Raw genomic sequence first — 72,089 nt, forward strand, 5'->3', positions numbered from 1 at the left:
CTTAATAGAAAATTATTGCTGGAGTCCAATTTGGTAACTTGTTGTGCTACAATGCAGAAAGTAGGGAAACATCTTGTGCTATAGAAGAAGTACCCTGTTGAATTTGTAGCTTTAGATCAATTACTAGCCATCGCTTTGCATCTATTGGTAGGAATCAATGCTTGGTTATACAATAGTGTTAAGTCAGCAAGAGGTAAGAGGCCAAGTGATACACTTGGCCTGCTCCTGGGATGTCTTTGTGAAAGCACAACACAAAAATTCAACAGAAGCAAAGAGAAACTGGCAGATGGATCTGTGTGGAAGTCTGAATTCAGTCAAGCATTACTCTCTCCGGTTGTAGTTTGTCTGTATACAACTTGCCACTTTACCAACACAAACTCTCATTGGCCCTTGATGCAGACTCTGCTGTGGACTGTGCATAGTTAACTACAACAATGCCAGTGTCTGTAAAATGGAAAAAGGATGTGTATTGGTGTGCATGTATATCCAAAGTCACGGGTTTAGGGTTTTTCCAGAATGCTGAAATAATACTAAGGTCACTTTTGAAAAACTCCTTTGCAGTACTTTGTTTTACAGGAAAAGTTTCACCAAGTCACTCAGGTCTCTATGCAAAAACATCAAGGAACCCTTCAAGGCATGAAAGACAAAGTCAATTATCTGCAGCATTTGCTTGTCCATACACCACTCCTTTTGTCTGTTTTTTCTTTTTTTTTTTTTTCTTTCTAATGCACGACATCCTGGTTATTGAAAAACTAAATTAAAAAAAAAGGAGAAAAAAAAAAGCAACAACCAAAAAAAAAGAAACAAACCCCAAACATAGCCTGTCAAGAAATTGTTTTCCCAGTAAACTCTACCACGCCAGTGGCAAATATCAAAGTGCAGAACATCTGGACCACATGGCTGCCCAAACACCGCTAACAATGGTACATCTGTCCAGGGCCTGCCTTGAGTTCTCTGGAACAGAGCTTTTTAAAGTCATTCTACAATATAAACGTAGGCATAACCTATTAATATAAACCATCTTAGAACTTAAATCTTCATGTACAAAAATGACTAAGAATATCTAATAATAACTAGTGCAGTGCGTCAGTGTTTTCATTTTTTTTTGTTGGTTTTTGTGTGTGTGTTGTTGTTGGTTTTTAAACTTTCATTTAGAATAACTAGGTATTATATGAAACTAGTTGCCATACTCTCCTGGTTGGTAAAAGAGATGCTGTGTGAGCTAACAGTAAAGGCAGCCTTTTTTTTTTTTAATCACACCAACCACCTATTAAACTGTTTAAAAGCCTTCAACAGAAAGCAAGCTCTAGGATCATTCCACTTCTGTTCATTAAAAAATAATTAATATCACCCTCCTACATACTGGGTTCCCGATTTGAGGACCTGGCCCAAGTTGCTAAGGTCTGGCTTCCAGTGAATTCTGGGCCACTCAGAGCAATAAGCACTTGCTTGCAGTCTATAGTTTCCATCCCATGGACTGACTAGCTTCCCTTGGTAAAGACAAGGCTAGGAGATTAGGTAAAGCACAATGTTTTACAATAAAGTGGAGCTTCACTGGTCAGCGCAGGAAATAAGCACTGGAGCCTGAGACATTTCATTTGGCTGTCCATCATGTGGGAGAGGAGTGGCCCTCTGACTTCTGCAAAAGAAGAAAAGAAAAGCCACCCATCAGTAGATATTAGATACTGGATATTAGATATCACCTATCATTAGATATTAGATATTGGGTATTAGATATCATCCATCATTGGAGAGTAGGAAAAATTTCCTTACTGAAAGAATGGTCAGGCATTGGAATAGTTTACCCAGGGAGGTGGTGGAGTCACTGTCCTTGGAGTTGTTCAAGAACCACAGAACGACAGAATTGTTTTGGTTGGAACAGACCTCCCAGATCATCGAGTCCAACCTTCAACCCAACACCACCTTGGCCATTAAACCATGTCCCAGAGTGCCATGGCCACACCCTTCTTGAACACCTTCAAGGGATGGTTACTCCACCACCTCCCTGTGCAGCCTGTTCCAATGCCTGACCACTCTTGCAGCAAAGAGATTTTCCCTAATCTTCAACCTAAACTTCCCGCAGTACAATTTCAGGCCATTTCATCTTGTTCCATCACCTGATACTAGGAAGAAGAGACTGACTCCCCACCTCACTCCAACCTCCTTTCAGGGAGTTGTAGAAAGCAATGAGGTCTCCCCTCAGTCTCCTCTACGGACATGGCACTTTGGGACATGGTTTAACAGCCATGGTGTTGTTAGATTGATAGTGGGACCGGATGATCTGGGAGGTCTGTTCCAACCAAAACAATCCTATGATTCTATTATTATTTGGAGGAGGGTAGGTACTTTTATCAGAGCAGAAAGATTGTGAATTGGCCTGTGATACGGTTTAACACCTGGCATTACAGTATCTGCTACTACAGATGCCCACACACCACTGCCACAGGCTCTTTTCAGAGTTACGCCAACAAAAGGAAGACAATATCCTCAGGACAATCTGCGACACAGTGGAAAGGCAGGCAAAACCAAGATGTCACAGTATTTGAAGGCACAAACCAAAATGCAGGGCTCTAGAGTGAGTTCAGAGTGCACCAGTGCTGTTACTCATTTTGCAAGGGAGTGGCTTCAGCCCTGGGAAGCAGAGAGTAGAGGTCATGTTTGGCAAAGGAAGGTGAATGCACAGATACACGTGTCATGTTCATGCAAGCCATCAGCCAGCTTTTGAGCAGTATGGAAATGCACTCATCAGCAGAGATGCACACGTTGGGATGACTCCAAGCTTCATGACTTAACACTTCATCAGCCCAGCACATCATCTCTTTCATTATTCCAGCCGTGTTCATTTAAAAATGATCCCCTGGCACAGGGATAGAAAATAAAAAAATATAAATAAAATGCACCAAAATTTGGTGCTGGAAATCAATTATTGTGGCAGATGGACTCGGGAGAGCTCCTTTGCAGCTTGTCTTTTAAAATACACACACAAAACATGCCACCTCCTGTTACCTAATCTCACAAGTCTATTTTTATTCCTGGATGTGTCATCTGCAGTGATGAAAATCTGGGGCCCACTTCTTATTTACACCAAGGCCACTTTACCTCACTCTGGCCCAGATGAGACCCCAGCAGAACTGAAGGTACTGACCTGCTTTGCACAACTGGAGTGCAGCGAAGCAGCCTTGGCATAAAATGCAGCTCAAGATGCCAGCGCTGAACTGGGGCATGCACAAGATAAATAAAGCTAAACAGAAGCCTTCCAATGAATACCATGCTGCTCCTTCCAGACAAGGTCTAATTACAGTCAGAAAGGATTTTGGCTTCCATGGCCCAAGGCTATTGACATTATTTAGTAGTTACAGTCAGACACCGAATAAACACGTCAAGTAGACCTTTTCTCATTTCTAGCTATTTGCAAATAAATGAATCACAAAAGACAACAAAGAGTTGACCAAGTATAAAATAGAGGAGCTTCTACCCCATTAGATTTAGCTTTTTGTTTTGATCTCCATTTGCCAAGTTTGCCATGTCTAAATTTCTGCTGGAGATGTGACCTCCCCTATTGTCATTAGCTTCCCTGGCCAGGGGGATGGTTACAAGCTGGAATTGGCAACTGTTGCTGGATATTTGCTGGTTTGGTGCTTTCAGGTATCATGGAAGATGCCGCATTGTTCTAGCTGCGTGATGAGATGACAAAAGGTGGGAGGGGAGGAAGAAAGACACAAGCAGAAGGCTATGCCAAACATTAGCTCATTTCAATAGTAACAGGTGGAGGACAAGAACTCTGAGAGGAACAAAGAAGGCAAACCCACAGCAAAGCAAACCCTGTCACTCTTGCACAATTCTGGTCAACATAAATGGAAATCAATGAAACCACAAGAATTTAGTGAGAGCAGGGCTTAGAACAGCGCTTCTCCAAGTCTCACTTTGTGGCTTATGACCACAAAAGGTGACAGAAATGAGTTCAGCCTTTTGCTGTCTTGATAGCAGACTAATTTGTTTTGCAAAATGGGAAGGAAAGGCTGGGCTGACTGCATTGTGAAAGCTCTTCTCACCCCAAGCAACATGGCTGAAGTAAGACAACAGCTTTTGCAAAGAGGACTTAGTGAGCTAGGTTCACCTGACCTTCTTTAAGGCTTGTGAGCTTCTAAAAAGCCTTTCAGTGTTTGATGCACAGCCTGAACACACAGGACTGACTTGGTTGATGGGGGCCACGAGATGAACAGTAAACATCTCCAATAACCTGCAGCATCAGACACCACCACTGGATAATTAAAAGCCAAGGAGGACTTGCTTTCATTGGTTTCCTCCCACCACAGGTCTAAGCATGCAGTATCTGACAACCTGATCTAGTTGGAGGTGTCCCTGATCACTGCAGGGGGGTTGGACAAGATGACCTTTGAGGCTCCCTTCCAACTTGAAGCATTTTGTGATTCTATGACCGTGCTGAACCGATCCGACAGTCCAAAGTAACCTGAACCTTCTCCAACTTCCCTGTGTGGGATCATAGAATCACAGAATGTTAGGGGTTGGAAGGGATGTCTAGAGATCATCTAGTCCAACATCCCTGCCAAAGCAGGCCCACCTAGGGCAGGTGGATGGCCTACTCAGTAACTGAGAGGACCAACCCAACCTAATGTGACTTTCCATCACCCAGAGTTGTTCTTTCACGTGGCATTCTGCAGACGCTTTGCCTCCTACACAGCAAAGTGTCAAGACTCAAAATAACAGCTTCCTTCAGCCATCTTCATCATAAAAAGTTGGGCTGAAGGTGTATGAGATTCCATCCAGTCTTAGGTCACTGAAAAATGGAAATGAGCATTCAACAGCTATTATCTAAGGAATGGCATCTGAGACTTGGAAACCATCAACCATTAGGATCTCAAAGACCTCTTTATGTAAGTTTGTGTTCCTCAGGAAACCTGTTTATATCCAAAAATTGGCAGGCCAGCTTACCAAGGAGGACCATTTTACTGACTACTGACACAGACTGCACTGTCATTTAGGTGAAGACTTAACACTGCTAAGCAAGTGGCATAGCACAGACATTCATAGAAAGCTGTGAAAGAGGAAACACAGGCCAAATTAAACGTTCTGCAATTTAAATGATTTCTCAACAAGCTGGCAGCCACATAATATTCACTTAGACAACAAGGGGAAAAGCGAACCATACCTGTGTACATTTTCCATGGCTGCTACTTCTGCCAGAGCAGCTAAACTAAAAAATGCAGACACTGCTGGCATATCTGATGTAATACTATGATTTTCTTCTGCCTCTGCACTTCTGGAGCATTCACTGTTGCAATCTGTTTCTGCACTTGATGTTTTTTGAAGAGTACTTTGTGGCAGCTCTTTTGGCTTCTCATCTGCAATACAAGAAAGATAAGCTTGGAAATTTAGCTCTTAAATTCCCAGCAGGCCACCGAGATACCGACTAGCCTGGTGTAAAGAGAATCTGTACCTTTATCTTTACTGCAACCTCCCCTGAGCCAAGCTATTGCCAGAAGCACAGTACAAAGGTTTATAAAGTAGCTGACTGATCTTGATTCAACTGAGTTTGATCTTTAGGTCAAGCAATAAAATTGTTGTGTAAATTTCAGATACAGAAGTTCTGAAAGGACTCTCAGGCTACAGAATCACTTTTTATGTCCTGTAGCTAGGTGCAGTGCAATTTCTTTGCTGGACAGGAAATAAATTATGAAAGGTAACTGCTTTCCATTTCTCTCTGTATCAGCTCTCGGTTCTTCCCAGAGAAATCTCCAGGCAGACAAGACAGATTTGGACTTTCAAACAAAAAAACGTTGGCCACAGAGTGGCCATAGAGAGTCCATAGACTCACTGATTTCCTGATTGATGGATACCTGTATTTTTAAGAATGGTCTTTCTAAGCAGGTATGAAACCAATCCAGCTCAAAAATACATCCCTGGTAAGTTATTCCAAACATTCTCCTACCAGTCAGTGTAAAGAAAATTCCCATTTCCTTACCCATTGTCCCTCCTGCTGGTGAGACTCGACCATCTGCTGTTCGGACAAGATGTGTGATCTTAGTTTTTCTTGCTTTCCTTTTCTGGCTGCCAACTAAAGGCTCATGCATCATTGCTGGCTCTGGAGTGTTTAGGGCAGATACAGAAATTTTATTCTTCCAGGCAGACTCACTGGAATTTCTGTCTTCTGAGAGTATGGCTGGAAAAGGACAAAACCACAGTTTTACATGTAGAATAATTCAGTTATTAGCTATGCTCATTCTCCATTTTGCATCTATTTGCATAAAGCTTCCCTCATAGATACTCAGAGCATAATGTTTGGTAAGATACAATCCAAATGCTGCAGATATTTGCAGAAGAGCAGCATGAACTCTTAAAGATATCTCAAGGGGTTCAAGTTTCTTATATTTCTAAAGGCAACTGTGAGATGGGCAGCAGCACTTCCATGAAAGCAGGGTATCAAACAATTTGTACAAAACATTCCACAGCAGAAGATGCCAGCAAGTAGCTAAGAGACAAAATACATTTTATCAATCAAAGGTCCTCATGTGAGCTTAATTCTCCACAGTCACTCTATGTCAATCCCTCAAAGCAGAGGGAAACAATTCCTGTGCAAACAATGAATATTGATCTGCTGGTTGACAGCTGAACATGAGCCAGCAGTATGCCCAGGTGGCCAAGAAGGCCAACAGCATCTTGGTTTGATTCAGCAATAGTGTGGCCAGCAGGACTGCAGAAATGGGCACTGGTGAGGCCACCACTTGAATCCTGTGTTCAGTTTTGGGCCCTTCACTGCAAGAAGGATATTGAGGTGCTGGACCATGTCCAGAGAACGGCAACAAAGCTGGTGAAAGGTCTAAATCACATGTCCTCTGAAGAGCAGCTGTGGGAACTGGGGTTGTTCAGCTTGGAGAAAAGGAGGCTCAGGGAAGACCTCATTGTTCTCTGCAACTCCCTGAAAGGAGGTTGGAGTGAGGTGGGGGTTGGTCTCTTCTCCCTAGTATCAGGTGATAGAACAAGATTAAATGGCCTGGAATTACACCAGGGGAGGTTTAGGTTGAAGATTAGGGAAAATTTATTTGCTGCAAGAGTGGTCAGGCATTGGAACAGGCTGCACAGGGAGGTGGTGGAGTAACCATTCCTGGAGGTGTTCAAGAAATGTGTGGACATAGCATTTTGAGATATGGTTTAATTGCCATGGTGGTGTTGGGTTGACAGTTCTTTTTCAACCAAAGCAATTCTGTGATGCTATGATAGGTTTAAGACTCATTTGTTCACTTTCTGGGTGGCAGGACCAGCCAAAATTACACCCACACAGCTCAAGCTGGAATGTAAATAACTGCTCTTTCAGAAGGCCTCAGCAGTGGCCAGGATCAGTCTCCCACCCCCAGACTTGTTTTGCCACACAGGAGCAGCAAACCCCCCAAACCACACACAACAGCTGAGCAGTCTGCATGACCTTTGTTTTCCCTCATTTCAGTGTGGATTCACTGGGTATCTGTTGTTTGCTCTGTAGATTTAATGAGCTTCCTATTCCAGGCAACGGCTGATACTTCACCTCTGTCATTTGCTAGCTTCTCCAACTGTTAATTGCATGAGGATGTGGACTGGGTAAAGAGAATCTATGAGACATCAGATCTTGTTAGCTGTTGCCTTTTGCTCTTTGAAGTGGGAAGGGGCTTTTAAATGCTTTTATGGCATAAGAATACAAAGAGATCTAGTATATATCTGTAAAAACAGTCAGAAATGTTCCAAACCTTAATTTGTTTATGTTCTTAATTCGCCTTCATTACCTTCTCTTGTGAAACATTCTGGAACTTTTGTGTGTTCTTTATTTTGAAAAATAGAAGCAGTTTGGATGAGCTTTTCTCAGTTTTAGCTACAGCTGCTAGCCCTAAAACTTGGCCTTTGTAAAGGGAACAAGAGAAATCACAAAAAAAGATCAACCCTGGAACAATCCAATTAAGTGGAAGCACAAATGACTGCAAATGTGACTTTAAAGTAACTCATCTGGGCTAAGGGTGAGATGTTCAGATAAGCTTATTGCACTGAGACCGAAATCTTAATTAGAATGTGTCTAATTAAATGCACAGCTTTCTCTCTAGAGTTCTTATTTGGGAATTCATGAGTGTTGATTATGTATTAATGTAATGGTTTGGTTGCAGTCCAGCAGTAGTTGTTAATTCTGATTTGAGGATTTGCTCTAATTACTACTTTGACAGTGCTGTTTAATCCCAGTTTGATTGAGTTTAGAACAGCTTCAGTCTTAGGAATACAAATCACGTTTTTGTTTTACATTTAATGAAAACAATGTGCCCTTGCGGCCGAGAAGGCCAATGGCATCCTGATGTGCATCAAGAGAGTGTGGCAAGTATGTTCCCCTCCTCCCTACTCTGCCCTAGTGAGGCCACATCTGAAGTACTATGTCCAGTTCTGGGTTCCCCCATTCAGCAAGAACAGAGACTTGCTGGAAAGGGTACCGAAAAAGGCTGCACTGTGTTCCAGAGGGCACAGGAACATCTCTCTGATGAGGCAAGACTGAGACAATTGGGGTATTGTAGCCTGGAAAAGAGAAGATTGAGGGGTGATCTCATCAATGCTGATCAGAACTTAAAGGGTAGGTGTCAGGAGGATGGCACCAGTGGCAGGACAAGGGGTAACAGGCACAGACTTGACTATAAGAAGTTCCATCTAAAGATGAGGAGTAACTTCTTTAACTTAAGGGTGCTGGAGCCCTGGAACAGCCTGCCCAGAGAGGTGGTGGAATCTGTGTCTCTGGAGACATTCCAAATCTGCCTGGCTGTGATCACGTGTCACCATCTCCAGGTGAACCTGCCTTGGCAGGGGGAGTGGACTTGCTGATCTCCAGAGGTCCCTTCCAACCCTTATCATTCTGTGATTAAGACATGATTTCAAACAATAAACAACACACAATAGACAAAAATTAGATGCAAGACAGAAAGTAATTTCCTCAGTGATGTCCATCTGTTAGGAGTGACAGTTGCAGAGGTTTAATGGTCTTTATGGAGATAAAAAGTGGAAGCCTAGCAAGGCAGAGCATAGCTTCAAGTCCCCAGTGCCTAGGGAACCATTTCACCAAGGAAGCGATGCCAAACACACTCCTAGTGGGAATTGCAGCTCTTCTGATAATGAGATGCTGCTACAATCTGGCTCATGGAGTGAGGTAGCACAGGGAGCTGTAGCAAAGGCTGGAAACTAGCTGACAAAGCAGCAGATGGTCAAGTCAGGTGGATGGGAACAGCTGCCTGGATGAGATCTACAGCATGAATCTCTGCTGACCTAGCCCTGTTCCAGTCTGGATGTATGCTAAGGATGTAGTGGCACAGAGCTGCTGGCTCCCTCTGGGTTGGAGGCCCTAGACAATAGGGCTTTCTCGGCAGAAAAAACCCCTCAATAACCAACAACAGAAAAAAGGTCAATTCTGATAATTTTCTTCATTTTCTGTTCTTTGTCAAACATGTGCTTAGGCTGTATAGACTGATGTGTGTGTGAGAGAGCTGGTGGAGGAGCAGTATCAGGCAGTCAGCTCTACCAGGTACAGGAGATTGTGCTCCCTCACACACCAGCTCATGTGCAGACTGGTGCATATGTCCATCTCCTCTTCTCTTGTTATGGTGCAAAGACCAGAAAATTCACTCAGATACTCAAACCACACATGGGCTCAGACAACATGACCCAATCACATCAAAATTTGCTCTCACTGTACTTCTCTTCATTCAAAACATAGACACACACACTTTTCAAGACAAAACATGGATCCAGCATGACCTCTGCTGACAGCAACCCTTCCAAGTGTCTCTTCTCCAGCTTTAAGAATATCCAAGCATTTTCCTCCAGCAAAATAAACTCCATAAAAACCCAAACCACCACAAGCATAGGCTAACCACAAGAAGAACTTGAAATTCTCCTTTAGTGTTCAATTCACTAAATCCTTGCCTCTTTGAACTGAAATAGTGGGCTGAGAAGAACCTCCTGAGGTTCAATAAGACAAAGTGCAAGGTCCTGGAAGGCTGGGGAAGGACTGTTCAGAAGGGCTTGTGGTGACAAGACAGGGGTCAATGGTTTGAAATTGGAGCAGGGTAGATTTAGGTTGGACATCAGGAGGAAGTTCTTCACAATGAGAGTGCTGAAATACTGGAACAGGTTGCCCAGGGGTACAGTGGAGGCCCCATCCCTGAAGTAACTCAAGATCAGATTTGATGTGGCCCTAGGGAGCCTGATCTAGTTGAAGATGTACCTGCTGACTGCAGGGGAGCTGGACAAGCTGCCTGTTGAAGGTCCCTTCCAAGTCAATGCAATTTGTGAATCTGTGAAATGATGCTGGGATTCCCAGCTTGAATGCTGCAGAGCATGGGACAGGAGTTCAGGGCCACACTGCCCAGGAACTTGTGAAAGGATGAAGTAAGATAGGCAGCACCTGCTGGCTAGGTGCATGGTGCCCACCAAGGCCATACCCATGCTGTGAATTGCTGATCAATACTTTCCTTCAATGTCACTTCACAGTACACCTAAGAGCAGGCAAGACTCCAGAGTTTTTCCCCTTTGTATCTCAGAGAAGATGCAATTCCCCACCAAAAAATCTGATGATTTCTACATGGGGAGGGTGTGTAAGACTGGCAAGTTCCTTGCATTTTTACTGCAATCTTGGGAGGAACTTATCAAACTGGCCCTCCTCCAGCAAGGGCACAGACACATCTCAAATGTTTAGACATGATGACATTATTCACATGCTCAACTTCTAAGGACATGCCTCTGTGTTGTGCTGGAAGGAGACCAGAGTGCTCAACACTTGCCAGGCTTGGATCTCTGATCATGGTGCACACTTCAGTTGTTATCAAAACAGCCTGGTTTCTTTTAATCAAATGGAGGTTCTGACACTGTGTTTAAGCCACATTTTGTATCTGTAGATTTTAAGATATTTATAATTTTTCTCTATTGTGTATCAAACAATTTTGTTCCCTTGTTTCCCTTTTTCTTGCTTTCCCTTTCCTTGTGTCTTTTTTTTTTTCTCACAACCTCAAAACCTTTTCTTAATTCTTTAAGCACACATTTTTCTTACTATTTTTTCTATTAATAATTCAGGAAGAAAAATCTGAATGGTGCCAAATAAAAGCTATGTTAATGTATGATGCCTTTTTCACACCAATGTGGAAGAATGGAAGAAGTCACTTCTCCCAAGTGACTCCCACAACTTGTTTGTTGTACAAATCCAGTGAAACAGAGCAAGTAATTTCAAAATATTTGCACCACTGAATGCAGCAGAGCTGGCAGAGCCTGTAACCACAGAGGACAGAAAAAAACAGCATCAAGAAAAGAGGAAATGACATGACCAAGCCTTAGGGAAAGATAATAAACAAAGATAGCTGGAGGAACTGGACATAGGGGTAGTAATTTTATTATCTTAGAGATGGATATGGATGAGGAAAAAAAAGTAAGAAATTCATGACGCTACCTTAGTAAGCAGAGCCAGAGAAGCTCTTATACACCACAGTGACAATGTAGGACAGAATTCCACTGTGGAAGAGCTAAGGAACAGCCTGGGAATGATTTGTATAATGTGGACAACATTACTATAGAAGAAACCAAAACAAGACAAAACAACCCAAACAAACCAACAAAAGGCCTGGGGGAGCTAGCTGAGCTATAATCCTGTACATACTGAACACTTGAAAATGCTCCTCAGACTTGTGAACATGCAGGACCACAATACTGTTAGGAAGAAAAAAAACTTTGAAGAGCTACCAGCAGGACAGTGGACAGACAAGTCCAGGACATAACTTAAAAATCTGTTCAAGTTATCCTCAATCTGAGGCAGAGAGAAAGCTGCTGAAGATTTCTACAGAGAAGGGGCTAGTTTAGGTTAGTAGTTCTGAGATGTGGTGCAGAAACAACCTCTTGCAGTCTGCAAAGTTCGAAACAGCAGGAGACCACAGGGAGAGGAGATAGGGCCATGGATAAACGCTTTTGCAAAGTGATAAATGACTATGGTCTCTGATAGGTTGTCCAGGGAGGTGGTGGAGTCACCATCTCTGGAAGTGTTCAAGAAATATGTGGAAATGGCACTTTGGGGCATGGTTTAATGGCCACGGTGCTGGTAGGTTGATGTTGGACTCAATGATCTTAGAGGTCTTGTCCAACCCAAACAATTCTATGATTCTATGAATCGTGTGGACATGGTGCTTTGGGACATGGTTTAAAGACTATGGTGGTCTTAGGTTGATTGTTGGACTTGATAATCTTAGAGGTCTTTTCCAACCCAAACAATTCTATGATTCTATAGAGAAGCTATGGAGGTAAGAGCATGGAGAGCTATGAGCTGTGGAAGATCAAGAGTTCAGGGCCAACTGCAAAATTGTCCTTGCTTTGTCAGCTCTGCAGCATGCCTCAGGGAGCAGGGAAACCATAATTAAAGGACATGCCAATTAAAACCAGAAGAGCATCATACTGCAATAAGGTAGCATGATCAGCTGGAGCCAGGAGCTAATGGAATCAGAGCAGACAGGGAAATAAGGGACCAAAGCAACCAGACTAGAGAGCTGAGCAGCCTCTGTCTAGACATACTTCCCCAGAGACTGGATTGAGACAGAAGGTGGCCCCAAACCTTAACTAAGCAATGCACCAGTACCTGTGTCCGGAACATTACGCTTCTCCTTTTTGTGCTTACATTTGCTGACAATTTTGTGGAATAAGTTCTTTTTCTTAGACTGGAATGAACCTACAGACAACATTAATAATACATACTTGTAATTAGCATGTTTTCAAAAGAGTACAACAATCACACTATGTCCTATACAACTGTAGATGCCCCCTCCCAGCAGGTGCTCAAGGCCAGGTTGGATGAGGCCTTAAACAAACTGGTGTAGTGCAAGGTGTCCCTGTACATGGCAGGGGGGCTGGAAACAGGTGATCTTGAAGGTCCCTTCCAACCCAAACCATTCTATGATTCTATGAATCTCTGAACTTCCCTTTCCACTACTACAGGATGCCATTCCATGGAGAAGCACAAAACCTGGCCTTCTGCCAGAATGGACTTTCAGCAGGCTGGACTTCAACTTGTTAGCTCCCAGCACTTGAGTGCACAGAAAGCTTGTTGGAGAATGATGACCTCAGGAAAGCTCAGCCATAGAACAAACCATTGGTTTAGCTTACTTGTTTAAAGTTATGCTCCCCTTTGCATGTGGACTGAGTTTATGTGCAATGGTGTAAACTTTCCCCACAGCAGCCTAACTGGTGCTGTGTTTTAGAACAGTGACCAAACCAGTGCTGGTAGCAAAACAATGTGTCACCCACTGCTGAACAATGCTCTCCTCCAGTGAGACCCCACCTGGAGTGCTGTGTCCAGTTGTGGTGCCCCCAGCACAAGAAGGACATTGAACTGTTGTAGAGAGACCAGAGGAGGCCATGAAGATGATCAGAGGGCTGGAGCACCTCCCCTATGGGGACAGGCTGAGAGTTGGGCCTATTCAGCCTGGAGAAGGCTCTGAAGAGACCTTAGAGCAGCCTTCCAGTACCTGAAGGGGGCTAAAGGAGAGCTGGGGATGGTTTAATGGTCATGGTGGTGTTAGGTTGAAGGTTGAACTCAATCATATTAGAAGTCTTTTCCACCAAAACAAGTCTACAAATCTAGCTCAAAACAGACCAGCCCAAAGAGGAATGAGACGTGCTGCTAGGTGACACGATGGCTTATAGCCTAACAAGAGGGTTAGGCTGCTGACTTGGAACCTGCAGCTGACTTGGAACAGGACTGTACCACCAGAAATACTGGCCTCCTCCACTCTCATCCTTAAAAGGACCCAGACACACACACTGGCCTCTGAGACACCACTGCAACCATGCAGTAACACACAATTAAGGCAACTCTACATCACACATCTGCAACTTACCATCACTGACAGGGCAAGAATGAGAAGAGGGTGTGGCACATGGAAGAAGGATCTAGTCTTAGGAAAGGAAAACCATTCATAGACACTAGGTGAACAGAGAGATTTAGCCTGGACATTAGAAAGAAATTCTTTACAGTGAGGGTGGTGAGACACTGGAACAGGTTGCCCAGGGAAGTTGTGGATGCCCCCTCCCTAGAGGTGTTCAAGGCCAGGATGGATGAGGCCTCGAGCAACCTGGTCTAGTGGAAAGGAAGGTGTCCCTGCCTATAGGAGGGGGGTTGGAACTAGATGATCTTTAAGGTCTCTTCCAACCCAAATCCTTCTATGAGTCTATGAGTAATATTGAAAATTGAGAGGAAACTAAAATCTAGCCAGAAATAGACACTGAATCCACAAGATTTTGTAGGTGTTGACTTTGTGGCTCACCACAGCTTCATTAGGTCATATTAACTCAGATTCAAGTGTCATTCTGCACATTTCACAGAGCTGGCCAAGCAGTCTTGTGTCAATGCAATAAAAATGCAAAACAGGGAAGGAGAAAGCTCAGGTAGGTTGAAGGAAAGCCCAGGTGAAAAAGCTGAGCTTTTCTGAAGACTAAGGTCAAACACTTCACCCACACCAAAGGCGACAAGTCTTCCCACAGCAGGTCCACAAGAAGACAGAGGCCGAGGAACACAAAATGATGACTCTTAGGACTTCTGCCTGTAAAATTTTGTTCCCAAATGGAAAATACAAATACAATGACTTGAGTGAGGTCAAATGAGAAGCTGCCTCTTCATAAGGAAATTAAGCGTTTTCTTCCCTTTTAGCTGTTATTCTTGTGAGACAGTGACCACTGACACTGGAATACCCCTTAGTCATGAATGCACTGAAAGAGAAAATGGGCTAATAGCTGAACAGGTCAACGCAAGAAGGACACTAAACTGCTGGAGCAGGTCCAGAGGAATTTAATTTCAGGGTGTTGGAACCCTGGAACAGGCTGCCCAGAGAGGTGGTAGAGCCTCCATCTCTGGAGACATTCTGAACCTGCCTGGATGTGTTCTGTGTGACCTTCTTTAGGTGACTCTGCTATGCCAGGGGTGTTGGACTCAATGATCTCCAGAGGTCCCTACCATTCTGTGATTTCCCTGTGCATTTCTGCATCTCTCAGGAAGACAATGCTATGTTTTTAGGTCAAGATCTTTGGACTGTTACAGCACACAGTCTCCAGGCATCTGAACACTTTGAACTGAGACAACCCTTGCCCTAAGCTAAGACCAAGAGGAATGCCACAAAGAGGCACCCATCTTAAGCTGATGCTTTATTTCTAATACTAGAGGCCACAGATAAAAATCATTGACAATCCCTTTCCCAAATAAAGCACAGTATGCATTCCTTGCCTTGCCTTCCTAAAAGCAAAGCTTTAGTGACCTTCCCACAGCAGGAACTAGATGATCTTTAAAGTCTCTTCCAATACAAACCATCCTATGATTCTCTGAAGTGAACATTTCTTCACAGCTCAAGGCAGAAATAATGAGTATGCCTGTTGCTCATTTTTGCATACAAGCAGCTTAGTGACTCACTGCAGACGGCTGACTCCTGGGTGGTGGGATGTTTTGGCACATAATGCCATTGGGAAGAAGAAAAATAAGAAATCAGTCACAGCTCCAGCAAATGTTGGAGCAAGCCATCTGCACAGATTCAGTGTAGCTACATTTTTCAACCATTTTGTGATATTATTGTTGTATATGCACACCCCCAGTTCAAAATGCTTAGCACAGACTTTGCCAAAGCTTCTTCAATCCTGCTCCCATTGAAGAAAGAATCCCATTAATTTCTGTGGGAGAAGAATTCTCTCTCTGCTCCCTAGTATCAGGTGACAGGATGAAATAGCCTGAAATTGTGCCAGGGAAGGTTTAGGTTGGAGATTAGGAGAAATTTCTTTTCTGAAAGAGGGTCAGTCATTCTAACAGGCTGCCCAGGGACGTGGTAGAGTCACCATCCCTGGATGTACTCAAGAAATGTGTGGACATGGGACATGGTTTAATGGCCATGATGGTGCTGCTGTGTTGGACTCAACGATCTTAGAGGTCTTTTCCAACCTTAATAATTCTGTGATTGTGTGAATTTGGACAGTTTGGGAAAAAAAAACACTGCATAAATTTAATAAAGTTCAAATTTTTCTTTATACATGTGGATTAGAAACAGCTTTCATACTACATGTTTTTATCTAGCTTTGCATGAAAAAAAAAGTTGCTGAAGTGAGGACTGAACACGCGAAGTACAATGGAAGGAATCAGCAGGCACTGACTGACTCCTGTTCTGCTTAGGACTAGGAAAACATCCTGACAATCCTAGCTGTTTGGATTAGGTAGCAGATCTGGCCTCTTGCAGGTGGTGAGACTCTAGAACAGGTTGCCCAGGGAGGTTGTGGATGCCCCCTTCTTGGTGGTGTTCAAGGCCAGGCTGGATGAGGCCTTGAGCAACCTACTCTAGTGGAAAGTGTGCCTGACCATGGCGGAGAAGTTGGAACTAGATGATCTTTAAGGACCCTTCCAGCCCAAACCATTTTGTGAATCTATTTGACCAGAGTGTTTACTAAACCTACCCCTAGTGATTATTGTCTGTTTGGAAACACCCAGAGGCCCCAGCTACTAATAACAGTTTGTGCTGGACATCTGTTCTAATTACTTTACAGAGAAAGACAACCCCGAGGAAGCGCAAAGCAGCAGAAAACTCCCCACAAAACAGCAGTGCAGAGCAAAATTAGGGTTTGCTACATCCCAGCAGTCACACACCTGAGTCTTTATTAATCCTTCCCAGTTCATGCTCATCACATTGTAAGAGTAAGATGTTACTCTAGTTCAGTTTTCAGAATCACAGAATGACAGGTTGGACCTGACCCAAAGGACCACATGGTTCAACCTCTCTAGGTAATACATAGAGTTGAAATGAGAAGGGCCAGCACCCTGCCAAGCTGAGTGTTCAAACTGTCCATTGAAGGGGAACCATGCTTCCCTTGGGAGACAATTCCCTTGGGAGTCTAACTGTTCTCATGAGGAAAACTGTTCTTCAATGGTCTAAAAAACCTAATTTTGACAGTCTAAAAAATTTTTTTTGACAGTCTAACCCCCCACCCCCAATAGTTCCAAGAAGCCAGATCCACTCCAAATCGAGCTCTGTAATTTTGCACAAGATGCCATTTTCAGCCTAGCATGCAGACCTGTATGCCTAATGCCTCCGGAGGTCAGCATTCTCTGGTTTTGGACTCTCACAGCTCACAGGCAAGCCAACAGGATGAGGAGGCTGAAGGGCTGACTGCCAGTACATCCCAAATTAAATTGAGGATTCAGCTTAATGGATGTTTGGCTCAGCTGGAACAGTTTCCCTTCTAAGATAATAAGCTCGCTTGTATGCAATTTGGTTCAGGTCATTTCAAATTCACAAGCTGAATCTTCATTTTAAGCATCTTAACAAAATGAAACAAATTCAAATGAACCCACTGATGAACACAGGGAATCCCATCTAAACATAAAAAGGAACTTCCTTTAATTTAAGGGTGACGGAGCAATGGAACAGGCTGCTCAGAGAGGTGGTGGTGTCTCCATCTCTGGAGACATTCTGAACCTCCCTGGACATGTCCCTGTGTGACCTTCTCTACATGATCCTGCTTTGGCAGGGAGGTTGGACTTGATGATCTCCAGAGGTCCCTTCCAACCCCTACCACACTGTGATTCTATGATACATTTCCATGGAATAATTTATTTTTAGCAATCTTCCTTTTCCAAAAGAAAAATGGTTTATTTGGAAATTTTTCAGCTACTGAACTTGCCTCTCCAGAAAGCTGGAATGACTGACACAAGCTGACAGCCTACCCAGCTAACGTGAGCAAATCCAACATTTGTTGAAATTAAGAGCAGATATCACTAGCTCTGTCAGGATTTAGTTTGGGGCTGTGGTTAGATGTTCACTGCAGAAAGATCAGTGTCACTGCTGGCTGCTCCTGCCCTGGGGAGCTGCTTGTTGCAACCCCACATCTCAGTTGGTGGAAAAGTTCATGTGACTTTTCCATCTGCTGCAGTGCAAAGTCAGATGGCTTGGTTTAAAGAGACCTTCTCATCAGCTAGAGGCAAACGCTCCAGGGCCTCCTCTGCAGGGCTGTGCCAAAACTACTCAGAGATCAGGCTTCTAACCTGCCTGCAGTTATGTTTCTGACCTTTCCTTGAGACATGGCCAAATGTATTCCAAAGGCTTCTGAGTGATACAAACAAGAATAAAAATTAAGCTCTCACATATGAATCCAGCCACGAGCAGGATGAAGTTCTCAGCTACCTGACTTGAGGCAGCACTCTAGTGTGCTATTCCCAAACCACACAGGGAATGCAAAATTTTATATATAACAGGTGCAGTGTAGCAAGGAAGTCAAGGAGCTGCTTTTACAACTTTAACTGCCAGATCATGGTCCATGAGATGTTCTTCCCAACAGATGTTGCTTAATTTGCAAGGCTACAGGCTTGGGTAACGTGGCTGGAAAGCTGCCCATCAGAAAAAGACCTGGGGGCAGTGACTGAGAGCTGGCTGAACATGAGTGAGCAACGTGCCCAGGTGCCCAAGAAAGCCACCAGCATCCTGGCCTGGATCAGCAATAACATAGTCAGTAGGAGTAGGGACGTGATCATGCCCCTCTACTGGGCACTGGTGAGGCCACACCTTGAATGCTGGATTTGGTTTTGGGCCCCTCACTACAAGAAGGACATTGAGATGCTGGAGCATGTCCAGAGAATCACAGAAACACAGAAACATTGTGGATGGAAAAGACCCTCAGGATCACCAAGTCCAAATGTTAACCCTACTCTACAAGATACACCCTTAAACCGTATCCCCAAGCACCACATCCAAGTGACCTTTAAACATATCCAGGCTCATCAAAACTGGGGAAGGGCCTGGAGAACAGGTCTGGTGAGGAGCAGCTGAGGGAACTGGGGTTGTTTAGTCTGGAGAAGAGAAGGCTGAGAGGAGACTTCATTGCTCTCTACAACTCCCTGAAAGGAGGTTGGAGTGAGCTGGGGGTCAGTCTCTTCCCCCTAGTACGAGGTGACAGAAGGAGAGGAAATGGCCTGAAATCATGCCAGGGGAGGTTTAGGCTAGATATTAGGAAAAATTTGTTTGCTGCTAGAGTGGTCAGGTGTTGGAACAGGCTGCCCAAGGAGGCTGTGGAGTCACCACCCCTGGAGGTGTTCAAGACATGTGTGGACATGGCACTCTGGGACACGCTTTAACGGCCACGGTGGTCTTGGGTTGATGGTTGGACTCAATGATCTTAGAGGCCTTTTAAACCAGAACAACTCTGTGATTCTGTGAATTAACCATTGCACTACCCCTCCGCAAAGCAATTAATTTGTGCTCACTGAAGAAGTCCTTTTAAATACATACCATTACACCATTACAAAAAAAACCCCCAAAAACGCACTTGAAGTCAGAACTCATTTGGTATTAGCACAAGCTAATTTTGTGAAAGTGACTGTGCCACAGATAATTGCATAAATACAAAAATCAATACTAAAATTGGCACGCATTAGAAAAAGAACAGCTGCTCAATCCTACAGACTGTACTGTGATGATTTGTGAAGCATGCAAAAAGACATAGCTCTAAACCAGGGTCACCTGGGTAAAACAGACAAAACAGAGCTAAAAGCCTGACACACAGTGGAACTACCAGAGCGGCTGAAAAGGAAATCAGCTTCACATTGTGAACCGTGCATAATGAGGGCTCCCTTTGTCTCGCAAAATTATTGGTTTATTATTCCTCCATTTGGTGGTGTTTCTGTACTGTATGGATCCATCAGTATTTCAGCCACAGTCTAAAAGCAGTTCTTACTATTCTCACTTCTCTACCACCTCTGTATCATGGGTATATAAAACTGCCAAATCCATCACACCTCCCTGGAGGTGTTCAAGGCCAGCTAGACAAGGTCTTGAGCAACCTGGTCTAGTGGAAAAAGATCCTGCCCATGGCAAGGGGGCTGGAACTGGATGACCTGTAAAATCCCATCCAATCCAAACCATTCTGTGATTCTATGATTTTGATAAATTTGCTTGCTATGAAGAACATGAGGAATAGATTTCATGCACAAACTCTAATCAGTTCTACTCAGCATGAAAATCATGAGTACAAGCTGAAAACTAACCCAGGTAGGACCCAACTGACTTCAGTGTTAGAAAAGAGGTCTCATTCGATTTCACACAGAAGAGTAAAATAAGAAAGTATAAATTCCTGAGCTTGTTGGAGCATTGCTGTTACTTAAGAATGGATTGCACGTGGTCATTTACCTTTGTTGGATTTTGGGTGTTCAGACGAGCCGCTTCCAACCTTTCTCTTTTTCCTTGGAACAGATGAATTTTTCCTGTCAAAGGTAATAGGACTGTATTGAGGGAGGCTGTTGAATTTCTTTTCAAATTCTTCTTCCAACTTTGCTAAGCTAAAGGGGGAAACAAAACCAATCAAATTATATGTAACTCTGTTTCTGGAGAAAAAAAATATATTGTTTAGGAGTGTTTGTGCACAGAAACACAACTATCTACATAGTGGGGGGGGAAGAGACAACTACACACATAAACATCACACTAGGAGAAATTAATCCGACTTCAGGATGAGAATGCAGAGCAACAAAGCTGATGAAGAGTCTGCAAAACTGGTCTGGTGAGGAGTGGCTGAGGGAACTGGGGTTGATTAGTCTGGAGAAGAGGAGGCTGAGGGGAGACCTCATTGCTCTCTGCAACTCCCTGAAAGGAGGCTATAGAGAGGTGTGGGTTGGTTTCTTCCCCCTAGTATTAGGTGATGGAACAAAAGGAAATGGCCTGAAATTATGCCAGAAGTGGTTTAAGTTGGAGATTAGGAAAAATTTCTTTCCTGCAAGAGTGGTCAGACATTGGAACAGACTGCACAAGGAGCTGGTGCACGTTTGGACATGGCATTTTGGAACATGGTTTAATGGTCATGGTGGTGTTAGGTCAGTGGTTGGACTCAATGACCTTGGAGGTCTTTCCAACCAAAAGAATTCTATGATTCTGTGTACACTCCAGCTTCTGCATTAGCAACGCAGTATGAGTTGGTTACATTAGTTGCATATATTGAGAAAAACAAAATAAAAATCAATAAATCAATGTCATACTGGTGACATTTAGCTCTGCTGCACAATTTGTACAGGAAATTTGTTTGTTCTGTGAAGGGAATGAAAAAAGACAGTAAGACCAATAAACAACCCAACCCCCCAAAAAAATCAATAAAATAACTTCACATAAAAGTCCTCACACCAGAATGAAAACAGCAATTCAAACCAGAATTAAAATGACAAGCTATTCAATCCTCTGGATCTATTCTAAATTTTAATGCTTTGGGGTGGGAATTAGCTTTCTGTTTGTCTGTGAGGGGATTCCATTTTCTCCCCTTGTATTTTATTTGTTGTGAGATGAATAAAAGAAACTAGTTCAAGATTTCAGGAGACTCCAACATCCCTCATGCTTCAGCCCAAGCCGACAGGTTGCTGGGCCATCTCAGTTCACTCTACTGTTGTTGAACCAGATGATCTGTAGGATCCATTCCAACCTGGCATTCTGTGATTCTGTGAATAACTGTAGCTAGATTACCTACAACTCAAGAAACCCACAGAGATGATATTGTTCCTATCAGCCAGATGAAAACAAGCCACTCAAGCAGCATGGTGTTTCTGGATGCAGTGACTTCATGTATTCCATGTGCATTCTGTCCCAGCACATGTTTGCAGCCATGGAAGGAAAGTAGGAAGATGAAGGACTGGAACATCTGTCTGATGAGGAAAGGCTGAGAGACCTGCAGTGGTGTAGTCTGGAGAAGAGAAAACTGAGAGGGGATATTATTCACAAGTATCTGAAAGGTGGGGGGTGCCAAGAAGAGACAGTCTCTCTTCAATGGTGTCGTGTGATAGGACGAGGGGCAACGGATACAAACTGGAAACCCAGGAAGTTCCACCTCAAAATGAGGAGAAACTTCTTTGCTGTGAGGTTGCAGGAGCCCTGGCCCAGGCTGCCAGAGAGATTGTGGAATCTCCTTCTCTGAAGACTTTCCAAACTGATCTGGACAAATTCCTGTGTGGCTTGCCCTAGGTGGTCCTGCTCAGTGATCTCTGGAGGTCACCATTCTATGATTCTATGAATGGTGCTTTAGTAACACAGCTAGGCAGATCACAAATAGCACAATCAACATCAGGGGAACATTTTTTACTTACCTTCAATACTGGTTTCTACAAAAAATCCAAACTTGACAAAAATTGGGAATGATAGGATAAGGGGCAATGGCTTGAAATTGGAGCAGGGTAGATTTAGGTTGGACATCAGGAGGAAGTTCTTCCTGATGAGAGTGGTAAAATACTGGAACAGGTTGCCCAGGGACATGGTGGAGGACATCCCTGGAGACATTCAAGGTCAAATTTGATGTGGTTCTGGGCAGCCTGATCTAGTTGGAGATGTGCCTGCTGACTGCAGGACGGGCTGGACAAGATGACCTTTGAGGGTCCCTTCCATCTCGATGCATTCTACGATTCTATGACTATGTATGTTGCCCCACAGACATATTATTTCTGGGAATAACAACATTATGTCTGTGGGTTTCTTGAGCTGTAGATCATCTAGTTACAGTAATGACTGTTGGAGGGATGGCCCTTACACACTGGACGCTTGGCAGTACCACAAGCAGCATGGCATTCCTCTCTGCTCTCTGAAACAGCACTTGAAACGAATCATGTTCTGAAAGCTTTGGAACACAGATTGATACTTCATTTTATCTCTGTAATCATCACTTCATTGCGAGCAATCTTCATCTTCAAGTGCAGCCTTGGCTCTTGATAGACTGTGTGCATGGTGGGGTTGGTTGGTTTGGGCTTTTTTGTGTGCACATGCTCTATTTTCTTTTTAAATCAGTAAGATATCTGCCATTAGTGGTGCCTGGTCACAGCACAAGCTGATTTCCTGCTCTGACAGCAGTCACAGTTCCATCTCCCACCTCTGCTCCTCCCCCCTGCCTGGTGACACCTGCCTGGTCTCCAGCCCCAAGGCAGGCTGCAGTGCTAACTGGGAAAGCCCAACCCTGGAGCAGAACGGCTCCCATCCTGGCTAGCAATTCACACTTGTGTGACACAGAGGCACCGGATCATTATGAACAGTCAGAGCATCTTCCAGCCTGGTCAGGTACATGCAGCAGAGCTAAGGTCTTCATGCCACATGGACCAGTCCTGCCAGATACACAGAGCAGGCTGCAGATGGACAAAGCACACCTGACAGGCACCATCAGGGAAGTGTGGGCAGCTAGTGATCGAGAAAAGGTAAGAAGACATCAGGAGAAGGATGCAATTCCAAAGGGGTGAGGAATTTCCCCCGGGGTTCCAAATTTAGAAGAGACAGGGATCTACTGGAGGTAGTCCAATGGAGAGCTATGAGGATGATGAAGGGACTGGAACACCTCTCCTATGAAGAAAGACTGAGAGACCTCAGGCTGGTTAGTCTTCAGAAGAGAAGGCTGAAAAGGGATCTTATTAATGTCTATAAATATCTGAAGGGTGGGTGTCAAGAAGGTTCCAGTCTCTTTGTGGTGCTGCCCTGTGATAGGACAAGGAACAGTGGGAATAAACTGGAACACAGGAAGTTCCACCTCAACATGGGGGAAAAAACTTTGCCATGAGAGTGCTGCAGCCCTGGAGCAGGCTGTCCAGAGAGGTTGTGGAGTCTCCTCTGGAGACTTTCAAAATCTGTCTGTATGTGTTCCTGTTGGACTCGATGATCTCCAGAGGTCCCTTCCAACCCCTAACACTGTATGATTGTATGAAAGATGATGCTGAAGGGAAAAGAAATTACGAAGAGGATCTGGTGGAGGTAAAACCAGCTCTTCAATTAGCCAGAAGGTCAGGCTGTGCAATGAAGAGGGATAATGGATACCTTCTCCAACACTTCACACTCCAGAAATTACTGATTCTGTCCTTACAGAGTTCACTGAACAGTGTTCTCTAATGACATCACTGAACCAAGAAGATTGGCAAGGATGTTTTTTTCCAGCCACCTAATGATTGTAGAACACACAATGTTCCTAGCTACTCTGAATAAATCTTTTGCAACTACAGAAGGGTTTTTGGTTTTGTTTGCCTATTTTTTTTTTTGCTAGGAAATTGGAGTTTTCAATCTTTCAACTGAAATTTAAAAAGTATTAACAAAACTTATACACAAAGCACTAAAAGTCCAAGAAATGTTCCATTATTCATCTTTTTTTACCATTCCAAGCAAACAAGACTTGGAGATTTTCATCAATTTAATACCTCTGCTGTAAAGTGAGTTACAGCTAAATTTCACATAGACTAGGTGACAAAAAATGGCTACTGGAAGCCTGCACAAAACAAACACATTAATTCTAAGCAAGAAGTGTAGGATTTCTACTCCTTTTTAAATTAATTTTCACCTCTGAATTCAGATAACTGGAAGTCTTAAAGAATTTGCAAGTCCACAAGGCTAAGAAGATTAAACAGTTAACAGATTAAATATCAGTTAAATAAATGTGTATTACTCTGACAAAAATTGTTCATCATATAGCAGCTCCACAGAGAAGGACCTTGGAGTCCTGATGGACAACAAGTTAGCCACGGGACAACAATATGCCCTTGTGGCCAAGAAGGCCAGTGGTATCCTGGTGGACATGAAGAACAGTATGGACAGCAGGGCAAGGGAGGTTCTCCTCCCCCTCTACTCCACCCTGGAGAGACCACATCTGGAATACTGTGTCCAGTTCTGGGCTCCCCAGTTCAAGAGGGACAAGAAACTACTAGAGAATGCCCAATGGAGGCTATGAGAATGATGAAGGGACTGGACATGTGTCTGATGAGGAAAGGCTGAGAAACCTGGGGCTGTTTAGTCTGAAGAAGAGAAGGCTGAGGGCATCTGGCCAATAGTTACAATGACATGAAAGGTGGGTGTCAAGACGAAGGGGCCAGTCTCTTCTCAATGGCATCGAGTGATAGGGCAAGGTGCAACGAACACAAACTGGAACACAGGAAGTTCCTCCTCAACATGAGCAAAAACTTTGTGATGAGGGTGCTAGAGCCTTGGAGCAGGCTGCCCAGAGAGGTTGTGGAGTCTCCTTCTCTGGCAGCTTCCAAGGACCCACCTGGATGCATTCTTGTGTGACCTGCCCAAGCTGATCCTGCTTTGGCAGGAGGGCTGGACTCAATGATCTCCAGAGGTCCCTTCCAACCCCTATCATTCTACGATTGCATGATACACTAGTAAAATAATTCTGTGTAGCCTTGTATTTGTAATCAAGAATTATTCTTCTGATACATCTAATTTAACAGTGTATATGAAAGTTACATTATCTTGTCTCTACAACGAAGAAAAGGTACATTTTTCATAATTATTTGCTAATATGAAATCATTATTTACTCTGTAAGCAGTGTCCCCATGTGGGCAAAGAGATCTATTCTTTTTAGTCTAATTCTGTTTCATTGAACACCTACGCAGAACTATAAATAGTGCTTTGCCAAGGGCTCTGAAAATGTAATAACCCTTTTCCACAGCTCTTGAGGGGGCAAACACTGCACAGGATTTTTTAGGACTGAGCAAATAACGTCACTCCAATCTGTTTACAGGAGCGGAAACCAGGAAAGATCTCACAGGAATTCCTTTGGTATATAAACAACAGGTTATCCAGAGCATGACTCAACCCAGTTTTCAGGAATTCTGGCTAATGATGATGATTTGCATGCAGCTCACTGAACTGCAATGAGTTCTCAAGCTTTCACTCTCAAGCTGAAAAAAAATAAAGGGGAAAAAAAAGAGGGAAAAAAAAATCCAAGTGCCAGGTCACAATGCCATGGACACTTGAGGCTTGTGGCAGAATGGCTGGAAACTGCCTAGAAGAGAAGGACCTGGGGTCCTGGTTGTGAGCTGGCTGAACACGAGCCAACTGCGTGCTGAGGGGGCCAAGAAGGCTACCAGAATCCTGGCCTTGATCAGGAATGGTGAGACCAGCAGGAGTAGGGAGCGATCATGCCCCTCTACTGGGCACTGGTGAGGCCACACCTCAAGCACTGGGTTCAGTTTTGGGCCCCTCGCTCCAAGAAGGACATTGAGGTGCTGGAGCAGGTCCAGAGAAAGGCAACAAAACTGGTGAAAAACAGGCCTGGTGATGAGTGACTAGGGAATTGGGGTTGTTTAGTCTGGAAAGGAGGAGGCTGAGGGGAGAACTCATTGCTCTTTACACTTCCTGAAAAGAGGTTTGAGTCAGGTGGAGGTCAGTCTTCTCTGTCTATTATCAGGTGATGAGAGGAAATGGCCTGAAATTATGCCAGGGGAAGTTTAGGTTGGAGATTAGGAAAAATTTCTTTGCTGCAAGAGTGGTCAGGCATTGGAACAGGCTGCCCAGGGAGGTGGTGGAGTCACTGCACCTGGAGGTGTTCAAGAAATGTGGGGATATGGCTCTTCAGGATATTGTTTAGTAGTCATGGTAGTTGGGTTACAGTTGACAGTTTTCCAGCCTTAATGATTCCATGGTTCTATAGTTCAGGACATGGTTTAACGGCCATGGTGGTGTTAGCTTGATGGTTGGACTCAATGATCTTAGAGGCCTTTTCCATCCCAAGTAATTCTATGATCCTATGATTCTAAGCTACCAGGCTGACCCAACTAAAATGTTGAACAGTGTTAAGCTGCAACTTACCCGAAAACGAACTCCTCCTTTGGCTTAGGCCTTTTCAGTTTTTTGTTCCCACTTGTCCCACTTTGGGAAAAAGCCCAGTTTTCTTCATTCCAGCATCCTTCATGATCTGAGGAGTTGCCTTTTCCTGAGCTTCTTTTTCCTGGGATGAAGGTAGAAAATTGTTTCTCATCTTTAGGCAAAAATGTGCCAAAAGGAAGTGGGCTCAGAAGGAACTCGTAGACCCATTCAGTGCTACAACTTAGCAAATTGTGATGCTTGACCTTCTTGATGGGGTTACAAAACATTCATTTATTTATTTTCAACTGGATAACGATGATATTGGCAAGTATGCCCCCCCTCCCAGCTTTCATAGTACCTCTGAAGTTAGGATCTCTTGAGGTATAAAGGAAAAGAAAGAAATCAGTAAATTCAGAGTGACAAATTTCCCTCCACTACAAACAACATCCGTATTCTTTTCTGGCTGTTCTAGTCACACATATGGATCTACTGAACAGAAAATAACATTTCAAGCTCATGCCCAGAGCAGTTGTAGTCTCTTCTGTAGACTTTCCAGACGCATCTGGACACATTCCTGTGTGGCTTGCCCTAGGTGATCCTGCCTTGGAAGGGAGGTTGGACTGGTTATCTCCAGAGGTCCCTTCCAACCCCTACCATTCTATCATCTCATCTATAAATTATTTCAAATTTATCCTTCCACAAGTTGAAGGGTTCTTGCTCACCACCTACTATAAAACTAATAACTAAAACCAAAGCACAACACATTTGCCTCTTGTAGGATCAAGAGCTAAGCTCATAACCAGAAAAATTGTTTATACAGAAACAAGCTAACTGTTCAGGATTAGGTACAACACAACTCCTGAACACACAGGTCCAACACAGGGCAAGAACCTGAAAGGGCCCTACAGGAAAGCTGGGGAGGGACTTTTACAAGGGCTTGTTGTGATAGGATGAGAGGGAATGGATTGAAGCTCAAGGAGGGGAGAGTTAGACTGGATATTAGGAAGAAAGTCTTGAGAGTGAGGGTGGTGAAACACTGAAACAGGTTGCCCAGAGAGGTTGTGGATGGCCCCTCCCTGGAATTGTTCAAAGCCAGGTGGGATGAGGCCTTGAGCAACCTGGTCTAGTGGAAGGTGTCCCTGCCCATGGCAGGGGGTTGGAAATAAACAATCTTCAAGGTCTCCTCCAACCCAAACCATTCTATGTATCTATGAACCTATCAGCAGGCTGACAAATAAACCAACAAAGCCTCTGGTCAAAAACTAAATCTTAAATCATAGAAGACAATAAGGGAGAGGTTAAGAGTTTGTAAGCAGGAACAGAGGGCAAGACACCAGAAGACCTGCTGTGGACCATGAAGCCTGATTCCTCCCCCTGCCCAAAGCAGGCAGCCACACCTTTCCCATTGCACACCATTCAAACTCCAGCTTAAACATGGACTTTTGCTTTTCCTCCCAACTCCAGGCAGGCTTTTGTGGTTCATGCTGTAAAGGAAACACTCAAAGCCACCCACCTCTGTCCACGTTAGCGCGCAGAGATGTGAGCATGCCCTCTGACACCAGAGTTTTATAAAGAGCACCTTTGCAAGATCTCTCTGATTTCCTGGAGCCACAGGTTTCTATCTTTTTAAGACAGTCACTGTCCTCAGTTTTGACCTGTCCTGGTAAGCTTTGGGGTACCACCTCCTCTGTTGGGGTCAGTGGTTCCACTTTAATGTTATCAGAAGCCTCACACGGTACTTCCTTGCTGGCTGCAATATTAAGGAAATCAGGAGGCTTTGATTCTTTGGTGGTCTCCGTGGGTTTCTCCTTTGATGTTTTCTTCTCTTTTGACTTCACTTTTTTCTTTGGTGATTTTGTATCCAAGAGGCTTCCCTTCACACTGGGGACAGGGCGAGGTTTTTTGCGGGGCGTTTCTGCCAGTCTCTCTGCACCCCAGTCCCCCTTGGCCACCGCTTCGATGGTGTACATCACACTCTCAATGTCTGACTCGGAGGACTGCCTCTTTTTACAAGGCTTCTTAGGGGTGGATTTCTCATTTGTATGCCGCTCCAACTTATTTTTTTTCTTTTTCTTCTTTATCTTTTCTGGCTTTAGCCCCAGGATATTCATGTCAGCCATGGAAAGCTCTGGAGAACAGCAGATGTGACCCTTTGTGGTATCGTTCCTCTCAAAACGACTGTTCTCCGTGGCAAAGCTCATCAAATCTCTGCATTTTGCTGTTTCTGGTTCCTCAGCTTTTGACTCATCCCACTTTTGCATTTTCTCTATCTCAGACAGTTCTACTTTTCCTTTACAGGAGTCTTTTGCTATTGTTTTCTCCAGTTCTACTTCCATTTCCTCTGGGATTTCCCCTCCCACATCTCCTGATGCTTCCACTTCAGTTTTCCCAGGTTCTTTCATCACTTTCACTCCTTCTGAAGCAAGGCACATCTGAAACAAATTGAAAAGTAGTTCTATGAGAAAAATGTCAACTCTGAAGATCACTAACTTATCTGAATAGGAGCATTTTCTGGAGAAGAGGAGGCTGAGGGAAGACCTCATTTCTCTCTACAGCTCCCTCAAAGGAGGTTGGCAGTGAGGTGGGGGTTGGTCTCTTCTTCCTAGTATCAGGTGACAGAACAAGAGGAAATGGCCTGAAATTGTGCCAGGGGAGGTTTAGGTTGGAGATTAGGAAAAAATTCTTTCCTGCAAGAGTGGTGAGGCATTGGAACAGGCTGCCCAGGGAAGGTGATGGAGTCCCTGAGCAACCTGTTCCAAGCCTTTTACCACCATCATTGTGAAGAATTGCCTCCTAATGTCCAACCTAAATCTACACTGCTCCAGTTTCAAACCATCCTATCACTACAAGCCCTTCCAAACAGTCCCTTCCCAGCCTTCCTGTAGGTCCCCTCAGGTACTGAGATGCAGATCTAAGGTCTCCCCAGAGCCTTCTCTTCTCCAGGCTGAACAGCCCCAACTCTTTCAGCCTTTCCTTGTAGGAGAGGTGCTCCAGCCCTCTGATCATCTTCATGGCCCGCCTCTTAAATGGTCAATTAAAGACTGATCTTTAATTTTTGAAAATCACATCCTGTGTTTATATCCCAGTGCAGTAAAAAGTCACAGAAGTGCCTTGGTACTAAGAACACACCGCAGCAGAGCTGGGGATTCTCCACTGCATCATTTAACCTGCTTCCTAGTAGACAGTGCTGCCCAAGCCCCAGTGTTTTCAGTGCTCAGTCTAGCTTGACCAGCACCAGAGCAGGATTTTCCACCCTGTGCAGTAGAAGTCTGCCACTGGCGTCATGCTCCTATTTCGAATTATAGACTCACAGAACCATAGAATTGTTTTGGTTGGAAAAGACCTCTAACATCATTGAGTCCAACCATCAACCTAGGAGCACTGTGGCCATTAAACCATGTCCCCAAGTGCCACAGCCACATGTTTCTTGAACACCTCCAGGGATGGTGTTAGTTTGCAAGGAAAAAATGTCTTCCTGATTTGAAAAATGTAAAGTTGTCCTAAAGAGCACAATAACCTGGAGCTTGCATCCACACTGACCACATGGTCTGTGGGCAGAGGTAATGATGTCTGGTCTGCCAGTGATGTCTGGTTCAAGGTAAGCCCCTTCCAGATGGTTTTGCTCCAGGCAGCTTTTTGGCTGACATTTGTTTTCAAAACAAAAGAGCAGTGGAATTTCATCTTGGGGGCTTTGAGAGAGAGGAGGAAGAGGATCATGTCTGCCCAAGCGCTTCTGCTGTGGAGGATTACACTCTGCAGCAGCATCAGCATAGCTTTTAGGTGATCCAAAACTGAGAGGATCTCTCAAATCAGTGCTGCAGGAACTTTACAGTTTGAGAACCTTTTTGCAGCTCTTTTTTTGAATATTGCTGTTCCTCAGACAGTATGAGCATTTTGGATTCCATTAATGTTCACTCCAGGAGGAGATAACCATGGCAACCACTGCTTCTTTGCAGTTCTTTGCAAAATAAGTCTATCATAAGAGAATAAATTACCGGCAGGCTTTTTTTACTACTTTCCAAATTATTTTGCACATTCAAGTAGAAGAAAATAATCTCAATTACTGAGATTCAATTAGCTTGCCACCACCACACCCCCTTCAAGACCATTTGAAAAATGGAGGAAAGAGTTCTATGTAGGGACATTTGGGAGTTGAAGTGGACCTGAGATTTCGAGTAACTCAACTGTGGCAGTGGTGAGAGGTATTGTTCCACTGCATTTAGGGTGTTCTGGAAATCAGCCTAGTAATTGGCTTCCAGATTATATAAAAGGCATTTAAAAGGATCACAGAAATAATCACTGGAATCAGCTGGAGTACTTTAGAGTGGTAGAACCCAGCAGCCTGATTCTAGCACTTTGCCATCCTCATGTTGCATCCATTTTGGTAGGGTTTCAGCATGTTTCACAGTCCTGACCTTAGGCATAGTTTGCTTCCCTGAACTGAGATGCCAGAGAGATTCCTTGTGTAATCATGGAATCATAGAATTGTTTTGATTGGAAAAACCGTTTAAGTTAATCACTGAGTCTGACCTTCAGCCACCACAGCCATTAAACCATGTCCCAAAGTGCCATGCCCACAAGTTTCTTGAACACCTCCAGGGACAGTGACACCACCTCCCTAGGCAGTCTGTTCCAATGCCTCACCACTCTTGCAGGGAAGAAATTTTTTCCTAATCTTCAACCTAAACCTCCTCTGGCACAGCTTGAGGCCATTTCCTCCCATTGTATTGCCTAATACTAAGGAGAAGAGACTGACCCCACCTCACTGCAACCTCCTTTCAGGGAGTTGTAGAGAGCAATGGGATCTCCCCTTGGCCTCCTCTTCTCCAGAAGAACCCAGTTACCACTGTTTGAATATTACCTCTGCAAGCTGAAATAATGCTGATGTTCCACACTGCTTTGTTAAATCAGAAGGACTTGAATGGGATGTACTTGAAGAAATCTGAGGAAAAAAGAGAGGGCGATTAAAAAATAAAACAAACCCCCAAGGATCCTTTGCCAGCACCATTCTTTTATGTTTACTACCCAGCTTTTGAATGGATTCTTTCCTTCCTCCTCCCAAAATTAATTCGTAAGATTATATATTGAAAAAGAATTATACCACTGGACACTAAAAGGCATTTGCAGATCGGGGGATCTTCTTGTCAGGACTTCCTCTGAAGAGCAGGATGAACTGAAGCAGTTGCTCTCTCACACATGAACAGATTGCATCAGCTAAGCACCAGTCTAGACCAGCATGCAGCCCAGCTGGTGGTCTTTTTGAAGGGTTACTTGGACATCTGCTTTCAAAAATCATTTCATTGACATAGCTTAAGAAGGTTACTCCTGTGATGCTACAGCACTGCCTGTTGGTGTCCTTTAGGACTCATAAAGCAGATGTGATGAAGCCCAAGTGAAGTAGGAGCTCTCAAGTCTTTGGTAACCTTCACTACTTATCAAAGTATGGGAGGTTGTCTGGCAAGTGAGTATCTCATGGTTGGCAGCTGGAATTCTGGTAGCCACAATGCTTTTCCTGTGTCAGGCCACAATTTTCTGCAATAGGAAGGATGGGACCAGTCTTTTTTCACTGGTGCCCAGTGATAGGACAAAGGGCTACAGGCACAAACTTGAACATAGGAAGTTGCATTTAAATATGAGGAGGAACTTCTTTAAGGATGATGGAGCACTGGAACAAACTGCCCAGAGAGCTGGTGGAGTTTTCACTTCTGGAGACATTCCAAACCACCTGGACATGTTCACATGTGACCTTCTCTAGGTGAACCTGCCTTGGCAGGGGGCTTAGACTGGATGATTTCCACAGGTCCCTTCCAAACCCTACCACTTGGTGATTTTGTAATACTTCAGAGTGTCTTCTACCAGTTTTGAGCTGGGTGCAAAGAAATTATCTTTTTCTGAATAAACTAAATGAAAAGCATCAGTCTTGGGAATGAACATTAGTATGAAGACAAAACTGTTCTAGTTTTAAGGACACACCCCATAATCTCTGGCCAGGCTTGCAGATTTGTTACACTTGCTTCCTTAGAAAGACATGGAGTTGCAGGGACTAAGGAACAATGTTGTTTCCAACATTTTAGCTCACCCTATCCCCTCAAGGTCTGTTTTCATTGCTGGCAAACAACATGGGCCCACAAAGATGATTTATAGGAATGAATCCATCATTCATAGATTCATAGTCATAGAATGGTTTGGGTTGAAAAGAACCTTGAAGACCATCTAATTCCAATCCCCCTGCCAGGGAAAGGGGCACTTTCCAGTAGACCAGGTTGCTCAAGGCCTCATCCAACCTGGCTTTGAATACCTCCAGGGAGGGGACATCCACAACCTCCCTGAACCACTTGTCCCAGTGTCTCATCACCCTGACTGTAAAGAATTTCTTCATAATACCCAGTCTAAACCATTGCCATAAAGGAAAACAAAAAAAGTTTAACAATGCTCTCTTTACGCCTCCTGGAAGCTGCAGCTCTTCACAGCATCTTCCCAAGCTTTGACTGATACAGCTGAGGCCTCCAACTATTGGTTACAGCCAAGTGCTGCTAGCACTCTGCCAGAACTGGTCTCCTTCTGTGGTGGAAATGATGCACACCCCCTCACCCTCACACCTCCAGACTGAAAGCCAAAGACAAAGCATGCATTTAGGCACAGCAGGAAACTGAGCAGAGCTGAGCAGCAACAGCCTCCCAGGCTTCAGCCTGCAGAGTGGCTGCTCCAACTGTTTTTAGAAACTCAGAAATGCTCAGAATGCGTCAGAAAAATCAGTTAGCCCACTTCTGCATTTTATTTTATGACCATCTGTGGCATACTGTGACGTATCAAGAAGGAAGGCGTAGGGAAAGAGTGGTGGAGGGAGAAGATGAAACTGGTTAACCCACATAGCAGAGAGATGAAGGAGGAGTAAAGCAGCACGGTGTGCTGAAGCAGATGGGCTCCCTGCCATGCCAGCAGCATGGAGACAGCAGTCCAGTCCCCTCCAGTGCACAGCATCTGTGGTTTGGAGTTATGGTAGCATGGCAAAGCTGTTTGAGGAGGAAATTCTTTAACTTAAGGGTGGTGGAACACTAGAACAGGCTGCCCAGAGAGGTGGTGGAGTCTCCATCCCCAGAGAAATTCAAAACCCGCCTGGACGTGTTCCTGTGTGACCTTCTCTAGGCATTCTTGCTCTGGCAGGGAGGTTGGATTTGATAATCTTCAGAGGTCCCTTCCAACCTCTACTATTCTGTGATTCTCTTTGCCAAGAGAACATACACACATTAGAACAGGTGACACTCAGGTGACAATGAGTACAATTTATTTGGGATGATCCATATCTAGCCCTGAGCTGTTGTCTGAAAACTTAAACATTGAATCTCTTGTATTTTATTTGTCCAAATACAGCCCAACATTACATGTACCTCCAAAATTAACAAACAAAATCAACAGCACCAGTGTCCTCCAAGATCTAGGGACAAGGAGGATTCACAGGATCATAGAATCATACTTTCATTTGGAGAAGATTGCTAAGATCATCAAGTCAAACGATTAACCTAAGACCACCATGGCCATTAAATCATGTCTCAAAGTGCCACATCCAAACATCTCTTGAACACCTCCAGGGATGGTGACTCCATCACCTCCCTGGGCAGCCTGTTCCAGTGCTTCACTACCCTGAAATTAAAGTTCATGCTCATGTTTATATAGAACTTCTCATGTTCAAATTTGTGCCTGTTACCCCTTGTCCTGTCACTGGGCAGTACTGAAAACAGGCAGGTCCTGCACTGATTATCAAACCTTTAATTTGTAAATCCTGGTATCCAGCTCCTCATGAAGAAGAATTCTCTTGTTTCTTGTCTTTGCTATTGTCATGAGCATTGATTTTATTACATTTACAAGGTTAATTTTTCTAAAAAGCAGCTTGAATTTTCTGTGTGGTCTCCAAGAAATTATGTATATCATCAAGTGTACAAAGAAAAAGTGGGTCATTGGGGCCACTGCCTGATTTTCTTGCTATTCTATTCTTCACTAATTTATGCTTCTGGAAATACCAAATTTTGATAGCAGAGCAAATCTGACACAATTTATAGTTTCTGGGGGTAAATGATATACACATCTTCCCATTGTGACACTAATGACTGTAACTTTACCTCTGCCAACTGGAAGAGAGCCGACTTCCCACAGAGCTTTACTGACTCAGGACTTGACAGCTGGGAAGTATTTGATGAGATCTAGGTTTCAAATTAAAAGAGGAGAGAATGTTTCAGTGGCACGCAGAAAAGACAGAAAGGAAAGCAGAAAAAGAATGAAAAAAAAAATTAGCAAGTTAGTTATATCAGTTACTCCAGATAGGCAATCCCACCCAGGAAAGAATTGACGGACATTTAGAAGTCAGCAGATACAAGCAAATAAAGAATTTCTCCCATGGATTAGGCTTATGGATTCTCTTCTACATTTGTACTCACCACACCTAGTATTATGCTGTGTTTTTTATGTGTGTTTCACGTGACTGAGTGAACAAGACATACCTGTCACTTAAAAACATGAACTGGGGTAGCCAAGGTTAAATAAAATTCTCCCAGAAAGCCTGGACAGTATTCTCCATTTGGTTAGTCATAAAAGAGGACCTTTTCTCCTCACAGACACTGCTTGTTTCACTTCTTTAGTTAGAAAACAGGAGGAAGACCTGTCACCTGGAGGTAAATGTAGCCTTCTACATAGATACTGGTGTGCCAGTACCGAACAACCACCACATTTCAGGGAATTGCTTTCATAGCCACCATTTTTTTCTGACCTGCTTGAAAGTGAAACATTATGATTTACCAACACAACATTAATGGTTATTTCTCACATCAAATAATTTCTGGCATGGCACTGAGTAGTATTATCTGACTGGGAAGCCTTGAAAAGCCTTAAGATCAGAGCCAAGACCACCACTGTTTTCAAGGCATCACAAAAATCATGCTTATGACTATGATCTTTCAGATGCAAAAACTACCAGCTTTGCCTTTCTCTTTGAATTTAATCTCTTTCATCTGAACTGGATTTTTGGAAGAGTTTATTTTTTAATTGTCAAGGAGATTCATTACACACACCCTCCCTCCCCTCCCTGCCCTCCTACCCCCTTGCCAAAATCCAGGACACCCATTTTACCACAAGCTATTTAAAATACAGTGAATAACACTTGAATGTGCATTAATGATTTTTTTATATTAAACTAAAATAATTATAAATCCTATTTTTGCTTTGAGACAGCACAGACAGCTCATGATCTCACTGTATTAAGTGATCTTGTACCACTGCGCTTTGCAGGAAGAGGGTCTCAACTTTTATCTTTCTATCAATAAATTCTCATCTCTTTATGATTTTTTTCAGTACAGTATGCCAGTGAAAGGCCAGAAAAACACCCACTCACTGAAGTATAACCTGACAACATGCAAGCAGATCTAGCTTCCTGATGCACAATGTGAGCAAGCAACTTCATTTTGACAAGAGAATCATAGAGTGGCCTAGGTTGGAAGGGACTCCATGCCATGGGCAGGTATGCCTCTCAACTAACTTGGTTGCTCAAGGTCTCATCCAGCCTGGCCTTGAACACCTCCAGGGATGGTGCATCCACAACCTCTCTGGGCAACCCATTCCAGAGTCTCACCACCCTTGTACTGAAGAACTTCTTCCTAAGAGCCAGTCAAAACCTATTCTCTCTCAGCTTAAAACCATTCCCCCTTGTCTTATCATTAGACATCCTTATTCAAGTCCCTCTCCAGCCTTCCTGTAGGCTCCCTTCATGTATTGGAAGGCAGCTTAAAAGGTCCCCCCAGAGTCTTCCCTTCTCCAGGCTCAACAACCCCAGCTCCCTCAGCCTGTCCTCATAGCAGAGGTGCTCCAGCCCTTGGATCAACCTTGTGGCCCTTTTCTGGATTTAGTCCAACAGTTCCATGTCCTTCTTATGATGGGGACACCAGAAGTGGACACTGTATTCAAGGTGGGGTCCCACAAGAGCAGAATAAAGGGGCAGAATCTCCTCTCTTGACCTGCTGGCCACTTTCCTCTCGATGCAGCCCAGGACACAGTTGCCTTCTGGGCTGCATGAGTGCACTACCAGCTCATGGCTGAGCTTCTCATCAATCAACACCTCCAAGTCTTTTTCTTCAGGGCTACTGTCAACCCACTCTGTACCCAGCCTGTATTTGTGCCTGGCATTAGCCCTACCCAGATGCAGGACCTTGCACTTTGACTTGCACAACATCACACAGTTTGCTCTGGCCCACTTCTCAAGCCTGTCGAGATCCTTGTGGATGGCATGCCTTCCCTCAGGTGAGTCCACCTCGCCACACAGCTTGGTGTCAGTAAACTTGCTGAGGGTGCACTCCATGCCATTGTCCGTGTCACTAACAATGATGTTAAGCAGCACTGGACCCAGGACAGGGCCCTGAGGAACTCCACTTAACACAGTGCAATCAATATTCTTGTAGTATTCATAGAAAAAGAAGAATCCCACATTTCACTTCAGCAAAAAAAAACTTCTTTTCATAGTCCAGAAAACAAACTGCAAGAGACACAGAAGCACAACTCATGGCCAAACATGGGAAGTAAGAGGATGGCTGACCAGTCAACCCTCAGTGAGACTACAGATCTCATTCTCTGTCTTAACACCACCTCCCTGTTTTAGTTAGAGTAATTGTTACTATAACCACAAACAGCCCCCCTTCTTATATAGAGGTTTAACATGGGGATTAATAGGATAAAGCTATTATCTTTTATTACAAGGCAGCATTTTAACTACTATATTATATTCCAGTTTGCAGAAGCAGCATCTGCCATGGCCCCACTTCTTCCTTCCCTTCTTAGAATAGGATTTTCACACCCAGGAACTTAATAATTTCATTTTATAGACAAACAGCAAATATATTTGCTTATCTTATATAACAGCTTAACTTGGGAAACTCACAGGTTTACCTAAGAGAAGGTGAGAAGATACTGCATAGCTCTCTCACTCCCAATTTCAAGGCATTTTAATGAAAATTTCTGCACTCAAACCTTCTGTGCTCAGTACAGGGAAAAAACAAACAGAAAGAGTTGCTTGCAAACAACTCAGTTTTGAGTATGTGAGAAAGCAGCAAGGACAAAATCATCCCCAGGCATGCATAGTTCCTAAAAGATAGTAACCTGCAGGACTAGCAAAGAAAATCCCACCTTGTTGCATGCTGCATGTGATGTTTCTTTGATTAAATCAGCTAGAGAAAAACTTCAGAAAAGCAGCTGAAAGTGCAGAGTCTGGAGGTTTTGGCTTCATCTTCTTTTAAGAACAGCTGACCTAATGATTTTATTGTTTCAGCTCTCCAGAAACATTTTCTTTGTTGAGTAATGGACGAGAGTTTGGCTAAGTAAATCTAAGTGGTACCCTTGTTTCTTCTCAACAAAGCAGTCACCACCATCTGTCTGCATTTGCCCAACACACAACCAGTGAGCCCAAGAAAGCAAGGGGTCCCATCTGCTTTGCTTCCCTCACATGGCAAGGAGGATGACAGCAAACAGCCCTTGTGAGCAGACAGCTTGCAAACAGTCACCATGCTCAGGAACACAGCCCACTACTCAGCAATCACTGGCCTATATAATGGCTTTCTAGAAAGGTACAAAGGAGAAAATTAGGACCAAGTATTTGCAGAATCAGAGTAGAATAAGGAAAATGTGAGGGTAACTTAGCAACACTCCAAATTGCAAAAATCTCCTATGAGAATGCCACATCATCTTCAAAGATCTCCAAGGTGCTCCTCTGCAAGAACCCAACGAAGTTTTACTCCCAGGTCTTTAATCACAGAATCATAGAATTGTTTTCGTTGGAAAAGACCCCTAAGATCATGGAGTCCAACCTTCAGCCTAAGACCACTATGGCCATTAAACCACATCCCAAAGTACAATTTCTTGAGTACTTCCAGGGATGGTGACTCCACCACCTCCCTCTGCAGCCTGTTCTAATGCCTGACCACTCTTGCAGCAAAGTTTTTCCTAACCTCCAACCTAAAGCTCCCCTGGTGCAACTTCAGGCCATCTCTTCTTCTGCCACCTGATACTAGGGAGAAGAGATCAACCTCTAATCTCCTTTCAGGGAGTGTAAAGAGAAATGAGGTCTCCCCTCAGCCTTCTCTTCTCCAGACTAAACAAGCCCAGATACCTCAGCTGCTCCTCACCAGACCTGTTCTCCAGACCCTTCACCAGCTTCACCGCCCTTCTCTAGACATGCACCAGCACCTCAATGTCCTTCTTGTAGTGAGGGGCTCAATATCGAAGCCAGTATTCAAGATGCAGCCTCACCAGTGCCCAGCAGAGGGGCATCATTACTTCTCTACTCATCTGTTGTGGCAAATGACTGGTCAGGCCTCATGAACCACATCCTCATCAGCTTTAATTAATGACTACAGCACTTGGGACAGCCAACCAGATGAAGGGCTAACTGAGGCTGTAAAGACAGAAAGAAACTCATGCTGTGTCTACCTATAATGAGTTGCTTGAGTGACAAGGGACTTGTACTCGTGGGGTAAAGGTGTCCATTTTAAATTACAAATCTACCCAGCAGGATGGCTGTCCTCACAAAGATGCACTCTTACTCACTCTGCTGCAAAGGTGGTGAAGAGAAAGGGAACAGATGAAAAACACCCAGTCAGAACCACAACTGAGCTGGGAGGGCTGCCAAAAGTCTCCAGGCACATCCGACCACAGCACATATCACATTTCTTCACAGGTCTACTTGGCTACTGCCTAAAGAACTCCTTTCTCTCCCACTCTTTTTTTCTTTTGTAGCACTGACAGCAGCCTCCTACAAATTGCTCACCATAATTTAGCTTACCAAAGGCAGTAATGCCTTCATATAGACAGGACCCAATGAGAAGTGGCACAGCGAGGAACGGGATGTTTGCCAAACTTGACAAAGACACCCTGTGCAAATGAAAAGCCCTTCTATTTGAAACAGCACCAGCAGCTTTAATAGCAGGGTGGGGAGAAAGCTTTAAGAGGTTCTGTAGCATGCTCAGTACTTTCCCCTGGCACAACCGAAATGAAGGAAAGATTTAAACTGGGTATTAAGATGAAATTCTTTACAGGGAGGATGGTGAGACACTGGAATATGTTGCCCATGGAGGTTGTGGATGTCTCCTCCCTGGAGGTGTTCAAGGCAGGGTGGATAAGGCCTTCAGCAACGTGCTATAGTGGAAGGTGTCCTTGCCCATGGCAGGGAGTTGGAACTGGATGATCTTCAACATCCCTTCCAACCCAAACCACTCTATGAATCTATAAATATTTTGCAATAAAATTCAGAAGAAATGTTCCCCAGCTTGTATCTTTCACTTGGTTGAAAAGTTTAGCTTTAGCACATTGCTTCATCCTGCTCACTCCACTCATTTCCTCAAAAGAACATTCTGAATTAACTTGTAACTTAAAAAAAAAAAACACATGGGACATATGAAAACAACTTCATGACTAGGGATATTAACTCCATAGGGTTTTATAGAGGTGTTTGTATGGTACAGTATTTTATGGCACCTAAATCAGTAAATTATTATTCTTAATTAGGTAATCCTAAAGAAAAACACATCAAGCCCATCCTAGCCAAGCTAAAACCAGCCAGTACACAATTAGCTGAACATTTAACAGCAAGCAGCATGATGTATGTATAGTCAAACCTTGGAACAACAAAAGGTACCCTTTCATCTCATTATGCTCCTCCACAATAGCACCAGCTCCAACCCCAGTCTTTCCAGACACAACCTGACTATACCTTTGGCATAACTGATTCTGCAAACAGGACCAGACTCCTCAAACTGAGCACACACATAGGAAGTCAATGAAACACACAGGAGAAGGAAAGGCTGAGAGAACTGGGTTTGTTCAGCCTTGAGAAGAAAAGGCTTAGAGGAGACCTTATTACCATGCAACAGTACAGCAAGGGTGGCTACCAGGAGGATGCAAACTCCTTTTTTACCAGCAGTCACATGGAACAGACAAGGGGTAATGGAGACAGGTTACTCCTGGGGAGATTCTGATTGGAATCCAGAGGAAAATGTTTCCCCATGAGAACAGTTAGAGATTGGAATCATCTCCCAAGGGAAGCAGTGGACTCCCCTACACTGGCCAGTTTGAAGACTCAACTTGGCACAGCCCTGGGCCTTCTCATTTCAACTCTGCAATTACATAGCAAGGTTGGACCAGATGATCCTTGGGGTCCCTTCCAACCTGGCATTCTGTGATTCTGTGAAATTCTTAAAAGCAACCCTGCAGAACTTAAATTCTTCAGTATATGGAGGAATGAGAATAGCTTAGGGGTAATTTATAGGCTGTTTAAGTCACCACCTAGTGATGCTGTCACATCTCCTTGTAGCTCCTGTGATAATCTTCCTTTGAGCTGCAAGGTGATTTTTCCAAAGGATTCCTGGCTCTAGGGCAATTGTCACTTTGCTCTGCTGCAGCCTGAGCCTGTTCCACAGGCAGTGCACAGTGTTCTTTCAGAATGTTTTTTATTTCTTCTTTTCCTAGAGGTAACTTAAAAGGAAAATATGGAAAATACATCTGCTGTGGTTCTGTGGTATGGAAGGCCAACTAATGTTCACAGGCCCAGTATCTTTTATGTATGCTACAGCTAGTAGCACTGGTCAGCATCTCCTCCAGTCACTGCTTATTCCCCCTGTGATTTCTTAATGCTGTGCTGTCATGAAGGTAAATAACTACTGAGAGCAACCACTTCTGAGACAGGGTGCCCAGCCAACCCCTCCTTGCTGCCATTCTCCCTCCCACCATTTCAAACATTATACCTCAGCAAACTGGAACAAAGCAGACTCCTCAGTGTGTTTACCAGGTCCTGGGACTGCAGGCTGGGATGTGCTTGAAGAGATCTGTCAGGAAAACAATTATGTCTGTATTTTCAGTATCAATTTCAACATGCAAATAGTTTCAATATCAATTTACAGTTCAATATCTTCAGTTTCAAGATCAGTTTTCAAGATGCAAAATGTCTGATCCCTCAAGCACAAAGTCTCCCAGTACCTAAGAGTGTGTTTCCAGGAGGCATAATTCATAGAATCATAGAATGGTTTGGGTTAGAAGGGATCTTGAAGATCATCTAGTTCCAAACCCCCTGCCCTGGGCAGGGACACCATTCACTAGATCAGGTTGCTCATGGCCTCATGCTCCTAAGAGAATGAGCTGTGAAATGGTGATGCTGAATTATTTTTCTCCAGGAAAAACTTCCCTAGGATAAATAAAACAGGCAAAGATATTTTCCTGAAGGGCTTTTATTTGCCCATTGATATGCTGAAACAGAGTTAGCCACAAAAATGTGACACTATTGTATTTCACAGCTCAGAGAAACACCTGAGACTGCAGAATGGTGGTGCTGACAGAGCACAGAAATACTTGTGGACAGGGACACAACACATGCAGGTACCTTGAGATACCAGATCTCTCCCAGACACTAAAATAACTGCATTTTATACTGTTTGACTTGTGTAAACATGTTTTGTTGCAAATGACACCTCTGACTAATGTTAGACCTTGATACAAGTACATATTATTTGGCTGTTGACACACATAGCTACCAGGCACTGGTTAGGTGCAGCCTCCTCACTACAAGCTGCTTGCTGGAGCTGTACAAGAAACATGGACACAGCACTCTGGGACATGGTTTAAGGGCAGTCATGGGTTAAAGGTTGGACTCCACGATCTTAGAGGTCTTTTCCAACCAAAACATGATTCTAATGTTTAACAACCCTGAAAGGTAAGACTAGCTAACAAAATAACAGAAGGGAGATTTAGAATAGATTCCAAGAAAGATTTTTTTTTTTTACAGTAATGGTGGTTGACCACTGGAACAAATTGGACAGACAGGTGGTAGAAGCCCCATCCCTGCAAATATACCAGGTCAAGTGGGGCATGGCTCTGAGCAATGTGATCTGGTTAAAGATGTTTCTGCTCACTGGGGAAATATGGAGTAGGGGTGGTGTTGGACTAGATGACCTTTAAAGGTCCCTTCCAACCTAAAGCATTCTGTAATTGTAATGTGCATTTCTAATTACTGATCATTAGTGAGCTACTTCTAAAAAACTGCATGTTTTAGTAGTGCAGATGAGCCTGTCTTCTGGCACCCACTGAAGTTCTTTGATGAGGAAGGAAAAAAAGCCATCAGTCACAAGTCCTTAGAGCAAGAACATACCTTGCAGCACACAATTCTGACCTACTGCCACGTGGCTCATGCACTTTACCTGCTTGGGCACCATCAAATGAACTAAAGCAACTGACTGAGCAAGTGTTTGTCTTGTTCTTTAAAAGACTTAGCAGTGAAATTCAAGAAGCAGACGGTTATCAAAAGAAACTGCATAAAGCATGACATTGCTCATCCGACAGTGTAAGTACACAGTAGCATCTTAGAGATACTGAAAGATGGATGTTGAATTATCATCATAGAAGTTTTCAGGAATTTTAACAAGTTTTAAGAAGTTTCTACGTATTGCTCTCCACTGCTTGCACACCAGGCAACATTTAGACATAAGGAGGAAGTTATTCACAATTAGAGTAGTGAAATACTAGAACAGGTTGCCCAGAGAGGTGGTGGAGGCCCCATCCCTGGGAATGTAAAAGGTTAAGCTTGATGTGGCCCTGGGCAGCCTGATCTAGTTGGAGGTGTCCCTGCTCACTGCAGGGGAGTTGGACAAGATGACCTTCGAGGGTCCCTTTCAACCTGATGCAATCTGTGATTTCCTCTTTCCTAACAGGAAAAGTCAGCAGGCAGTTTAGGAGCATCATCAAAGCTTATGTACTTCACTCTGGCCATTACTTTTAATCAGAAATAAAGGATCAGAGCTTTAATTTATTTCTAATACATTTTGAAAGCTCTAGATCTTAAGCTGGAAATCAAGGCATTGCAGGTTTATGTTAAAACAGACCAAGCAAAACAACGAAAAGAAAAAACACATTTTCTATGTGGTAGGATTGAAACATATCTGCTCTGTAAGTGATGCTGTTTAGTGAGGAGTATGAAGATGTTCAGAACTATAAGCATTAAAGGCATGGGAGTCAGACTCACAGCTGGTGTGAACACAGGTAATAAAAAGAAGCCCCTGCTATGACAAAATTTCTTTCTATATGCATTTGCACCAACACCACCCAACGTTTTGTACAATCAATATTTATACAGCTAAATATTTCTATGTCACTTGATTATGACCAGTTGAAAACTTGAAAACCTGGCAGCAAGCAAGGCTTGCAGAGGACCAGGATTCCTTGCAACCTCATTCCTGCAGTGTGATTTATGTCAATGAAAACCACTAAAACTTGAAGTAGTGTATACTTCAAAAACCCCAAATCACCACAGTTGCACCTGTAGCAATAAATGTAAATAGGTTGGCAAAAATATCATAAATTGCAAAACTAAAGCATGGCTGCACAGAGCTATTTGGCTGAAGCTCTACATAGAAGCTCTTCTATAGAAGCTCTTCTTTTACAGAAGAAAATGTTGGAAATTCCAGAACTATGGTTCTTTTTGTCCGAGTCAATGACTGCAGCAGCCATGACAGATAAAGGATGCAACGTACCATCCAAATAGAAGTATTAAAACTACACTTACTATGACTTTAGTTTAAGTGCAAGACAAATCTCTGCATTACTACCTAAACCACAGTAGGGCTTCCACCATGTGCCTAAACACGCTCTTTTGCACTTCAAGTCTCCTCTAGCTACCTGGTAAATGATCCAGCATGATCAAACCATAAAGAAGGAACAAATAAATTTGACTTTGAGAGACTTGATTTCTCATTCAGCTGAACATCAGATGCTTCTGGGGAAGCACTGGGGAAGACAACCCTTTTTAAAGGAACTCACCTCTGCAAATTGAAACAATGATGACTTTTGACATGCTTCTGTAGAATTTGTTGCAACTGACTGGAAAGTACTTGAGGAAACCTGAAATGAGGAGGGTTCAGAGTAAGACATCAACAGTGCTTCTTTCAAGCTGAGAATAATGGTGAGCAAAATGGAGAAGGGCAGATTTAGAATGGGTGTTAGGAAGAAATGCTTTACAGTGAGGATGGTGAGACCCTGAAATAGGTTGCCCAGGGAGGCTGTGGATGACTCCTCCCTGGAGGTGTTCAAGGCCAGGTCGGATGAGGCCTTGAGCAACCTCCTCTAGTGGAAGGTGTCCCTGCCCATGGCAGGTGGGTTGGGACTAGATGATCTTGAACATCCCTTCCAACCCAAACCATTCTATGAATCTTGAAAAAGTTAATGCTGTTATTGCCTTTGCTTGACAGAAGCACAAATTGGAGACTGTTTCTTCTATTCTCCTTCTCCACACACTCTTTCAACTTGTAGGAAATTTATTAACCTCTGCCAGGCTGAACCTGATCAAAGCCTTAAGACAATTACTGTAGGGAGCAGAGACACACAGAGTGCTACTGCCTCTGTCTTAATAAAATGTTCTCATCATCCACTCATTTCTCCTCCTCTTTCCTCTCTCCAGCTTACCCTTAGCTGCACCAAAAGTTTTTAACTTCTGTCATGTGATAGAACAAGGGGCAACAGACACAAACAAGAGCACAAGAAGTTCCACCTCAACATGAGGAGAAACTTCTTTGCTGTGAGGGTGCTGGAGCCCTGGAGCAGGCTGCCCTGAGAGATTGTGGAGTCTCCTTCTCTGGAGACTCTCCAAACCCACCTGGACACATGTCTGTGTGAACTGCCCCGCCTGTTGTTGTATGATTTACACCCCAGGGAATACCACCCTGCACAGATCCAGTATCACATCGAGGTAACTTTTTGTTCTCCAAGAGAAGGAAACCACAAGGATACTCCTCAGTATCCTCCTTTTCCCTGCAGGTTAACACAACCTACTCTGAAACAGATCACACAAATGAAGGTGAAGCACAGCCTCATGCCCACCTTCTGCAATGACAGATGGGAAGTTACAATGCCATCCTGATGTACTGGGCAGTGGCAAGAGGAGAAAACAGCAGGTGAGCCAGACTTTGGACTACACCACAAATTCTGGGATTTCAGGGCAGTAACCTGCAGATAGGCCACTAGGTGCTGCTGTAAGGCAAGCAAAGCGTCTGACAGGCCAGGCAGGGAGATGACAGACTCAAAGAACAGTTTGGGTTGGAAGGGACCTTAAAGATCATCCAGTTCCAACCCCCCTGCCTTGGGCAGGGACACCTCCCACTAGACCAGGTTGCTCAAGGCCTCATTCAACCTGGCTTTGAACACTTCCAGGGAAGAAGCATCCATGACCTCACTGGGCAATGTTCCAGTGCCTCATCACCCTCACTGTAAAGATGTGCCACACCACAGAAAGCCAGCAACACCTCCCTGGGCAGCCTGCTCCAGTGCTCTGTTACCCTTAAATTAAAAACAACACAACAACATTCCTCTCCATCTTTAGATGGAACTTCTTTTGTTCACTTTTGTGCCTGTTACCCCTTGTGGTACCCCTCGTCCTGGGCACCACTGAAAAAAGGCTGGTCCCATCCTCTGGACACCCATTGATCAGCATTGATGAGATTCCCCCTCAGTTTCCTCTTTTCCAGACTAAAAAGCCCAGATTCTCTCAGTCTCTCCTCATCAGAAAGATGTTCCAGTCTCCTCAGCATCTTTGTTGCCCCTTGCTGCACCCTCTCCAGCAAGTGTTCTCCTTCTTGAACTGTGGAGTCCACAACTGGACACAATACTCCACAGCTGTGGCCTTATCAGGGCAGAGATGCTAGTCAGTAGAGTTAATACTGAACTGATACAAGAAGTGGACTCAGCTTCTGTGTTGACAGTCATAACACAAGATTCGTAGCACAGGGCTCATGATTCCATCCCACCTGAGGCTCCCCAAGATGGAATAGACTGAAGTTTGAGGAGGATAGATTTAAACTGGGTATTAGAAAGAAATTCTTTACAGTGAGGGCAGTGAGACACTGAAGAGGTTGCCCAGGGAGGTTGGGAATGCCTCCTGGAGGTGTTCAAGGCCAGGTTGAATGAGGCCTTGAGCAACCTGGTGCAGTGGAAGTTGTCCCTGCCTATGGCAGGGGGGATGGAATTACACTATCTTCAAGGTCCCTTCCAACCCAACCCACTCTATGAATGTAAGAAAGAGATATCTGAAGTTTCATTTTCCACTGGTCAAATATTTCACTTCAGAGCTCTCTTTGAGGGATCATGGTAAGGGAGAGGAGAGAGGTCCTTACCTCTTGTGCAGTCAGGGCATGTTCCCCTGCTAGAAGCAGCATACTCAGGCCTCCCATTTGTGTAGGATCTGTTAAAGGAGTAAAACAAAGTCTTAATTTTACTAATTTGCTTGTTTAAAGAACCTACCATTTGCAGCATTAAACCCCCAGAAGACTACTTGTCACAGATACTCTAAGCAAGCTGCCATGAAAGGCATTTCCAGAGAATCACAAATAACCATTTCTGTCCCCTCTGGGAGAGGCTTTCAAAGCTGTTTTAAAGGATTTAATTGGATTTGTGTGCTTAACACCCCACTGTGTGGATTTACAATTTGACTGCCAAAGGTTTTATGTACTACAGAGATGGGTATCTTCAAAACAGCAACTGCAATGATCTCAGACATAAATACACACAAAAATGCTCTAATATCACACATGTTTAGAACTCAATGGATGATCCTACCAAGGCACTGGTTCTCCCTCCTCAGCCACTGAACAAACAAAAGGATGGAATCAAATGATATGATTAAGCTCTGAAGCAAAATTCCTATTTTCATTTAGTTTTAATTTAGAGCTGCATTTAGTGGTGAGAAGTGACAGCCTGCCAGCTCTGCAGCAGAAAGCTCTTGATCCTCTGTGCCAGAAGTACACAGGCACTAGCCAAGCAAGCTGCCTGTCTGCTTGTTGTCCTTCCAATACAACAGATAATTGAGGGAAGTAAAACAGCAATGCAAATGTTCTTTCTTCAAGCATCCAATTCACAGATTCACAGATTCCATCAGCTTGAAAAAGTCCCTCAAAAATCACCCTGTCCAACCCCCCTGCAGTCAGCAGGGACACCCCCAACTAGATCAGGCTGCCCAGGGCCACATCAAATCTTATCTTCAGTGTCTCCAGTGATGGGGTATCCTGGGTATCCTGCTCCAGTATTTTACCACTCTCATCAGGAAAAACTTCCTTCTGATGTCCAACCTAAATCTACCCTGCTTCAATTTCAAACCATTGACCATTCAAACCATTGTCACCACAAGCCCTTCTAAACACTCCCTCCATAGCCTTCCTGTAGGTCCCCTTCAGATAGCAAAATGCTGCTATTCAGACTGAACAGACTCACCTATCTCAGCCTGTCCCATTGCCCCATATCCTATCACTAGAGGCTCTTCTAAACAGTCCCTCCCCAGCCTTCCTGTAGTCCTCGTCAGGTACTGGAAGGCTGGTCTAAGGTCTCCCTGGAGCCTTTTTTTCTCAGCCTGTCCCCACAGGAGAGGTGCTCCACTCCTCTGATCATCTTTGTGCCCTCCTGTGGACTTGTTCCAGCAGGTCCATGTCCTTCTTGTGTTGAGGGCCCCATAGCTGGATACAGAGAAAAACAAAGGAGTAGAATCACCTCTCTAGACCTGCTGGCTACACTGCATTTGATGCAGCCCAGGATGTTGTGCTGGTTTGGGGCCAGACACAGATCCTCTCTTGCCCCGAAAGGGACAAAAGAATGAGACTCACACAAACGGATTGGAGAGTGATGGAAAGTTTAAATGGAAAAGCAATTGGTGAAGCTACAGAGAACTACAAGCTACAAAGCATAGTGACAAAGAGTATCCCAAAGCGTACAGAACCCCTCACAGAATTCCCAAAGCTTCCCAATCCTTCCCTTCTTCCCACCTGAGGGTAAACCCAAACCCCCAGGGCTCTTTCTTCCCCCTCCCGCTGCTAGGCAAGTCTCAGGCTGGCCAGGTCTGAGACTGCCCCCCCCTCCATTCTCCTCCTGGCATTAGGCCTAGACAGGCCTAAGAGGCCTTGAGGATACTCCCCCGGCATTACCCGATAAGAGAGGACATCTCCCTGGGAGCAGAGAGGGAAGAAAGAGGAAGAGAATGACTTTGCAGATGGCCTTATAGGGTGCAGGACTTATGGGTAGAAATACGTCGTTTCCTGTGTCCACCCCTCTGGGTGGGCACCCAGGACACCAGAGGTGTATCTCATGCAGCAGTGGCAGGGGGCACCCAGCCTAAACTGCCACAGATGTCATTGGCCTTCTGGGCTGCAAGTGCCCATTCCTGGGGTCATACCCAGCTTCTCATCCACCAGCACACCCAAGTCCTTTTCTGCAGGGCTGCTCTCAACATTATCATCTTCCAGCCTGAATGGGTATCAAAGATTGCCCAGACCTAGGTGCAGGGCATCGCACTCTGAACCTCATGAGGTTCTCCTCAGCCCACTTCTCCAGCCTGTCCAGGACCCTCAGGATGGCACCCATCCCGTCCTGCAGTCCTATCAACCTCACCACTTAACTTGGTGCCATCTACACACTTCCTGAGGGTGCACTCAACCTCACTGTCTGTATGATGCTGACAACTTCTCCCTTCCAGCTCTTCCGCACCGCTTGAGCTCAAGGAAATGAACACAAGAAGTAAAATCAATGAACACCGGCACTGCATTCCACACCCAGTTCTTTTCTGCTCAGAGCAGTGGCTGCTCTTCATCATGATGAAGACTATAATTATCTGATTTTGGGGGTCTGCCTTGGAAGCAATGCAGGGCTCTGATTTAAGTGTCACGTCAAGAGAGGGAGACAGCCAGTGGCCCAAATGTCTAACACAATAGAATCATAGAATCACAGAATGGCAGGGGTTGGACGGGACCACTGGAGATCGAGTCCAATCCCCCTTCCAAAGCAGGATCACCTAGGGCAGGTCACACAGGAATGCATCCAAGTGGGTCTTGAAAGTCTCCAGAGAAGGAGACTCCACAACTTCCCTGCGCAGCCTGCTCTAGAACTCCAGCACCCTTACAGTAAAGAAATTTCTCCTCATCTTGAGGTGGGACTTCCTGTGTTCCAGTTTGTATCCACTGCCCCTTGATAGCCACAATGTGTGAGAAAGGGAAGTGTTATCCTTCCTGTTTTGCTGGGACACCAAAAATAAGGTTTCACTACAGGTACACTCACATTTTCCAATTTCCTTTCACTAAACTATAAAAAATCTCTTTCTACAACAATAAATTACACATGCCCAGAACCACTTCCCTGTACTCAGCACTGGTGAGGCCACACCTTGAATACTGGGCTCAATTTTGGGCTCTCACTCCAAGAAAGACATTGAGGTGCTGGAGCTTGTCCTGAGAAGGGCAACAAAGCAGAGAAAGGGTCTGGAAAACAGGTCTGGTGATGAGCGACTGAGGGAACTGGAGTTGTTTAGTCTGGAGAAGAGGAGGCTGAGGGGAGATCTCAATGCTGTCTACAACTCCCTGAAAGGAGGTTGGACTAAGGTGGGGATCAGTCTCTTCTCCCTAGTATCAGGTGAGAGAAGCGGAAATGGCCTGAAATTGTGCCAGGGGAGCTTTAGGTTGGAGAGTAGGAAAAATTTCTTCATTGCAAGAGTGGTCAGGCATTGGAAGAGGCTGCCTGGGGAGGCGGTGGAGTCACCATCCCTGGAGGTGTTCAAGAAACGTGAGGACATGGAACTTTGGGACACGGTTTAATGACCATGGTTGTGTTGGGTTGAAGTTTGGATTTGATGATCTTAGAGGTCTTTTCCAACCAAAACAATTCTGTGATTCTATGATTTTATTCTATGATTAGATTAGTTTCTAACTACTTCTTAAGCACTCTGTGTTCTGCTGTGACAGATGTTGATTCAATGTCTCTCTGTAACTCAGAAACTGCAGCAGGAGCGGTGGGGGATGGCAGACAGGTAGACCAAGACCTATTACTTGTTCCAAAGTCAATAAACCTTTAAGGAGCATGGAAGTTACTCCTCTGATAGCAAAAACAGACCAGGATGAAGGGGCTCGTCATTTTTAGAGCTAAGTTCTCATCTATGGTAACTGTGTAGCATGAAAAACTTTATTTTGATCACATTTTACAGTTCCCTCATTGGCAGAAGGAATTTCATTACAGGAATTTTCATACCACTTTACTAGCAAAAAGGCACACAGGATTTTTTATATCTTTTTATCCTTTTGCACTTATACCATAAATCCGTTTTCCACCCTCTAGCTCACAATCTCTCTAAGCAGAAACACTTCTAACTGCTACACACTTGTCAGAAACTAGGTAGGATACAACAAACTTTCAAATACATAAGTATTTCTAAAATTAGAAATTTTAATATTAAAACCAATTTAAAAAAAGATGGTAGAGAGAAAATTATTTTCTACTTACTGGACTCTTTTTAAGCTGGCAGTGTTTAGTGTCTCTGTATTTCAAGGTCATGATTGCAAGAGTTGTGCTATTTGTGGCTATCAGTGAGAGATTATCTGCCCTTCACCAGTTCAGGCATTCCACCCACACTTCTTCACAGATTTAATTTTATTTTTTATTTAAATAAAGAAGTTTAAATTATTAAATTATTATTAGGGGAAAAAAAAGTCCTATTAAAAATGTTTAAAAGGTTAAAACCTGTGCCCCTCCAATGAATAAAGGGAGAAACAGCCTGTTTTAATTGAAATAATACTATGCTTCTCTTGATTTAAATACAAAAAGTGAGCTCCACCAGTACCTTCACCCGCAACAATGTTGCCTCCTCCAACTGTATTGGGACCAGTGCTGTTCAATACATTAATCAGTGATATAGACAGCAAGACTGAATGCACCCTCAGAAAGTCTGCTGATGACTCCAAGCTGAGTGGTGCAACTGCTAAGACTGAAGGACAGGATGCCATCCAGAAGGACATGGACAGGCTGGTGAAGTGGGCTCAGGAGAACCTCATGAGGTTCATTAAAGCAAAGTGCAAGGTCCTGCACCAAGGTCAGGGCAATTTTCGATATCAATCCAGGCTGGGGCATGACGAGATTGAGAGCAGCCCTGCAGAGGATTTGGGGGTGATGGTGGGTGTGAAGTTGGACATGAGCCAGCAGTGGGCACTTGCAGCCCAGAAGAGCAATGGCATCCTGGACTACATCAACAAGAAGCATGGTCAGCACGCCGAGAGAGGTGATTCTGCCCCTCTGCTCTCCTCTGGTGAGACCTCACCTGGAGTGCTGGGTCCAGCTATGGGGCTCTCAACACAAGAGGGGCATGGACCTACCAGAGCGGGGCCAGAGGAGGCCATGACAATGATCAGAGGGCTGGAGCACCCCTCCTACAAAGACAGGCTGAAAGAACTGGGGCTATTCAGCCTGGAGAAGAGAAGGCAATCGTGAGACCTTATAGCTGCATCTCAGTATCTGATGGGGACTTATAGGAAGGCTGGGAAAGGAGTTTTTACAAGGGCTTATAGTGATAGGACAAGGGGCAGATTTAGGTTGGACATTAGGAGGAAGTTCCTCACAGTGAGGGAGGTGAAATACTGGTACACAGGCTACCCAGGGATGTGGTAGAGGCCCCATTCCTGAAGACACTCAAGATCAGACCTGGTATCGCCCTGGGCAGTCTGATCTAGTTGGAAATATCCCTGCTCACTGCAGAGGGATTGGACTAGATGACTTTTGAGGGTTCCCTTCAACCTGATGAAGTCTGTCAATCTGGGAACTTCAGAATTATTTTTGTAAACAGCAAATTACTGAACATGCTACAACACTCTATGAGAGAGAAAAAATGAATGCACACAACCAGAATTTCCTTTTTTGACTAGAAAATGAAAATCTCTAACAGCAAATAAGTTGGAATTCAAAACCAACCAAATCTGGACCTCAAAATGAGTATGGGTTATAATGCTACATATGTGGACTTAACTCCTGAAAGCAATCATGCATTAAGGAAAAATGTTAGAAACTGGATAGGCAGAGGTTTAAACTGGATCTTGGCAACTTATTTCAGGACATGAAAGGTACTTGCACTATACTGCCCTGTGTAGTCACACTTCTATTTCAACACCACATCCTCAAAGAAAATGAGGAGTAACCTGGATGGAAATCTCACCTGCCATCCCAAAGTTAAGCTGGGGCATTTCTTCATTTTTTGCCCCTTTCCTTGGGCTTGGTAAATCTTTTGTAGATTCTGATGCAAAGGCCCATAGCTTTTTCCTGCTTGTAACAGTGGATGTCTGGGTTTTCACAGGTTTGTTTGTTGTTGGGCACCACTTGTACCCTGGATTTGCCTTCATAAATGCATCTTTGTACTAGAAAAGAAAAGGAAAATTACCAGTCATGCCAGTCATGATATTGTACTATCTACAGGGCAAGAGAATGCACTGTAAGAAGATTTAATACAGTAAATAATCCTTAAATACCGTGATTTTTTAACAGTTTAATCACATGCTTACAGTCCGATCACCAACACAATTTAATCAGAAATATTAAGAGAAGCAGAGTGATATTTAAAAAGGAGGGTATGTGTTTCTTCTTCTGCCTCTGAGCATTTACCACCCAGAGCAGGCTGAAGTTCCGAGCCTGCAATCTGCTCCTCTGTGTTCACTCAGACACAAAGGCAGCTATTTGAATTCGTTTGCAGGTACAGTCTTTATGTGATAGTCTGCATGAAAGGAAAAGCATCCATTCAGCAATAAACATACATTTAGTCATTTCAGCAGCGTGGTGCTCCTTACCTTGCACTCTTTTTTCTCTAACAGTTCTGTATTTTCTATTATTTGAGCACATGCTTTCCCAAACCAGGCAGAGAAAATAAACCACTCCTTTTCAGTAACTTCTGATACAGCACCTCAGTGTTCCTTCGAAAATTCGCCATGCTTCATGGCTGCGTAAGATAAACTGGGACCATTTCAAGCTCCCTTTAGCCTTGAGCACACTGCACACAGCTCAGTTGTTTGATGTAATCTTGGTAGGAGGCAGCAAAAGGAACAAAGCCAGACTACACATGGAGGGTGAGGGGAAGAAGTCTGGATCCCACACAGTTTTGGGGGGAGGGGAAAAGACGGGGACCTATTTTATTCACAAAATGCAGCAGTCACTCTTTCCGGGTCTCTTGCTGACCAAATCACAACAAGGTTAATGAATGACTACAGCAACAAAAAAAGCACATTTCATGTTTTAAATGTGTTGCTATGGATGGTGGAGAAAGAGGAAATGAGAGGAATGTGCCATACATTCCAGCTGCAAATGTTTGCCTGACAACTGCGAGGGGATGCAACAGAACTGGCTGCTGGGGAAGCCATAGAATTGCTGTAGTTAGGAAAGATCTCTAAGACCATTGAGTCCAGCCTCTCACCCAACACGACGATGGCCATTAAACCATGTCCCAAAATGCCACGTCCACATGTTTCTTGAACACCTCCAGGGATGGTGACTTCATGACTTCCCTGGGCAGACCTACTTCATCACCTCACCACTCTCACAGAAAAGAATTTTTTCTAATATCCAACCTAAACCTCCCCTGGCACAATTTCAGGCCATTTCTTCTCATCCCATCATTTGATACCTGGGAGAAGAAATCAAGCCCCACCTCACTCCAACCTCCTTTGAGGGAGCTGTACAGGGCAATGAGGTCTCCTCTCAGCCTCCTCTTCTCCAGACTAAGTCTATCCAAGAAGTACTAGTGCTCACCACAGGGAGAAAGAAGCCAGCACCTGGACGTGTTCAAGGCCAGGTTGGATAGGGCCTTGAGTAACCTGGTGTAGTGGGACGTATCCCTACCCATGGCAGGGATGTTGGAACTAGATGATCTTTAAGGTCCCTTCCAACCCAAACCATTCTACGACTCTCTCTGTTCACATAGGGTTAAAATACCCCCTTGGCTATCAAATACAGAACTAGCACTAAACCCTTGTCCTCTCTGGCAGTGGCTGTGGTGTTGTCTCAGATCAATAAGCCTGGTAGCAGGATCACCACCACACGCAGATCATTTTTATTTCCTTCTTACCCTATTAGCTGGCACTTGGAACCTCTAGGCTGCAAATGGTTTCAGTTTAGAAGCGGCACAGCCCCATGTGAGCCTGCTGGGTGAAATCCTGTATTTATAGAAATGGCTATAAATAATAAAAACCTGCAGGGACTGCTGACCCACATACACACTGCATTTTCTGCACAGGGTGTATGTCTGAAATGTGCAAAGTAAGGGCTGAGACACCTCTCACCTCACTTCTTTCCCCTTTGGCAAAGGCTACCCAGAAAGGTGGTGAAGTCACCATCCCTGGAGGTGTTCAAGAAACATGAGGACTTGACAATTCAGGACACGGTTTAGTGGCCACGGTGGTGTTAGGCTGACAGTTGGACTCAACAATTCAGAGATTCAAAGAATGGTTTGGGCTGGAAGGGACCTTAAAGATCATCTAGTTCCAACTCCCTTGCCATGGACAGGGATGCCTTCCATTAGACCAAGTTGCTCCTGCCTGGGTTTTATCACTTCTAGGCTTGGAGCCTCCATGACTTCTCTGGGCTACCTGCTCCTGTGCCTCATCAACCTCAAGGGGAAGAGCTTCTTCTAATGTCTAATCTAAACTGAATTTTGTTTTAACAATGCCTTTTGAATCTAGTCTAAAGCGGATTCAAAATTTTAAATCTATTTTAGTGTTGTGAGGATTGATGTAGCAGGAGATCCACAGAACACTTGCAACAACTGCTAAATGCAGAGTAGGACTTAAATCCCACCACACTTCAAGAGGGATCCAAGCAAATCCACGCCTGTAAATTAATGGCAAACTAAGGTTAGAATATTTGTTTTACAGGGAATTTCACTACAGGATCATCATCAGCCCCCCCCTGCACCATGGGCCACTGTCTACAGCCAAGCACACAAAGCTCCACACAGAAGTGACACGTAAAGGAAAGCCAAGGAAGTGTGACTGCACTGACTGACATCCTGGAGTCAGGATAAAACCCACTATCCCACCCTGGATACTCCCACACATCAAATTATGAACCTTAAGGAACTGACATAATTCTTGATTCTGTGATTAACATTTTTTCTTGACATAAAGATGCTTTGTGAAACATGGGGTTAAATTTCTTTTCCTTGCTCCCAGTTAAAAGACTCTTAACTATGTATTGCTCTCCGATTGCAGAAATGGACTCAGTCTCACCAAAGGTTGCTCTACCAAACACTGATTCACAATACATAGGGACAGTACCTCATGAAACACTAATAGCTTCTAAACTCTTTAGAATCAGAGGGAAAAGGTGAGTTAACTTTTTGACCATGATTTGGTTCATCTGTGTAGTAACAGCAACTTGTGTCATTCATAGCAAACGCACAGCTTAAGCTAAGCGTCTTTGGGAAGCTGGCACTAGACTCTATGTCACTGTTTTCAGTGGTCACCATCCAAATGCCACTGCTTGTACCACAGCAATTATCAGGTGGTATCTACCACAAAGTGCATATATTCTTACCAATGACTACTAGAGTAAAGGTAGTTTGTGTATACAGACCAATTTCTTCTCAGTCTGGTCCAAAGACTAAGTGGAAGTCTAGGGAGCTTCTACTTCTCCTCTGCTCTGCCCTGGTGAGAGCACACCAGAATACTGTATCCAGTTTTGGGCTCCCCAGTTCTAGAGAGAAAGGGATCTACTGAAGAGAGTCCAATAGAGGCTACAGGGATGAAGAAGGGACTTGAATATCTCTCCTATGCGGAAAGACAGAGAGACCTGGGGCTGTTTAGTCTTAAGAGAAGGCTGAGAGGGGATCTTATTAATGTCTATAAATATCTGAAGGGTGAGTGTAAAGATGAAGGTGCCAGTCTCTTTTCAGTGGTGCCCAGTAACAGGACAAGGAACAACGGGTACAAGCTGGAACCCAGGAAGTTCCACCTCAGCATGAGGAAAAGCTTTTTTTGCTGTGAGGGTTCTAGAGGCCTGGAGCAGGCTGCCCAGAGAAGTTGTGGAGTCTCCTCCAGAGACTTTCAAGATCCACCTTGGTGCGTTCCTGTGTGACCTGCCCTAGATGATCCTGCTTTGGCAGGGAGGTTGGATTGGATGATCTCCAGAGGTCCCTTCTAACCCCTAACACTCTACAATTCTGTGATTCTATGAATCAAAGCAAGAACAGCAGCTGTGAAAGGCACCATAATCCCACTTATGAAGCTGAGGAATTCAGAGAAGAAAAAGACTCCACAGAAAACATTAAATACACAAAAGAAAAAGAGAAAAGAGACAAAAAACATGTCATGAAATCCATTTACATCCACCATTCTTCCAGAACATACCTCCTTAGCCATGTCAGTGTATTTCTGCTTCTCTTTGGGATCTAGAACAGCCCACCAATCTGCCAGGATCTTGGTTGCGCCACGGTTATCGAGCCGCGGGTGTTCTTTCCGCACCAGAGAGCGATGGCGTTTGCAGAACAAGAGAAATGCATTCATTGGTCGGCGAGCTCGTTGCTCTGAGGACTCGTCATCTTCAGTCTCATCAGCATCCTGCTCTAAACCATCTGCACCAAGGAGTGGCACCTAGCAGAACCAAAAGGGAAGGGATGTAGACCCAGTTACCCACACTTCTCCTCTGGGCTGAGACCTCGTGTGAACAAAGGAGATGCACACAGCTGTCTCCAAAGGCTATCCATTCCACCTAGGAGACCCCAGAGTTCTACATCAAACTCCCTCACTTCAACGTTCAAGGTTGATTTATGCTCTCTGCAAGATGTAACAGGCACAAACTTGAACATAAGAAGTTCCATCTAAACATGAGGAGTAACTTCTTTAAGGGTGATGGAGCACTGGAACAGCCTGCCCAGAGAGCTGGTGGAGCCTCCATCTCTGGAGACATTCCAAACCCATCTGGATATGTTCCTGTGTGACCTTCTCTAGGTGACCCTGCCTTGGCAGATGGGTTGGACTTGACGATCTCCAAAGGTCCCTTCCAACCCTTACTGTTCTGTGTGCTTCTATGATTTTGTAAACTCCCAATTTGCAAGTTGAGCAGATTTCTAAACTGAGGACCATTCCTGCTAGTACCTGAAGGAGGTCTACAAGGAAGCTGGGAAGGGACTTTATACAAGGGCTTGCAATGACAGGATGTATTGAAGCTTGAGGAGGGGAGATTTAAACTGGAGATTAGGAAGAAATTCTTTACCGTGAGGGTGGTGAGACACTGGAACAGGTTGCCCAAGAAGGTTGTGGATTATCCCTCCTGGGAGGTGTTCAAAGCCCGGCTTGGACAGGGCCTTGAGCAACCTGGTCTAGTGGAAGGTGTCCCTGCTCATTGTAGCAGTGTTGGAACTACATGATCCCTCAAGATCTCCTCCAACCCACACCATTCCATGAATCTATGAAGGAGCCCTACAGGGGCTGGAAGGAGGACATCCTTCCTACTCACTTCAAACAACCTAGTAACCACCTTAGTGGGACGATGTGAGCCTCAGCCGTGTGTGTTTGCAACTACAGAGCGCATAGGAATGGAAGTGCAGAGGTAATGTCTTCTGCTGCTCACTGCTGAGGCTGTGAGATGTGCTGCCCCCCAGCCCCTGCTCAGCTACCCAGTGAGAGAGACAGGGAGCAAATCCCAGCAGAAGACACTACAAAAATATGTCCTCTCCATTTACACGTGTTACGCTCCCATGAGGCGCACACCCCAGAAGACTAGTTCTGACTGAATAAAATGAACTACTGCCTAACTGCAAAGCTGCTGTTTCATACCACGCTGCAAAAGTAACCTGGAAGGTCACTGTCAGAGTAGCAGTACCTTCTTTTTTGCCCTTTTAATCTTTGCAATTTTTTAAATCTTTTTGAAAAAGGAAAGAAAACTGTTCATTTGGTATGCCCTCAGAGCCACCCGGAGCAGCCATCAAGTAAATGGGGACAATCTTCCAGCAGAGCCTGTTGTGACAGGACAGAGGTGATAGCTTTAAATTCAAAGAGGGGAGAGTCAAACTAGAGAGAAGGGAGAATTTTTTTATGCTGGGGGTGATGAAACAGTGACACAGGTTGACCAGAGAGGTGGCAGATGCCCCATCCCTGGAACCACTCCAGATCAGGTTGGATGGAACTCTGAGAAACCTGTTCTAGTTGCAGATGACCCTGCTGATTGCAGGTGGGTCAGATCTTTAAATATCCCTTCCAACCCAAACCATTTTATGATTTTTATGACAGGCTAACTTCATGTCTAAAATAATTCACAAAAACATTCAAATGTTTTTGAGCAATTAATGTTGAGATGTGCAAGAAGTTATTAAAACAGTTAAACCTCTTATAGTATAAATCTTAAAAAGAGAGTTTTGACTAAGGTTTTAGGTTTTAAAAGCTTCACTTTTCTACTTGCCCTCGTAACATTGTGGGCACAGCAACACTGTGTTTCACTAAAGAGAACAGCAAGAAGCAAACAAAATAAAAAACGTGGCTAAGGAGAATCTGACCCATCATTAACCTCCTACAATCAAAGCATCCAGTGAAGTCTACCTTATCAATATCTTCCTCCTCTTCTTCCTCCTCCTCCTCTTCAGAGAAGTCAAGGAGTTTCTTGGCAAGCAGGGGATGCCACTGAAGACACTTTCTTTTTGGTCGCTTCCCAGTTCCTTCTCCTTCTGTCGAATGATCCTTACTCCTACTACTGCCTTTCATTACTGTGACCTGTCATGCAAAAATAGTCAGAAATTCACAATAAAACCCCAAAATGACCCTCATAGAGATACACCAGTGACAAGTACATGGGGCTCTAATGCAAGACTTGCAGAAGTTTTTGGCAAGCTAATGGCATTTCCTGGGGCTGGTCTCTTTCCAGTGGTGTCCTGTGATAGGATGAGGGGCAACAGAGACAAACTGGAACACGGAAAGTTCCACCTCAACATGAGAAGCCCTTGAACAGGCTGCCCAGAGAGGTTGTAGAGCCTCCTTCTCTGAAGACTTTCCATTCACCTGCGTGGCCTGCTTTGGTACCCACAACCAAATGGACTGAATGATCTCTGGAGGTCCCTTCCAACCCCTACCATTCCGTAATTCTATATTAGGTGTTGTTAGTTCCTCCCTGCTCATCAGCAGTACCTGGTCCCCACCAGTTAAGGATGCTCTATAACTTGATAGCAGCTTGCCATGATTTGTTTGACCTAGCTGATCTTTAAGGTCCCTTCCAACCCAAACTGTTCTATGAGGCTCCACACTTTGCTGTCCCCATCATGTTGCTTCTGCCTGGAGCACATCTAAACTCTGATTTCTTGGCATCTGCTCCTCATAACCTTCTGTAACCAACTTACGTCTCTTAAATGGTACATAATTATGCACTATTTCACCAAAATATCTGTCTGTGACTTGTAAAGTGGAACTAAACACACAGAAAGAAACAGCTTTGGCTTATAAAATACTGAAATGTTACTTTTACATCATGATCTGGAAGCCGACCAGCCACTAGCTATGTGAAGCTATACACTCCATGCCATCTCCCCTTGCCATGGGCAGGGACACCTCCCATTAGACCAGGTTGCCTGAGGCCTCATCCAACCTGGCCTTGAACTCTTCCAGGCAGGGGGCATCCACAACCTCCATGGGAACCTGTTCCAGTGTCTCACCATTCTCACTGTCAAGAATTTCTAATATCCAGTCTAAACCTCCATTCTTTCACCTCAAAGCCATTGCACCTCATCCCATAACTATAAACCCTTGTGTAAGTCCATCCCAGCTTTCTTGTAGGCCCCTTTCAGGCAGATACATTGATATATTCACATATGGAACTAGATGATCTTTAAGGTCTCTTCCAACTCAAGCCATTCTACCATTCTACGATAGTTACATCAGCTGTCCCACTTAAAAGATTCAGCTGAATGCAAAACACAACCAACAAGGTCACTGTCCTTCATTTTTCTGAATGGAAGATGTTGGCAAGACACAGTACAACTCCTTAAGACACTCCATGGTCAAGTGGATGTAGGTATGATTAAATGACAGCACTAGTTTTACTGACATTATTTACTTGATGAATGGCAAAACATCAATAGAATCCATTTAGTGGACTAATTATATTTATTTATCTCAATTTTTCCCCTTGCCACATCACAAAAGCTATGTTAGCTGCTCATTCTGTAAGGCAGACAGGAAGCTGGCAGCCAGAATCAAGCAAATATACCAGCTCCTCCTCTCCCTCTCAAGGATTCCTGAGTGCTGGCAAGTATTCCTACCAGCAAGCTTTTGAAAAGGGAGCTGGATTTGGACCCTACAAGAACTGAAGTATGCTTTTAAGCTTGGCAAATAAGTATTTCCATAGAAAGCCGCAGAACCAAGTCATGAACAGTCTTTGCGGGATTTATGTGTTAAAAATACAGAAGACACACAGCGTCCAAAGTATAATTTTTGCAGTAAGTGATATTTTTGAACCATATCACAGAAAAAAGGTAATTTCTTCTACAATATCAGTAAAAATATACCAGTAAAAACACATCAGAAAAAAAATGTATCTTCTATGGCAGACGTAATGGTTTTTAGAAAAAGAAAAACAAAACCACCTAGTAAGATTTTAGAATCTAAGATGACATAAAGTTGAAGAAAGGAAGAAAGCAGCAATATTCCAACAAGACAAGGCAAAAGAAAGGACAGCTTTGCTTAAAATAAGCCACATATGCTTTATAATATCACCAGAAGATACCTGTGAGGGTTGACATTCATGATCTACTGACAGCAATGTGGTGATGTTCTACACCTACCTTTAGTGCAGATACAGATCAAACTACAAAAATATTACATCAGTAAAAAAAAAATTAACCAGTTTTTACTTTTTGTGAGTGTGTGTATTATATCTGGCTGTACTAGTTCCTTTCTGGTCCTGTAAATACTATAATCAAGGAATTTTCTTAGATGTCTTATAAAGGGATTTCATAGAAAACAATTCAATAGATTCCTTAAGAAAAGAGCTGAGTGGTGGTGGTGTACTTCTCATTTTTTAGCTTTTAATGGTATATATTTCTATTTCAGTTCCACAACTGTATGCAAGTCTTCAGTTTTAAAGCGTTCATTCTGACCAGATGATTGTTGGAGTCCCTTCCTGCCTGGCATTCTGTGATTCTGTGTGATCCTGCGACTAACAACAAGTATTTGATTACCTTCATTATAGAATCATAGGATGCACTGCATTGGAAGGTACCTCTAGAGGTCATCTAGTCCAACTGCCCTGCAGTGAGCAGGTACATCTCCAATTAGATCAGGTTGCTCAGAGCCCCATCAAGCCTGACTTTGAATGTCTCCAGGGATGGTGCCTCTACCACCTTCCTAGGCAACTTGTTCCAGTGTTCTACCATTATCATTAAGTTTTATTTTCATTCTTTATTCTTCTGTTATTTAGAAAACCTGATACAAACAGGTGACCAATTTCTGCAGTCCTGATTTTGGGGACTGTCTCATCCCATGGTTGAGCTGTCACCATAACTGCTGCTAGTGCTTGTGCCGAAAAACCCTATACTCACCAAGTGTTCCTCAAACACTGAAATTCTTCTAAAACATCTTCAAAAGTACCCAAGTGTTAGAAGACACATGTTATAATAAAGAAATCCAAGAAATTAATTCCTGGTTTCCTGTGACCTTAAACCTACATTCCTTGAGACTAGCTGAGGCAGATTACTGATGCAAAGGAGCAAAGGGAAAGTTTCAAGTATATCTTCCACACTTTCTGCTCTGTTTTACACTATTATAGAATCAAAGAAGCGTTTTGGTTGGAAAAAACCTTCAAGATTATCAAATCCAACTGTCAACCTAAGACCACATATGGCCACTAAACCATGTCCCAAAATGCCATGTCCGCACATTTCTTGAACACCCCAAGGGATGGTGACTCTACCACCTCCCTGGGCAGCCTGTTCTAATGCCTGAGCACTCTTGAAGTAAAGAATTTTTTCCTAATCTCCAACCTAAACCTCACTTAGCATAACTTGAGGCCATTTCCTCTTGGTCTGTCCCTTGTTACTTAGTTGAACAGACCAATTTCCACCTCTCTACATTCTCCTTTCAGTGAGTTGTAGAGAGCCAGAAGGTCTCCCCCGAGCCCACGTCAACACCAAACCACCACCCCAAACCAGTGCACATCCACAAAGCCAATAGCTCCTCGGTAGGTGGGCACTAAACCGATGAGAAGGAGGCGGCACAGGGCACGCCTACCCAAATGGCACGGAACTGGAGAGCCAGGGAGGAGGGAGCAGGGAAGCTGGGGAGGAGGTATAAGAGACGCTGCAGCAGTCCTGGGTCAGCGACCGGCTGCGCCAAACGGCTGTGCTATGGCAGGGACCGGGCTTACGATACCTGCTGCGGAGAGCATCCAACAGCACTGACCAGCGCTGCCCTCACGGCACCTGGGCAGGCCCAGAACAAAGCCCAGCAGTGCCTGGGACTGGCTCGGGGCTCGCTCGGGGCTGGCTAGCACCGGCGGGGGCTGCAGAGGCGGCGGGACGCGGAGCAGCGACTGAGCGGAGCCGGCAACCGGTTAGGGGCGGCTGGCAACCGACCGCGTTCTGGACGCGTTCTAAACGGGCAGCGGCGGGGAGAGCAGGGGAGAGGGGAGGAGGAGAGAAGCGGGGGAGAAGGCGAGAAGGTGGGGAGAAGGTTAGAGAAGAACGGAAGAAGAGAGGGGAAAGGAAAGCTCACACCTAAGGCTCTCCTTTTTGAAAGCAAACTTTAAAAAAACAGAACAAACCAAATAACAAGAAACAACGACGAAAATCCCACCCCAAGACAAACACCACCAATAAAAAATCCTAAACCAAAATAACCCCCAAAGCTACCAACAAGCACCAGCCAAGCCCCCAGGCTAGCTTGAGCAGTTGCTGCTACTCTACCCTGTGCCACAGCGCAGGCATCTCTGGTGGCAGAGTTCTGCAAACCTTGCAGGAACAGGTTTGGGGTGTAAAGCACCAACATCATTACTCACACACACTGATGTCTCCAAACAGAAGCCCCTGCTGAAGGATGCAGTTTAAACAGTTTCAGTAACTAGCCATGTAACTCTTTTGCAGTAATGTATTTTTTTTCCTGCAGCTTTCCTCCAGAGTCACTGAAACAAAAAAGCAGCTCTCTGAAGACTCAAGGCTTAACCAAAACAGGCCATTTTTTGCCTTGAATTTAAGTTCCAGCTGAACATTTACTACCGCAGGATTCATTTTGGGCTTCAGCAGCTCCTGCGGCAGACACAGCAAGAAATCCAGTGGCATCACAGGCCACAGCTAAGGTTAACAAGACTCTACTAGCCCAAATTTATAGGTCATGATGTGCAGAAGACAATCGCTTGTTAGGGAAAGAGCTGCCTTTCTGGAAACCAGACACTAACCATCCCATGTGTCACAACGGCCACAGCAGGTCTGCCTACAGCCACACACAATCCCTGGGAAAATCCATGTGGATCATCCTAGCAACTTGCTTTTCCTGGAGCTCCTGCAGAGGAGGCAAGGGTTTCCCTCACTGCATGGTCAGGTGGGCACTGGGGAGCAGTGAGGCCTCCTGCATATGTAGGTGAGGTCACCCAGAGGATGGATACACTCACACCTGTGATACTAAACCTGGACTTGCTGCTAAAGTGAAGATGTGATCCACCCAACCAAAAGCTCTGGCACCCTGTTCCTTCAAAGCGTTTCATCCAGCCCCTACATCTGCTGCCATAACAGAAGAGAGCACCAGCAAACCCATGAAGGTGACCAGAAATTCATAACCCAGAGTAGGCAGAGCTCAACCCACTTTGCTGTGCTTCCTCCCATGGACATGAGGGACAATGACCAAACCCTCCAAGAGTTCTCTGCTGACGCCAAAGCCATTTGTCAAGAGCAGACTTTTCTTCCAGGAACAAAGAGTAGACTGTGAAATCCAACCACCTCTAAGACAAGAGACAACTGTTTCTCTGCGAAGCATCCTGGACTATAACAACAGCACCATCCAAAAACCACTGACTTTTAGCAAGTTAAAGCAGAGGAGAAATTTTGACAGGCAGAATATTTGGCCAACAGCAATGAAAACAAGGAAGAAGGGAAGGGAAAGAGGGAAGGGGAAAAAAGTCTTTATTCATTGGTGCTCAGTGACAGGACAAGGGGAAACAGGCACAAAATGAACACAGGAAGTTCCATCTAAACATGAGAACTTCTTTAATTTCTTTAATTTAACTAATTTAAAGGTGACAGATCACTGGAACAGGCTGCCCAGGGAGATAGTGGAGTCTCCGTCTCTGGAGACATTCCAAACCTGCCTGGATCTGTTCCTGTGTGACCTTATCTAGGTGAACATGCCTTGCCAGCAATGTTGGACTTGATGATCTCCAGAGATCCCTTCCAACCCCCACCATCTGTGATTCTGTACTTCTGTGACTCGCCAGTCCCAAAGCTTCATTTTTATCTCTGAATAGTAACCACACAAATTGGTGTAGGCTCCAGTTGACACAAAAGGCCATATAAGTCAGGGCAGAAACACAGCCAAGTGCTCTTGCAAAGCAGGAAGCGGCACAAAAGACATGTTCCTGCAGCAGGGTGAGCAGTTGAACAGGAAAATTACTCCATTCTCCTTTTCACCTCTTGCTGATTGTGTCCCAGTGTCTTCTACAAAACCAGGACAATGAGGCTGTGCCTATTGCCACTGCAACCCATTCTGAAGTTCACCATGTATGTAACAAACCTTTCTCAGTCAAATTCAGTTGTAATAATCAAAAGAAGCATGGTGTGATTCTGACCTTCTACTCTGCTCTGGTGAGATCTCACCTGCAGTACTGTGCCCAGCTATGGGACCCCCAACACAAGAAGGATATGGGCCTGCTGGAGTGGGCCATAAAGATTATCAGAGAGCTTGAGCACCTCTTCCGTTGGGACAGGCTGGGAGAGTTGGGGCTGTTTAGCCTGGAGAAGAGAAGGCTCCAGGGAAGCCTTAGAGCAGCATTCCAGTACCTGAAGGGGATGTACAAAAAAGCTGGGGAGGGACTGTTTACAAGGGCTTGTAGTGACAGGGCAAGGGGCAATGGTTTGAAACTGGAGCAGGGTCGATTTAGGTTGGATGTTAGGAGGAAGTTCTTCACAATGAGAGTGGTGAAATACTGAAACAGGGTGCCCAGACAGATGGTTGAGGCCTTGTCCCTAGAGATATCAATGTGGCCCTGGACAGCCTGATCTAGTTGGAGGTGTCCCTGCTGACTGCAGGGGGATTCGATAAGATGATCTGTGAGGGTCCCTTCCAACCTGATGCATTCTCTGAGTAATTACTACCAGTGTCAGGGGAACCATATATGGCTGCATATACGAATGAAAGATTCAGTGCCTCAATACACATTTAATAGACCACAAAATAACCTTACAAAACCCACTTTTTGAAGTTGGTCTACTTTGGTGTTCTTCAACTCAACAACAGGTGAAGACAAAATCCTCCTAACAGTTATTACCCACTGTTACTAGAAGAAGAATCAAACTAATGGCTACGGAAAGAATTTACTCAACTGCTGCTCATTCAGTACTGTTAGCTCATAAATCATGGTAATGTAATCCTTATGCATTCCATAATCAACAATGAATAGACCACATAAAAATAAAACAAGCCTGTGCAATGATCACTGACAGCAACACCACAAGACTGATAATAAATTCCTAGACACTGTCATATTTTCTGTGGAATCTAATCATGATCTCCTTTTATCCTCTCCCTCTACTAGTAGATAATATGGGTAATGCAAAAAATTAGTAAAAAGTGAGCCCATGGAGTCTGTTCCCTGCCTGAATACCATACCAGCTCCCCACATCTGGGTTAGTTTCCGAGTTATTAACCTGTTCAAGGCCAGGTTGGATGAGGCCTTGGGCAACCTGGTCTAGTGGAAGGTGCCCCTGCCCATGGCAGGGGGTTTGGAACTAGATGATCTTGAAGGTCCCTTGCAACCCAAACCATTCTATGATTCTATGAAAATAAAATACATATTAAAGCAGCAACGTGTTGTCAAAGTACGCTGGATGTCAAATTAGGCATAACCCAAGAAAGTACATGGCATGCCAGGGCAGAGCAGAATTTGGTTAAAAAAGATGGATATAAATAGAAGAAAAAAAGAAACGACTGTGTACCCATTTCTCAGTTAGATTTGGGTTTCTCTTCTTTCTCCAGAAAGCATTTTAAGCATCAGGAGTGAGCTTTTAATGCAGACTAGATTCATAGGGAAAGGACCTTGAAGATCACGTAGTTCCAACCCCTCTGCCATGGGCAGGTACAACCTCCACTTAGACCAAATTGCCCAAGGCCTCATCCAGTCTGGCCTTTAATACCTCTAGTGAGGGATTCCTTGCTGCAATGGTTTGCTTTGATAACAGAAGGAGGGGAGAGAGCTAAAGGAACATCAACTCTTTTTTTGGAAACAGCACTATCTCTCAGAACTCTCCAGATCCACCTAAAATCCTTTTGGGCCTATTAAAATTTGCAGTGACTTGAAAAACAGATGTGCTAGCTCAAAACACATTTTTCAAGTGCCATCTAGTGGTTATTGTCATTTTTCTTTCAACTTGGTATTTACTTTCTCAATTAAAAAACCCCACACTGTTATTTATTCTTCATACTCTTTTTATGTGACTCTTGGTCTTGCAATGGTAAGTAGATGCTTAAACTTAAGCCTAAGCTTAAGCATTGCCTTGGATTGTATTTGGACCAGAAGACAGTTGATTTCAGGACTATGGAATTAAAAGAAAAAAGAAAAACATATTAATCTTATCCTTAAAAACAAAGGTATAAATGTCAGTTCATTATTTAGAACTTTTTCAGCAATCACTTGGCCAGGGACTCAGCTTTTTGTGCTCTTAAGGAATATAGAAGCTGTGGAGAGCAGCTGCCTTTTCACTCAAGGTTCTGTTATTCTTAGATTTTTTTTGTTTGATTGTTTGTTTAATAAAGCACTTGTACAACTCAAAAATATGGAGTAAAATTGTCAACTGGAAGAGCTGCAGTCAGAAATTATTCATACAATCATAAAATGGTTTGGGTTAGAACAGGGGCCTTAAAGATCATCTAGTTCCAACTCCCCTGCCATGGGCAGGGACATCTTCCACTAGACCAGGCTGCTCAAGGCCCTCATCCAGCCTGGCCTTGAACACCTCCATGGAGGGGGCATCTACAACCTCCCGAAGCAACCTGTTCCAGAGTCTCACCACCCTTATTGTTGCCAAAAGCAGAGAATTTCAGCCTGCACTGCTTCACTCTATCTCCTTTTGGCAAGATTTTCTGGAGAATCAAGAAAGCACCAAAGAACCATAAATACTGTAGGGAGAAGTTCTTTTAGTAAGAGACATTATTTAAACGTTGGATTGTCATTTTTGTTTTATACTACCACCTATTTTAAAGCCCCATTTTTTAACTGACAGTCAAAGAAGAAGTGACTTCATGAAAAAAACTCCCACAGTTTGGCTCCAGATGGGTGCTGAAAGCTGCTTCTATACTTCTCCACAGGTAAAAACCAAAAAACAATAAACCACAGGTAAAAACCAAAACAATAAACCTCCAGTCAACATTTAAAAGCCACTTCACAAGCAAACCACACCTCAAACAAGATTGGATAGTTAAGATTACACATAGGCATTATGGTTTTTATCTTTATGTCAACAGATTAAAAAAAAGAGGAAAATACTGGTTTTCCCAGTTCTTTTGATCACTACTGAGGATCTTTGTTGATAGCTTAACACATCTAAAATTGAGTTTTTGTGAATGCCTCTGAAATTTTATGAGTTTTATAAAATGTCTTCTTACGCTTATGTAAATATTCCTAGATGGAAATACAGACATATTTTGCTTAGACAAGATGTATCTACATCTAACTACACACATGTGAGATTGTAAACTCAAGGTTTTACATACTCTGCCACCAACCAAGGAAAAACTTCATCTGTGTCCACAGATCAGCCAAAATACAGAATCATAGAACTGCTTCAGGTGGAAAAGACCTCCAAGATCATCAAGTCCAGCCATTGACCTACCACCACCATGGCCATTAAATCATGTCACAAAGTGCCATGGCCACACATTTCTTGAACACTTCTGGGGTCGGTGACTCCACCACCTCCCTGGGCAGCCTGTTCCAATGCCTGACCACTCTTGGAAAGGAATCTTTCCTAATATCCAACCTAAACCTCCCCTGGCACAATTTCAGGTCATTTCTTATCATCCTATCTAGGGATATTAGGGAGAAGAGACCAACCCCCACCTCACTCCAGCCTCCTTTTAGGGAGTTGTAGAGAGCAATGAGGTCTCCCTTCATCGTCCTCTTCTCTGGATTAAATGAATAGTAACAGATGAGTAATAGTTAAGAATACCTAAAAACGGAAGATATTTTCCCACCTCCTCCCACTTCGAAGTGTGTTACCAGTTGCCTGTAACAATAGCAGGTAGAGCACACACATTGAAATCCTACTTGAAGTTGCTACTGGAGTGCAGCATTGGGCTTGTTTGATAAGAGCTGCTGCATCAGCCTTCAGAAGGTGTTTGCTGAAGAGGCTGAGTGTTGCCAGACATTGCAGAGACGTCTTCATTTGAATAAACACTTGAGAAGTCACAGAGGCTTTTCAGTACTAATTGACACTTGTATTTCAGCTTGTCTTTTCTAGATCTCCTTGTCTAACTCTCTACCTTCCCTTCCTCCTTTTGTTGCTCTGCTTTGCGGTTCCCTGGGCTGCTCAGCTCCTGCTCTTCAAATGGTCATGCTCAAGTGCCTTGCTCTGACTGCCCCCTCTGTAGCTACAAGGGGCTGATGTATGACTCTTTCCTCCTTGCTGTTGGGGCATGAACTCAAGACTTGGAGCATGGAACATAGGCATTACCACAGCTTCTACAAGGCAATGTACAAACAGAGTGGGAAACAGAAGGGAATCAAGCTTGCCCACCAGTCAATGTTATGTCAAATCACAGAGCAAGCACATTTCAGAGCACTTAAGTAATTTAGAAAACGTAGCAATGACAAAATCTTAATGCACCATCTTTAACTAAAATGAAAAAGCAAATTTTTCAATTTATTAAAAAAAAAGTCTCAAAATGTTTATTTTCATTAGACAACTACTTTTACCTCATTGGAGCTAATTAATTATTAATTGCAGTTACTAATTGATGCACAAAAGTACATGTCTGCCCTCTAGTGACTACAATATGCAAATTGAGTAATTAGTTACAGTAGAATCTTCACAGAATCATGGAATGGTTTGGTTTGGGAAGGGACCTTAGAGATCATTGAGTTCCAATGCACCTGCCGTGGGCAGGGACACCTCCCACTAGACCAGGTTTCTCAAGGACTCATCCAACGTGTCCTTAAACACCTCCATGGAGTGGCCATCCATGACCTCCCTGTGCAACCTGTTCCAGTGCTTCCAGACCCTCACAGTAAAGAATTTCTTTTGTTCGAAGGAAATTATTTCTTCACAGATAACTGTATTGTAAAAGCAAACATTTGGCATCCCTAAGTTACAGGTTAAGGCCAAGAATGCTAAAACACTATCAGATAAGTCATTCTTATTTCATAGAATGATTTGCATTGGAAGGGACCTTGAAGATCATCTAGTTACAACCCCCCTGCCATGGGCAAGGACACCTTCCGAGGTTACTCAAGGACCCATCCAACCTGGCCTTGAACACCTCCAGGCAAGGGGCATCCACAACTTCCCTGGGCAACCTGTTCCAGCATCTCACCACCTTCATACCGAAGAATTTCTCCCTAATATCCAATCTAAATCTCCCCTCCTCAAGGTTCAATCCATTCCCCGGTTGGGAATTCCAAATGGTTGTAATTAGCACTGTGCTAGAATGAGAGGGTTCAGCTGCCCACTGCATCGCTATGATGTTCAGACTTCAGGATGAAGTTGTGATATAGCTTAGAGACCACACTCATCACTTCACCTTGACTGACCTGCCATCAATTTTTTTTAAATAGCTGAAACTAATTCCCAGCTGCTAAGGAAGAACCAGGGTGTATCAAAGGGTGACATGAAACTTCTGGCCTCCTGCTGTAGTACAGTGTTGGGCAGCAAGTAAAATCCCTGGCCAGAGTTTGATGGAATCAAGAATCACAGAATGTTTTTGGTTAGAAAAGACCTCTAAGATCATTGAGTCCAATCATTATCTTACTCTACCAAGTGTGGTGCTAAACCATGTCCCTCAGCACTCTATCTCTTGTGTTTCTTAAACATCTCCAGGGATGGGGATTGTATGTAGAGAATGGCTGTTCCTTTTCTAAAACTTGCTGGAGGTTTCTTAACAGGAACTTCCCAAAGCTGGCAGACTTGTAACTTCTGCTTACTACAGTCCTAAAGTTATTTCTAGCCCTTTAATTTTAGCACCTACACCAAGCATTTAACATAGAAAATATTCAATTTGGCCACTCTCCTTCAGGCAAGCATGAGAATTATCCCAGGCTTGGACAAGTCAGGCTGAAACAGAGCCAGAGGAGGGATCAGTATATGAAGTCGTGTACAAGAAGAAGTTGTGGGCCACCAGGCCATGGTGCCATGGGACACTAAGTTGATTTTTCCCCCAAACCAAGTCCTCCTTACCTCTTCTGTAGAAAGGTATAAACATATAAATATCTTCCATGAAATACAGAAGGACAGATTGAGAGAGTTTAGATTCTTCAACCTGAAGAAGGAAAGGCTATCTAGGGAGACCTTATAGCTACATTTCAGTATCTGAAGGAGACCTACAGGAAGGCTGGGGAGGGATGTTTTTAGAAGGGCTCGCAGTGATAGGATGAGGGGCAGTGGGTTGAAACTGGAGCAGGGTAATTTAGATTGGACATTAGAATGGAAGTTCTTCACAATGAGAGTGGTGAAACACTGGAACAGGTTGCCCAGAGATGTAGTGGAGGCCCTGTCCCTGGAGACATTCAAGATCAGACTTGATGTGGCCCTGGGCAGCCTGATCTACTTGGAGGTGTCCCTGCTGACTACAGGGGAGTTGGACTATGTGACCTGTAGAGGTCTCTTCCAACCCAGTGCATCCTATGATTCTATAATGAAGGTAATCAAATACTTGATGTCAGTCACAGAATCACACAGAATCACAGAATGCCAGGCAGGAAGGGACCCCAAGGATCATCTGGTCACAATGAACACTTCAAAAATGAAGACCTGCATACGGTTGTGGAACTGAAGTAGATGACCTTTGAGGGTCCCCTCCAACCTGATGCATTCTGTGATTCTGAGAAGTAGCGATACAAAAATGCCCTTTTCTGATTCAGCAGATAACCTCCCGCCAGATCTCACTTTAAGAACAGCAAGAGTTGTGTGGGTTCTCAGCACCACTGCCAAGCCAGCAGAACCACAAGTGATGAAGAGATCACAGCCTCAGGTCTGCGTCCCCACAGCCACCTGCCAGATTTGGTCTGCAAGACCAGTTTCTGTGTCTGTGACCCATTTCCCTTTCTCTCATACTCATCAGACCACAAGGATAGCAGAGCTGCTAGAAAAGGCAGAGCCAGGCCTAAAAGTAACTTTATCAAGCAGAGTAAAACCCTAGAAGAAGTCAGTGAACTCTGCTATCCCCAGCTAAGTTGAGCAGGGCAAACACTGCGCATTCCAATCATTCTTCCAGCTTTTTCATTCAGCAGATTTGTCACAGAAACCCAACCCCCACAGC

The 72,089-nt window shown here is 44.1% G+C and overlaps 1 protein-coding gene across 1 annotated transcript; it reads right to left on the reverse strand.

Annotated features, from left to right (window-relative positions):
- Positions 1-1,551: 1,551 nt before the first annotated feature.
- On the reverse strand, positions 1,552-59,132 carry BBX (BBX high mobility group box domain containing). Its single transcript, XM_054384463.1, has 13 exons — positions 58,971-59,132; positions 56,784-57,026; positions 52,610-52,808; positions 46,773-46,840; positions 44,428-44,508; positions 41,367-41,447; positions 34,713-34,793; positions 28,109-29,027; positions 26,599-26,737; positions 20,196-20,344; positions 5,984-6,181; positions 5,171-5,363; positions 1,552-1,639 (listed from the first exon to the last, which is right to left on the reverse strand). Exons 1-13 carry the CDS (start codon positions 59,130-59,132, stop codon positions 1,552-1,554), a joined length of 2,601 nt encoding a protein of 866 aa, XP_054240438.1.
- Between the last annotated feature and the right edge of the window lie 12,957 nt (positions 59,133-72,089).

The sequence above is a fragment of the Indicator indicator genome, chromosome 1 (genome assembly GCF_027791375.1).
Source record: "Indicator indicator isolate 239-I01 chromosome 1, UM_Iind_1.1, whole genome shotgun sequence".
In the NCBI taxonomy this organism is placed as follows: Eukaryota; Metazoa; Chordata; class Aves; order Piciformes; family Indicatoridae; genus Indicator; species Indicator indicator.

Excerpts from the sequence above, each read along its gene's own strand:
- BBX (XM_054384463.1), bottom strand. The coding sequence starts at position 59,132 with ATGAAAGGCAGTAGTAGGAGTAAGGATCATTCGACAGAAGGAGAAGGA. Across the intron at positions 29,028-34,712 it reads CTCTCTTCCAGTTGGCAGAG|ATGTGCCTTGCTTCAGAAGG; the intron begins GTAAAGTTACAG and ends AATTTGTTTCAG. Across the intron at positions 20,345-26,598 it reads AAGGAGGAGTTCGTTTTCGG|CTTAGCAAAGTTGGAAGAAG; the intron begins GTAAGTTGCAGC and ends TTCCCCCTTTAG.